General features: G+C 39.0%; 1 protein-coding gene across 1 annotated transcript; it reads right to left on the reverse strand.

The window, feature by feature from the left end:
- Positions 1 to 3,078: 3,078 nt before the first annotated feature.
- On the reverse strand, positions 3,079 to 35,094 carry LOC118801880 (NLR family CARD domain-containing protein 3-like). The gene is made up of 5 exons (XM_036562273.1): positions 34,968 to 35,094; positions 27,860 to 28,227; positions 18,488 to 20,428; positions 5,492 to 5,665; positions 3,079 to 3,301 (listed from the first exon to the last, which is right to left on the reverse strand). Exons 2-5 carry the CDS (start codon positions 28,195 to 28,197, stop codon positions 3,124 to 3,126), a joined length of 2,631 nt encoding a protein of 876 aa, XP_036418166.1. The 5' UTR covers positions 28,198 to 28,227; positions 34,968 to 35,094; the 3' UTR covers positions 3,079 to 3,123.
- Positions 35,095 to 55,516: the final 20,422 nt, after the last annotated feature.

Below are 55,516 nucleotides of genomic sequence, written 5' to 3' on the forward strand. Positions count from 1 at the left end.
TCCCACCTTCCCTGTTAGGATCCTCACCTGTCTGTAGTCTCTGTCTCCTCCCTCTCCCAGGTGTTCCCCGTTCGTTCTAGCCTTTATCAAGCCCTTTGTTCCAGTCAGTGTTTGTCTGGTCTACTCGTCACTTTGTTAGGTGTGGTTGTTGTGTGACGGCCTCATGTTTGGTTTGCTCAGTGTTTCTTTGTTAAGCTTAGTAGTTTGTTATTTTGTGTTCAGTGTTTCTACTGGTCTGTTTTCTTTATTAAAGTGTGCTCACAAGTACATCCAGCCTCCTTGGTCACTGCACACATGACAGTTTTATTCAGATACTCATCTGTATCTTCTGGATTTGTCTTTTCTGTCTGTTCTAAAGGAACGGCTTCACAAAAACAATGTGAAGAGGCAGCTTGAGGAGTGTAAAGAGACGTTATATTATAGAAAATAATGGACATCAGTGCAGAGAAAAGATGGTCATTTAAGTGATGAGTGTGTTTCTGAGTTACAGTCTATGGGTTCATCAACTGGAGATGGGGAGAAAAACTGAGCCACAGGTTCTGCTCTGTATCTGTTCATATCAGTCTGATATTGTTTGAATGGTCTTAAAATGGTCTTAATCTGTATTAATTACTTTTGTTTAATAAAAAAAAACATTAATACAGAAATGAAGTAGTTCTTGTTTAACTTGTTATGATCACACCACACAAACACTGAGACACTTCTGATTCTGGTCTGGTCTGACTGTAAACATACCAGCTTTCCATGCTGATGACAAGCTTGTTTCCCTAACAAGGACACTGGACGTTCTGTAAGAGTACCACAAATGACTGACCACCACAGAACGCTCTGATTATACCAGTAAAACAACAGGATTGCTGTAAAAATATCACACTTTTCTTTCAGAATTACTACAGATCTACTACTAGTCACTGCAAACGTGCACAGTTAAAAAAGATGGTTCTTCAAGGATTCTTTAGTAAAGGTAATGGTTCTGTTCTATGCAGAGCCATTTTATGCTTAAATGGTTCTTTTAATGGTGAACTTGTTCTTCAGGTTGATGGAGCTTATGCTGTACATGGTTCTATACAGCACCAAAATGGTTCTTCTATTGATACAATGTCCATTGTGTAAAAATAGAACAAAATGTTTGGTGCTATATAGAACCATTTTCAAAAAGGTTCTATATATAATTTTACAAAATACAAAGTACTACAAAGTGCACCTATATAGGAAGTGGAGCTGATGAAATGGACAATGAGTGTAGAAACAAGGAGGTGGTCATAATGTGATGCCTGATCGGTGTATTTTCCATCAATCTTAAGAACCATTTCACCATGCAAGAACCATTTAAACATGAAACGGTTCTATATAGAACCATTGCCTTTACTAAAAAACCCTTAAAGAACCATTCTTTTTGGAATAAGAGTGTACTACAAAATCCCAACAGGGAAACCAGAGAATACTACAGAAATATGACACCAGCTCCATAAATCTGCCACAGGAATATGACAGGAATTACCACAGGAACAACAATAACCTGTGGTAAAGCATCCAAAATACCACAGGAATACCACATAATACTGTACTGTACTCTGACTGTATTTACCACAGGAAAAATACAACAGTTATTTGTATATTTTTACCAAAGGACTTTTTGTCAGGGGTATTAGGTCATTTTATGGACGTACTTAGCGAGTCAGCTAACTGTAGCTGATGTATTAGGTCATTTTGTGGGCATACTTAGAGTCAGCTAACTGTAGCCGATGTACTTAGCGAGTCAGCTAACTGTAGCTGATGTATTAGGTCATTTTGTGGACGTACTTAGCGAGTCAGCTAACTGTAGCCGATGTACTTAGCGAGTCAGCTAACTGTAGCTGATGTCTTAGTCATTTTGTGGACGTACTTAGCGAGACAGCTAACTTGTAGCTGGACGTACTTAGCGAGTCAGCTAACTGTAGCTGATGTATTAGGTCATTTTGTGGACGTACTTAGCGAGTCAGCTAACTGTAGCTGATGTATTAATATAATAAATATCTGTCTCAGTGTAAAAATCTTACTGGTTAGTTTTCTTTGAGCCGAGGTGAATTTTGTCGCCATGGTAACTAGTGTTACATACACACAGTAAAGCTGCCTCCACAGGACAAACTTAATCTCACTGTAAACAAATTACACTGTCTACAGCAGAAAGATGAGTTAAACCCAGTCTGACTGATGGTGGCTGATACTGGGGGACCCCCACTATTCTAGCAGTATTAGTGTCAAAGTAAACACAAATGTCAAGTTTAAAAATATCTTCTGTGAAAGTCAAACGAGTCAGTGCTGCCTCCCCAAATGAAAGGAGGCTGTGTTCACATTACAAGCTTTAATGGTCTGTTCTGATTTTTTCTCAGTCTTTCTTCACTGAAAGTTTACACTCATGTTTGTAAGTGACCGATATCTTGTCATTGGTGTGAAAACACCTCTGACCTGAAAGGACATGCATGCACACATTTTCCAAATGGCCCTGTATTGGATATGTGATCATCAGGAACTGAATATGAAAGTGGATCAAACCTGATTTGAAAAGATCAGATTTTAATGTTCACATAATTCTTCATCAAATCTCTATCAGATTTCCTCAAATTCAACCCTCTAATATTTGAAAGGAGATGTGGAGCGAGAGGAAATGTGGAGAGGTGGTTCCCCAGTAAGAATGATATTACTGTGTGTGTGTGTGTGTGTGTGTGTGTGTGTGTGTGTGTGTGTGTGTAAATGTACAATGTTAAATTATTACTGCCACATATATTTTTATTAACACATTTTCCTAGTTTGATCCTTGAATTATCCAGATCAGACTGAAGCCCAGCTGCTCCGTGACTGCAGCCCTCTTGCTGAAATAAATGGCTCTCTTTATGAAAGTTATTTCCAGTTACTGCTGTGCTGAATTTATTTACTACCAAAGTACCCTGAGTCTCAAGCATCATTTACAAGCAAAATGTACCACTGATGTGGAAATATTACTAATTTGACAAACCAAACTGGGCAGTGTTTGCAGAAGAACTATGGATAAATAGACAAGCTGCAAAAAGCAACAGCAAATGGTGATTAACTACACAAAATAATGCAATAAACTGTAATTAATTAGTGTTTTTAATTATTTTGTTACCTCAGCACTTCCAGTGTACAGTGTGAACTCTTCAATCCCACTGAGAGCAGCTTCACTCCGGAGTCCTGGAGGTCATTGCTACTGAGGTCAAGATCTTTCAGAGAGGAGTTTGCTGATTGCAGAAAAGAGCTGAGAATTTCACAAGCTTCGCCACCAAGCTTACAGGATGCTAATCTGAAAATGAAAAATAAATAGCAAAAAATTAAAAACCCCTCTTTACTGGTTTAATTTATGAGTTTTGTGTGCAAAATAATACTTTCTTACAATATTTAAAAAAGACATCTATTGATTGATTATTGAACCGTGTCTCCCATTTTCCTTTCACACTTTCACACTGCCCAAGCATTGATCTCCCATTAAGGTCCAGATATAGTTCCAATATGCATGTGTGATTTACCACATAACATCACTGATGTATATCATTAAGAGTGGGCAGGTAAAAATAGACTAAACAGACCATGATCATTATTATGTCTCTGTCAGAAACACATTCATCATCTCCTTGTTTTTCACAATCAGAATCATTTTGTTTTGCCAAGTATGTTTTGCATATAAGGAATGTGTAGGGTAAGTAAAACCTGAACAGACCAGAGAAGTGATTTTAGGTAAAATAACATCATCCTCCTTCACTGTAAAATCATTATAACACACAGTTCTAACACAGTTTTCACAATAAATGGTCTTAAACCATTCACCAACCTTTAACGCTGAAGACTGAAACGCTGCTTTGAAAGTCGTTGAACGTTGAAAGACATTTCACAAAAAACTCGTGGAGAATTTCCTGAGATGCAAGAAAAGCAGCTATAGCTGAGCTAAAGCTTAAAGCAGAGCTAAAGTAAATCTGTGTTTTTGTTTATATTATATTTTTAGTCTATATTAGCACATCAGCATTTACTGAGACATATTAACAGCCATGATGGTAAAACAGACATAAAATGTTGTGGCTCCCAAGGTGGTTTGGTTTTTGTTGAAAGGACAAAATGGCTCTTCTTAACATTTCGGTTGCGACCCCTGAGCTAAGCCTGCTGGTAAGAGGTGATCAGTGCGTGACCGTTTGCCCCGACCGTCCGCGGCTCAGTCAGGATTGCACAATCGCCAGACCCAATTAACGGCCACGTTCTGTGGTTCAGATTTTGCACGGATTTCCTGAAGCCTGTAGCGAAATTGTAGCGAAAATTATCACTATAGCTACACAAATGTAGCTGTTAGCTACATTTCATAAAACTGTAGCAGCTACAGCTATTAGCTACAAAAATGTGTAGTTAACTACAAAAAGTAGCCCACTACTTAGCTGCTCCCCCATCCCTGCATGATACTCATGATATTCACTGTGTGAATAATTATTAACATATATGCACAGATATGTCAGGAGTTGAAACCCTGCAATAGATCTTTCCAACTGAGAGCTATGCAGGTGATCCAAAACATTTAAATAACTTTATTTTATGATGTAATCATGAACATGCACCAGACATGCATAATACAGAACTGTGCTTATTGTGGAAACTTTTACAATCAGAATGATTAAATAATCAAGCACATTACATAACAGTGCTTATTGTGGAAACCTTTACTTTAAAAGTAGAATTTGTTTACCTCCTGCTAAATAATACTGTTTTCTAATAGGACCTCTTGGGTATTTGTTATGTTTTGCTAGCATCATGCTAACACTTTATATTCTCCATTTTACCACACTGGGTTTAATCCCACACAGTTCTAGCCTACACAGAGACAGACAAGTTTCTAATAGACATTCCTGTAACCCATTCTTCACTTTGTATGTTACATCTTAACACTGAATCCTTAAGTATATATTTTAACTACATTCGCCTGTGAACTGAGTGGAATTAGATTACTACAAGTCCTCTTAGGCAAATGTCTATATTTCTGGCATATTTAAAAATAGACCCTGGAATCCCAAAACCAAAGAGATAAACAAGTAACTCAAACAGAAAAATAATAATTATATTAACTCTACATACTGGTGATTATTATCTCCATCATATTATATAAGAACAGTCCATTTGAGTAACTAAGCATAACAAAGAAGTAACCAGTGAGGTTCATGTTATTGACTTTTCAATGAATTTCTGTAGATTATCTTATTTTAATACTGAAATATATATTCAAATATTCAAAAAGTACCTTGTAGCAAAGCTAAAAATGTGCAAATTTAAAAAAGTGACATAATCATGGTAATTACCTAATCTGTTATCACAGTTCATAATATTGTGATACTGTATATAAAACTATGTTTAAAGGTAAAACATCTTTATGTTCTGAACTTCATTTTTAAAATAGTTGTACCATTACTGTGTTGGTGGTTATACAGGTACAATAAGAATGAATTCACAGAAAGTTCACCTGAGTTTCTCCAGTTTGCAGTGTGAACTCCTCAGCCCAGCAGAGAGCAGCTCCACTCCTGTATCCTGCAGGTCATTGGAACTGAGGTTCAGATCTTTGAGGGGGCAGTTTGCTGATTGTAGAGCAGAACAGACAGTTTCAAACGAGTCCCTGGTGAGATTACAGCCAGCAAGTCTGCAAAAGAACAACACAGAATATAGTACAATTAAAACAAGGGGAGCCAAACTGAAGTAAGTTCTTTTTTATTAGCTTTATCTTTATGAGTTTTGTGTTAAAATAATACTTTCATAAATAAAAGCATGAGGAAAATGCTATTGACTGATTGGCATACATGTCTGTGCCAATGTCTGCCCAGTTTCCCTGTCATGCATTCACACTGGCAATACTTGATGTCACATTGACGAAATTACATCATATTTGCCTAACATTTATCATGGTTTATGATATCTTGATATTATATTTTAAAAACTGCTCTAAAAAAGCCATCAAGCAATGCAAGTTTTATTAAAAACTGTGAAGCTCCTCTAACATAAAATAAAGCATTAAACATACCAGTACCTGAACTGTAACCAGAATAAAATCAAGCTCAGAATAAACACATCACTTCTTTATTGTTTACATTTTTAAAATTATTATTATTATTATCATTATTGTGAACATGCACCAGCAGTGCATATCATTATATAATACTGCTTAACCGTTGGGGGTCAACGCATGTTCTGGCGCATCAAATTTTCTTTTAATCACATTTACAATGATATATAAATGTTTCTATTAATATCTTTGCACTAACACAGTGCAGAAATTAATTTCACACAGTTTCTGAATTTGTAAAGTCACTCTTTCGATCCCATCTCATTGAGAGAATGTACGTATAGAATGCTATTTGGGATCTGCTGGTGCTTTATTTCAAGTCAATGTAATACATCAATATTCAGTCAACCATCATTCACTTTACATGCACATACTAGAATTGGTTATCAGGATCACCCCTTTCATCAGCACATTAATAATCATCTATAAAAAAGATATTTGGTAACGCTCATTGATTATAAAGATTGCATTGTGCATCTCTCATTACAGTGTCTACCGCAAACATTAAGTTTCTGAGCTGGAACGTACGAGGCATTCATGCACCAATAAAAAGAACTGAAATCATCAACCACCTTCATAAGTTACAAGCAGACATTTGTCTCCTACAAGAAACTCATCTTTTAGAAACTGAACATAAGAAACTATTATATATTATATTAAATTAAATATAAATACAATTAAATATAAATATATTATATATCATATATATTAAAAATATTTCAACCATATATATTCATCCTCATTCAATTCCAAAAAAAGAGGAGTTTCTATCTTGGTACACAGAAATGTTCAGTTGAGCCACAAAAAAACAATATCTGACACACAAGGACGCTCTATCATAATACAAATCACAATCAACAACAAGGATATCATTATTGCAAATATATATGGACCAAACACAGATGATCCAGCATTTTATCATGACTTATTTACGATATCAGACTTTTCAAATTCACCTTTGGTAACAGGAGGAAACTTTAACACAGTATTAAATTTAGAGCAGGACAGATCAAACTTCAATGCAAAGATTTGGCACACTACTAAAATACTACAACAACACATGGAGGACTTTGGACTAGGAGACATCTAAAGACTACAACACCCATCAGTTAAAGAATATACTGATTTTTCTCAGGTTCATCATTCATTCTCTCGCATTGATTCATTTCTTACCAGTAACTCTATCATACCACATATATCACAGTCAACAATCCATCCCATAGTAATCTCTGATCATGCCCCGTATTACTTTTAATTTTAATGACGTAGAAAAAACTGCAACAAGGCCAAGATGGAGATTTAATACATCGCTCATCATAGACAAAGAATTCGATACCTACTTTAAAAGAGAGTGGACATCTTTTATGGAAACCAATGATCTACAAGAAACTTCTCCCATACTATTACGGGAAACATCAAAAGCAGTGATGAGAGGGAAAATCATATCAGTACATAAGAAAAAGAAGGATCAGGAAAAGCAAAGCAGCCTAGAACAACATTTAAAGCAACTCCAGAGCTCATATGCAGAAAATCCCACAGAAAAAAATTCTTAAAAACATTATCAAAACTAAAGCCCAGCTAGATTCTCTTATAGATCAAAAAACACTATTTTTACTCTCACGACTGAGACAAAACCACTTTGAGCATAATGACAAATCAGGAAAATTCTTAGCAAACCAACTAAAACAAAACAAAGAAAAACACACAATAACCACGATTTCAGTATTACTCAAACCAAATAAAGATTCAACACTACGCTCAAGCTGCCATCCAATATCGCTAATTAAGACTGACTTAAAAATGATAAAAGGCACTTTCAACAAGACTGGAAAAAGTTATATCCAGTCTCATCCATCCAGATCAAACAGGCTTTATAAAAGGGAGATAATCATCAATAACACATCGTCTTATCACCCTTATTAACTTTACAAAGAAAAGTAATAGGAAAACAATTATCTTTAGATGCAGAAAAACTTTTGATAAAGTAAACTGGGATTTTCTTTTTAGTACATTACATAAATTTGGCTTTGGTACATCGTTTATACACTGGATTCAAATACTATATTCATCACCCATGGTCTCCATTATAACTAATGACATCAGCTCATCAAGCCTTACACTTTCTCACGGGACTGACAACGATGTCCACTCTCACCACTTCATTCACAGTCTTCATAGAACCACTAGCCACAGCAATACGTCAGAATGATAAAATCACAGGCATTTCAACCCACAGTATTGCTCATAAAATAAGCCTCTATGCAGATGATGTGCTACTATTTCTCCAAGATCCCACTTCATCAATAAAGGAGCCCATTAAACTGATTAATAGTTTCTCACATGTATCAGATTACTCTGTTAACTGGAACAAATCAACAGCGTTACCAATAGGTGACTGGAACTGGAATGCTGCTCTCCAAAATTACCCTTTACAAACTACCACAGGAAGTATTACATATCTAGGTATAAAAGTAACCACCAAGCTTTCAGAGTTATTCCACCTTAATTTTACACCACTATTAAAAACAACAGAAGATGATCTAAATCACTGGATGAATTTACCAATTTCTCTCATAGGCCGTATTGCAACAATCAAAACGACAGTTTTACCAAAAGTCAATTACCTATTTGCAATGTTGCCAACTGAACCAACTAAAAATGGCTCCACAATTTAGACACGTTAACATCAAAATTCTATTGGAGAAATAAGAAACCCAGCATAAAACTCACAACTTTACAAAAAGACAAAAATAAGGGGGGCCAGGGGCACCGAATTTTCAGTTTTATTATTTAGCAAATCAGCTTCACTATTTAGTAAAATGGAGACAAACAGATGATGACTGTAACCCCTGGCTTGATGTAGAACAGTCATACTGCAATGAAATATCCATCCATTTACCTTTTCTTAGCAAATCCATAAAATATCATTAATGTTTTAAAAGCATGACAATCTCATCAACATTAAAAGCCTGGTGGAAAATTAATAAACTAACAAATTTTGAAAAGACACCTAACATATATACACCCATACGGCACAATCCAGACTTTACAATTAACAAACGACCCCTTATATACAAGAAATGGAAAGAAAAAGGCATAACACATTTACAACACCTCTTTACGAATAACACATTTAAAAGCTTCCAAGAACTAACTGCAATATTTGGCTTAGAGGAAAATCAATATTTCAAGTATTATCAATTAAAAAGTGTACTTAAAATCGAAATGAATTTTTTTCACAACAATCTTAGTCCCCCTCCCATTACTGAAAATATAAACCAAGTCAAGTCAAGTCATCAGCCCTAAGAAAGTTTTATCAAAGTTATATGCTCTCATAGCTACTTCAAATTCAACCATATCAATACCAACTAATAAATGGGAAAAGGATTTAGATATTAGCACTGATACATAATTCTGGACACAAATCTGTAAAAATATCTTCATTATGAGTAAAAACACCAACACACAATTAATTCAGTATAAAATTATTCATAGGACACACATTACGCAATACAAACTGTTTAAAATGGGACTCAATCATATGTACACAATGTATAACTAACAAAACAGGTGACTATTTTCATGCATTCTGGATTTGCACACCAGTCCACCGTTTTTGGGAAAATATAACCTCAAAATTATCTCTATATTTGGGGAGCAGTGTTCCAATGTCACCCTCCCTATGCCTCCTAGGAGACCCCTCAGAAGTAGAATCATCAGTCAAAGATACAGTTCCATTACTTACAGCATTAACTATAGCAAAAAAACATCCTGCTAAATTGAAAAGACCAAAAAAATCTGTAACACAGTGGAGATGAAACGGTTACCGGTTTCACGGTAAACCGCGGTAAATTAATGACGGTTAGTAGTACCGTTTGAACTTTAAAGTATCGGTAAAACCGTGGTCGATTACCGCGGTGTGAAAATCTCACTGTACAGAGTCAAACAAAGGCAGAATCATCTCTCAGACGCAGCTCTGTGTGAGTGTGAGTGTGTGTGTGTGTGAGTGTGTGTGTGTGAGTGTGTGTGTGAGAGTGTGTGTGTGTGTGTGTGTGTGTGTGTGTGTGAGAGTGTGCGTGTGTGTGTGTGTGTGGAGGGGAAGGGGGGGGGGAGGGGGAGGGGGAGAAGGGAGAACATGGCGGAATGTAGATAAAGAGATTCTGAGATATTTCAGCTTTCTAAGAAGACCAAGTCTGACGTTTGGTCATGTTTTGGGTTTTATAAGGATGCAGAAGGAAAGTTAATTGAAGATGACCACCCTGTCTGCAGATGACCACCCTGTCTGCAGATGACCACCCTGTCTGCAGAACAGGCCGAAAGAAAATAGCGGTGAAAGGGGGCAACACATCAAACCTTACGGATCATCTTCGCGACCACCACCCGCTGCTTTATAGAGAACGCAAGGTTAACTTTAACGGAGAAGTCTGTGGACTTCGAAATAGGAGAAATCTCACGGTTTGTGTGGTTTAACTTATGTTTATGGTTCGTTAATAATATAAAAGGAAGCTTTGATTAAAAAAAAACTGTGAATCGAAACTAAAGCTTTTAACACATTTCTGTGGAGCAGAGTCTCCAAAATGAGCTCTGAGTTAACGAGACGCTGCAGAGGTTCAATCTGCGCAGCTCCCCTTTCTCGTCCCTTGCAGTGTTTACTGTCTGAGCGAATAACACCGTCTCAAATCACTCAGTGTCCCCTACAGAGGGCGCTACTGTTCAAACATGATCATCATTAACCAGAAGCTGAGTTTTAAATAGGGAATTTGTAACCTGTTGTTCATGTTGATTATAGATGACTTAGTCGAACGTTTCCTGCACGCTTTGGGTGAAGGATTTGCTATTTCATGATCCACGAAGTGCACTACTTAGGGAAGATAGTGTGCTTTGAGACGGGACCTCGCGCGAGTAAACGCTGCGTGCCGCGTGCGTGCAGCTTTCTGCTGCAGCTCAGATGCGCGTTAATTTAAGTTATGTTTTAGTTTTAAATGCTTTTAGAGAAGCAGCTCCACAGGTGAAGACACGCTGTGTGAGGTCTACACTGTCTGCAGCTCACAGCTTTTTCACAGTTTTTCCTGGTGCGCTGTGTTGATTAGGGGTTCAGCGCCACAGCGGCACAATATGCTGCAGCTGCAGTTCGGACAGAAACCCCCCGAGTGCAGCACTTCTTAGAAGTAGTCATTTTCCATTAAGACCCACCTCAGAGTTAGTCGAGATTTGATTCTCTATGCAGGGAAATCCCTCGTTATTGTACTTAATAACAATAATAATAATAATAATAATAATAGTAATAACAGTAATAATTATAATAATACCAATAATAATAATAGTATGATAATAATACATTTGCTATTCTATTGATTACAGAGTATTACAAATATTGTAAGTAATACAAAAGTAATACTACAAATGTATTGACTATATTTTTTATGTTTATGCAAACAAAAAGTGCATATTGCTGCCAATTCTATTTGTGTTAATATAAAAGTTGGTGAAACGAGTTTCAGTTTGTGTATCAGTATTTATTTATTTATTTATTTTACTTTTCAACACATTTGAACAATATCGCAAGATCAGCTCCTAAATAACTTGTGTATTCTGTGCTTGAGTTCCTGTATCAGATCTATATAAGCCACCCTGTTGATTATTCCATGCTCCGTTTATCTTGTTGGTATCAGTGTTGAACAGGTATCAAAACCATAAAGCTTGTTATGGTATCAGAAACTCAAACTTCAGAAACTGAGCTGGACCATGCAGAGGTGTAAGTAACGAATTACATTTACTCTCGTTACTGTAACTGAGTACAGTTTTCCTGTAACTTTCTGAGTAGAATTAAATTATAGTACTTTTACTAGAGTTTATTTGTAATGAAATACTTTTACTTCACTACTTTAATTTTCATAACGTTACAGAGTAAAATAAATGATGACCGAATCTGCTCAGACACCAAGACGAACAACACGCGGTTAAATTTAAAAGATTCACCAATCAAAAAACAGCAGCTCCGGCAGGAAAAACACTACAGAGATGACCAGTTTAGTGGAGAAGGACAGAGGAGAACTGAACCAGCACACAGGAGGAACTGACCATCCAAACGGTCATCTGTGTTCATTTAACATGAACTAAAGACAACGGCGTTATTATCAGCGGCCGAACACGAAACCTGCTGAGATCCGCTCTCACAGCTCCACTCCAGCCTGAGGCAGCGTTAGCCGAGCGAGCTGATCGGGCTGAACAGGTACCGAGTTCACGGGTTTCTTCTGTCTTTATAAAGATTCTGTGTGTTACACTGGAAACCTGCTGCGTATGTTTTATTACAGTGCCTGGCAGCTGCTTCAGTTAACAGGTGTCACAGCCTGCAGTTCACCGTTTATACAGCCTAGTTTAGCTGCTGTTTGGAGATAAACGCTCGTTTACGGCTGAGAGACAAGAAATCTAGTCTAATACGGTTTTTCATCAACTCTGGACAGAGACTCTGTCGCGCTGTCGCTCTTTAAGCTGACTGGCCTGATCTGACCCCACACTCTCTCTCCCTCTCTCTCTCTGTCTCTCTCTTTATTTCTCTCTCTCTATTCCTCTCTCCTTCTCTCCCCGTCTCTCTCTCTTCTCTCTGTCTCTCTCCCCTCTCTCTTCTTTTCTCTCTTCCTTTCTCTCTGTCTCTCTCTCTCCCCCATCATTCTTGGTGTCTTTAACTGTGAGGGTCTGTGTATCTGTTTAACTGTGAAATGCAGTAATAATGTCTGATTCTGTCTGAACTGATCAGCATGATGAGTGAAATATATTACAGTAAAATCAAAGCTGGGTAATTTGCTGATGTTGCTGCTGATTTTAATGGTGTAAATGTTCTGAACAGATATCAGTGTAAATACACAGTGTGAAGGCTGTGAATGTGTTTACTGTCTGTAGAGGTTCACACCTGTTAACGTAAGCTAGAGTCCAGGGAGCTGATGGGCAGCAGGACTCTCACTAAAATTATATTATTCTTTTTGACTCAGTTTTTTTTCTTTTAAATATACTTAATTAAACAAGAACAGCCTCTGCACGTCTTTCAGGGACTCTAAAATACTATATTGGAAACAGATAAACTGGGACATATTATATAATCATCTAACCATGAAATGCATGCAGTGTAATGTAAACCTTGTTCCTGACTCAGCTCTCAGAAAGGTGTTCAGCTCTCAGAACTTTAGCTTTAGTGTTTTTCTGTACAGATTATTTCCAGTGATGTAGCCGAGTAGCTCAGAAACATGTTCAGGTTGTGACGGCGGAAATGTGAAAAAGTAACTAAGTAACTCAGTACTTAAGTAGTTTTTTAATGAAGTACTCATTTACTCTTACTGGAGTAATTTTATTTACTAATACTTTTACTTGTACTTGAGTAAATTATCACTACAGTAACAGTACTCGTACTTGAGTACGGATTTTCAGTACTCTTTACACTCCTGGGACCATGTTGGTGAATTCTGTGAACGTCTCCTGCATGTTTGTAAATTTACACATTTGGAATTTACCCAAACAAAAATGAAACAGATGTGGAGTCACATCTGCTGGAATCTAATGCTACACTGCTACTTTGCCTCCTCTGCTGTTACTGCTTGTGTGTTCCTGTTCAGGAGCTGGTAAGATTATTGAACACACTGACTAGAAATCACTCACAAAAATACTGATTAAAAGAATACCTACCTATTTTGGCTTTAAGTAATCTGCAACATTTCAGAGCTATTTAATCTAGGGATGCACCAAATGTTCGGCAACGAAATGATTCAGCCGAAAATGGCAAAAAACACTTTCGATGTTTGGCCAAATAGGTTTTCAATGCTGAAGTTCGAGCCAAACCAAGAGCTCGGGCTGCTGCCTACAACTCTGGTGACCCGGCTAGCTACAAGAAGGCCAGATATGACCTTCAGAGGACCATCAGGCTGGCCAAAAGGAGCTACAGGGACAGAGTGGAATCCAACTATCTTGGCTCTGATCTCAGACGTATGTGGAGTGGCCTGTGCACCATCACTGCCTACAATGAAGGTGTGATCTGTGACAGAGATTTTCACTGACGTCTTTAACCTCTCCTTAAGACTGACAGTGGCTGTGTTTACATGCAAAGATTTTTGCCAATCCAATTGAATACAATCCGATTACAGACTCAGACTGAGGTGTTTATATGCGCTCTATTCAACAACTTGATGGAAAATCTTCGTTTACATGCTCACTACAAGTAATCCGATGCAAAATGACGCGCATGCGTGGAGCAGCGCTTAGAGTAAACGTTACTATGACAGCGAACATCACGTGAGGTCCAGTCTGCGTGAGATGAGTTTCCAGTTGGCGTGCTGGAGTTTTTAATGTTTTAAAATGATGTCAGACTCAGGAAACCGTACCTCACATGTCCTTATTAAAGAAGGCCGAGAGGAAGACGTCGTGTTCTGAGACACATAAGCTGGACGTCCGTCCCACCGCCGTCTTTTAAAGATCAAAGCTTCTTCATCTCCTCTGCAGACCAGTTTCTGCTCCGCCATGTTGAATGGAATAAACTTTCGTCATGACGCGACGCACATGATCAGAACATACTTACACGTTCCGATTCGAATGTAATCGGATTCAGGCGTTTACATGGCTATTATTCTTCTATTTATCGGATTATTTAGAGGTTTACCCACCTCGTTCAATCGGATAGAAACTGTATTCTGAATGGCCTCAATCGGACTAGACTATTCCGATTGAGGTGTTTACATGGACGTGTTCTATTCCGATTGAGCTATTAGTCGGATTATTAACGGATTATCAGGCTGCATGTAAACGTGGCTAGTGATTCCCACGTGCTTTCAGGAAACCACAATTGTTCCAGTCCCCAAGAAATCCTCTGTCACCTGCCTGAATGACTACCGCCCTGTTGCACTGACATCTACAGTGATGAAGAGCTTCGAGCGGCTGGTCAAAGCTCACATCTGCTCAACACTTCCAGCCACCATGGACCCTCACTAATCTGCATACCGCTCCAACAGATCCACAGACGACCAACAGTACACACTGCTCTCACACACCTGGACAGAAAGAACACATATGTAAGAATGCTGCTCATAGATTACAGCTCAGCATTCAACACAATCATCCCTGCCAGACTCATTTCTAAGCTCACAGACTTGGGTTTGAACTCTCATCTCTGCAGCTGGATACTGGACTTCCTGACGAGCGACCCCAGGTGGAGAAAGTTGGGAACAGCTTCTCCTCCACACTGACTCTGAGCACAGGGGCTCCCCAGGGATGTGTGCTCAGCCCCCTCCTGTACTCCCTGTATACACATGACTGTGTAGCCAAACACACATCTAACATCATCTTGGAGCCGAAGTGGAGAGTCAGCAGTGTGAAGGTCCTCAGCGTACACCTCACTGATGACCTCACCTGGTCCCTCCACACCAACGCTATCGTGAGATCTGCCCGTCAGCGTCTCTTCTTCCTGCGTAGGCTCAGGAAGTTTGGTCTGCCTCCTCAGATCCTCTCCAGCTTCTACAGATGCACCATAGAGAGCTTCCTCACGGGCTGCATCACTGTCTGGTACAGCAGCTGCACCGCCTGCAACCGCAAGGCCCTTAAAGGAGTGGTGAGGACGGCAGAAGCCATCATAGGCAACAAACTACCAGCCTTACAGGACGTCTATCAGTCCTGCTGCCTCAGGAAGATCAAACAGATCCGGTCAGACAGCGTCACCCAGCACACGGCCTGTTCACCATCCAGCCATCAGGCAGGAGATTCCGCAGCATTCAGGCCAGAACAACCCGGCTAATGAACAGTTTCTACCCACAGGCTGTCAGGATTCTGAACGAGCTGTGAAGCTGTGGGTTTTATTCCATTTTCAGCATTCGAGCCAAACGTGACTCCAGAAAGAGTAAAGAAAAGAACAGAGCCGCTGTGTTTAAGTAGCACTACAGCGAGGCAGACAGACAGCAGCTTCTCAGCGCTCCTTCTCTCTCTCTCTTTCTCTCGGTGCGCTGCTGTATCCCCCTTAAAGAAACTCAGACCCCCATTTTACAACAACGCCATGAAACCAACCAGCGTGGAGTGAGGCGCTCTGTGTAAATGCAGCAAACATGTCTGCTGTGTGGAAGCATTTAAAGGGTCAGAGAATGACCCCAGAGTGGCCGTTTGCAGACCCACGACACAAGGCTTATTTATGGAGGACCAGATTTGACAAACTGAAAAATAAATAAAAATGACTCAGTAAATTAATATATGAAGTAGAACTGCAAAGAATAATGATGATAAATCTAAAAATAAATAAATATACATAACAATTAATACATCAATAAAGAAAAAATACATTAATTAGTATGTCTGCATTTATTTATGTCTATTTAGTAATTTCCTCTTCTCACTAATTTTTGTGTTTTTTTTTTGTTATTTATGTTTATTATCAATATCAACTGATATGCATTTTCTTGTGATTACATTTTTGGGCACATCGCTCAGCCCTAATTGAAACTTTGCTAAATGTTTAATATAATACTCAATTTTAGTATCATATAAACTATGGAGCAGATTTGCCAAATTGAAAATAAATGACTGAAGTAAATTAATATATGAAGTAGAATTGCAATAATGAATAATGATAATTAAATCTAAAAATAAATAAATATACATAACAATTAATATATTAATAAATAAAATCTTATATAAATTAATGTCTGCATTTATTTATATGTCTGTTTAGTAATTTCCCCTTCTCACTAATTTATTTAGGTATTTATGTTTCTTTACATTTTTTTCTGTTTTTCTCTTAATTTATTTTATTAATTTATTTCCATAACTATTAATTTCTATATTTATTTATTTCTATATTTATTTCTGTATTTCCTTGTTCTTATGCTAATAAAGGGGCTGTCAGTCAATGATGTAACAGCGTCTTAATATTCCTATCGGTTGATCGATGTCAGACTCTGTAGATGGATTGTTCATGTCTTGCTCTCTCAGCGGTAACTAAGGACCAGACAGTACAGTAACGGCTTCTTACAGCAGCAGACAGTCAGAGATCTGAGAGTCTCGGCTGGTCTGGCTGAAAATGCAGGTCTGGGTTGTTTACTGGTTCGTGTGGAGGCTGTGGGGACAGTCTGCTCCATTTAGCTGCCTCTGCTGATTCAGATGTCGACCCCATAGTGTTCAGAGCTTTAGAGGAGGCGAATAATCGGCTTTTTCTGCAGAATTCAGATCAAACTCAGACATTCGGACGCCCTTCTCACATCCGGCCTGTGGAGCCATTGAGAGTTACTCATCAGCAGGTCTGTTTGTTCGTGACGTTGCAGCTCTTTAAGGAGTGAAAGAACAGTTTAATCAGCTCTTCTCCTCCTGGGCTTGATGGCTAAGCCTGAACGTGAAAACACGCCCCCTCATTATCATATGAACGAAGAAATACAGAAATAAATAAATGAATTAATGATAAAATAAATAAATAAATAAATACATGAATCAATGACTAAAGCGAACAATTGTTAAAAATATAGATATGGAAAAATATATGAAAATGGCATTAATAAAACAATAAATACTACAGAAATAAATGAATTGAGAAATATATAACTGTAGAAAAAGGAAATATGTGTATAATTACAATCACAATAAGCAATATATACTTTATTTAGTTTTTTTATTTATTGATTAATTTACTGAGCCATTTATTTTTTAATTTGATTTATTTTTCAATTGGGCAAATCTGGTCCTCCATAATATTGACATTTTATTTTTAATTTTATTGGGGGGGGGGCAAATTATTATTATTTCTTTGCTAATTTATTTAAGTCATATTGAGCTTTGTTGGTGTGTCTGCTGTGATGATAAAAATGTTCAATAAATATTTTTAAATTGCAGTTTAGTGAAAAAAACAAGACAAAAATACATTTAACCTATTTAATCTATGCAATGATGAAAAAAGTGGCAAAATTAATGAAACACTGAAAAACCGTGTTCAGTATTCGGTATATGGCCTTCGGCCGAATGTTTAAATTTGTTCGGTTTTGGTTTTGGACAAAAATGTTAATTTCGGTGCATCAATAATTTAATCTCAGGCATTCAGAACAAAATATGTTTAAAGCTGAATAACAGTAACGCACATAAACAGTGGTAAAAAGCAGCTAATACACCAAACTCTGCTGGACACTGACCCTCCAGGACTGTGAGTTGTGCACCCCTGGGCTACAGTCTGCAACTCACACCAACAAGGTTAAGCTACAAAGGAGGGTTTATGGTAAAGTGGAAAATGAATGTACTGCTGAAAGACTCAAAAACCTGAACATTAAATAACTAAAAAATATTTCTAACCTTTTAGTGGATCTGTTATCATAACAAACCATCAATATTCAAATATCAACAGTTATATTAATCTAAATATAACAGACGTTACATTTATGTGGAAATAACACTCACAGGGCTTTTCTGCAGACGGTCACAGCTGGGATCAGTCTCCTATAACCCTCCTCTGATGATGTGTATTTCTTCACATCCAGCTCATCCAGAACCTCCTCTGAGTTCAGGATCATATAGGCTACTGCTGAACACTGTGCAGGAGAGAGTTTCCCCTCTGAGTGTTTCTCTGATTTTAGATACTCCTCAATCTGTCCGAAGAGAGTCTGGTCATTCATTTCAGACAGACAGAAGAACAGATTAATGGATCTCTCAGCTGAGATGTGATCTCGTTTATCTGTATCTGTTATTATATTCTTGATGTGCCATTTAATTCTCTCTGGTTGTCTCTGTATCTGTGTCAGTAGACCCTGTAGGAGTTCCTGATTGGACTCCAGCAAGTTGCCCAGCAGAAAACGGAGGAAAAGATCCAGGTGTCCATTCTGACTCTTTAAGGCTTTATCCACTGCTCCTACCAGCAGATCATCCAGTGGATCATTATCAGACCACCCTCTGTACTGTGGTTTAAAACACTGCAGTTCCTTCATGATTTTGCACTCGTAGCAGTGAATCACAAAAACAGCAGCCAGAAACTCCTGAAAGCTCAGATGAACAAAGCTGTAGACCTTCTTCTGGAAAAGCACACATTCCTCCTTCCTAAAGATCTCAGTGAAAATCCCAGAATACACTGAGGCATCAGTGACATCAATGCCGTTCTCTCTCAGGTCCTCTTCATAGAACATCACATTGCCCTTCATCAGCTGTGTGAAAGCCAGTTTGGCCAGTTTCAGTATCATGATTCTGTTGGACTCCAGCAGGTTCCTTTGGTCTCTCTCATGTTTCTCCTCATACTTCTCGTTCTTCATGTTGGTCTGAGTGATCAGGAAGTGTGAGTACATTTCAGTCAGAGTTTTAGGGATTTCTGTATGAGGCTGTTTCATGATTCTCTGAAGAACAGTGGCTGAGATCCAGCAGAAGACTGGAATGTGGCACATGATGTGGAGGCTCCTCGCTGTCTTAATGTGGGAGATGATTCTCTGGGCTTGGTCTTCATCACTGATCCTCTTCCTGAAGTACTCCTCCTTCTGTGGGTCACTGAATCCCTGAATCTCTGTCACACGGTTGATGTATTTAGGAGGGATCTGATTGGCTGCTGCTGGTCGGGAGGTGATCCAGATCAGAGCAGAGGGAAGCAGCTCTCCTTTGATGAGGTTTGTCATCAACACACCCACTGATGATGTCATGGTGATGTCAGATACTTTCTCACACTCTTCAAAGTCCAGTGGAATTCTGCTTTCATCCAGACCATCAAATATAAACACAGCTTTGATCTGATCATAAATCTCTGGGTCCAGATCTTTGAGCTCAGGATGGAAACCACACAGAAGTCCATGAAGACTGTATTGATCATCTTTAATCAGGTTCAGCTCCCGGAACGGAAGCACAAACATGAGCTCTACATCCTGATTGGCTTTTCCTTCAGCCCAGTCCAGAATGAACTTCTGCACAGAGACAGTTTTTCCAATTCCAGCGATTCCTTTAGTCAGAACAGCTTTGATCTTTCGCTGTTTTGTTTTTTTATTCTCTTTTCTTCCTTTTTGGATACGTTTAGCTTTCACAGCTCTAATGTTCCCCTTTTCTGTTTCTTCTTTAAAGATATCTAAGCAGTTGATTGGAAAGTCTTGTATGTATTTACTGGATGTTCTGTCCATCTGTAGAACCTCATGTTCTTCATTCACTCCTTCACTCTCTCCCTCTATGATGTAGAGCTGTGTGTAAATCCTGTTCAGGAGGGTTTTATTCTCTTCAGTTCTGATTCCCTCAAATAAGCTCTCGTACTTGTTCTTCATGCTGGTTTTGTGTGTCTCTAAGACTCTGTTCAGGACGTCGTTCACTGGTTGATAAGAATCCAGATGCAGGTTTTCAGTTTCCTCCACCAGAGTGTTTATCTGCAGTGAGTTCAGCCTGAGAGGATCAAACACAGAAACACAAACATCAACATAAATAATCATAATAATCTGTTAAATATGCTGTAGGTTTGCCTGTGTTTTGCATCAGGACCCCATGACCCAGACTTCAAATTACACTAAGAGTAAAAAACACCTCAATAACTTATTCTCTCATTCATGAATGAGGATTACCAGCGTGTTTACAGTTTGCATAATCTGTAGCACTACAGCTGTTATCCTTCAACAATGTGCCGATAGCAGAATATATCAGAATATCAGCCCATAAAAAATACCACCTGAACTAGTCAGGCAGTAAATCTCCAGGTAAGAAGCTGATGGGAACCTTACTGCAATGTTCTTAAACATGTTCAGTAACACATGCAAATCTTCTACAAATTGTGCACAAACAGCCTCTCAGTTTATTAAATAATATTTGAAACATCTGAACATGGCAAACTGCAGTTGTCGGAGTAGAAAAAGAGGAAGGTGGAGTTTTTTAATTGATGAGGATTTCAGAGCACATTAATATAGAAATCAATGTCTAGTATTTTACAGTGGATTTTAACATGACTCAATACAAAAAAGCACAGATTAAGGAGGAAATATCACATACTGTTCTCACATACAGTCATATGGAAAAGTTTAGGTTTTACCTTTCAATGTTAAGAAATGTTCATACGAAACTAAAATTGAGTGTTATATTAAACTTTCCTCAACGTTTTAATGAAAAAACCTCTTAAAACTGCTGATCAGATCTGTCTGAGAACTGTCTGGACGTTGTTAAGGATGTGACTGAGAAGGCTGTGATAGTGCAGCTTTTATTGATTTTATGTTTTTTACTGTTATGGATCCCTGAATATCAAAATTATCAGAATGCACATCTCTACTCCACATATGCAGGCTGTGTTCCCTGCTACGCTGCTGTGTTCATGGCTCATTAAAATTTGGCAACAGCTTAAAGAAGTTTTTTATTCACTTTAATGCAGGGAGTTAAATCTCACGGAAGTCTGGCAGCTGGATGAACCAACTGAAAGAACCACAGACACACAGAAAGATGGACACAGATAAACTTGCTTGCTATCTTTTGGTTCTGCTGGTTGGGTTAGCTTTTACTCGCTAGTTAACTAAGTTTCTCAGACTGGAATAAAGAGACGTGGGAAGTGGGGAGCGCAGATTTGTTAAAGCTATGTGGGCAAAAAAGACACATCATTCTTGTGACTGGTGGAGGTATATTTTGTGGCAGCTTCATCTGAGATTATGACCACCCACTTTACGGTGAAAGAGGAGAGAATTAGACATATATTGGTCATCTATTGCTGCCATCTGGTCGAACTAAGAGGAAGTCACCCTTCTGCCAGAGTTTTACTGTTGTCTGAAAGGGAAGGTATTAATATTGTATGCAAAACAACCATTAATATTAATGTTATTGTATAAAAAATTGTCTTGAAGTTAAAGTAATACAGTTGGAAGTATATATAGTATACAAAATACACAAAAAATATCTTTTAAATATCTTTTAATCTTTATTTCTTAGTTTATTTTTGTAAAATGGATTTATTTACTGCTGATAATCATAAGTTAGAAATTCACCCTTCACACTTTCATATTAGCTTTGCTGCTTAGCTTTTCATAAACATCACAGTCATAAACAATAAACAGGGAGCTGTGCTGTGTCTGCTAAAGGCCTTAAACTATCGCTTCATTACTCATCAGTGTTACACTGAAAGGTAGTAACTCACTCTGAGTCAGAGGGCACAGGTTCACTGCTGGAACCAGGAGGCTGGCCTGTGGACACACAGCTGGGTTCTTCTCCTCCTCTGCTGAATGCAGGAGGGTCTCCAATGGACGGTCACTCTTCATAGACAGACAGCTGGGTTTTTCTCCTCCTCTGCTGAAATGCAGGAGGGTCTCCAATGGACTGGTCACTCTTCATAGACATACAGCTGGGTTTTTCTCCTCCTCTGCTGAATGCAGGAGGGTCTCCAATGGACCGGTCACTCTTCATAGACACACACCTGGTCTCTCTTCCATTGCTGAATGCAGGAGGTTCTCCAATGGACCGGTCACTCTTCACAGACACGCAGCTGGTCTCTCTTCCATTGCTGAATGCAGGAGGTTCTCCAATGGACCGGTCACTCTTCATAGACACACTGCTGGGTTCTCCTCCTCTTCTGCTGAATGCAGGAGGCTCTCCAATCGACCGGTCACTCTTCATAGACACGCAGCTGGGTTCTCCTCCTCTTCTGCTGAATGCAGGAGGTTCTCCAATGGACCGGTCACTCTTCATAGACACACACCTGGTCTCTCTTCCATTGCTGAATGCAGGAGGTTCTCCAATGACCGTCACTCTTCATAGACACGCAGCTGGTCTCTCTTCCATTGCTGAATGCAGGAGGTTCTCCAATGGACCGGTCACTCTTCATAGACACGCAGCTGGTCTCTCTTCCATTGCTGAATGCAGGAGGTTCTCCAATGGACCGGTCATCTCATAGACACCAGCGGTCTCTTCCATGCTGAATGCAGGAGGTTCTCCATGGACCGGTCACTTCATAGACGCAGCTGGTCTCTCTTCCATTGCTGAATGCAGGAGGGTCTCCAATGGACTGGTCACTCTTCATAGACACGCAGCTGGGTTCTCCTCCCCCTCTGCTGAATGCAGGAGGGTCTCCAATGGACCGGTCACTCTTCATAGACACGCAGCTGGGTTCTCTTCCATTGCTGAGTGTATACGGGTTCATCATGGACCTAATAAACAGGGTGTTAAAGTTAACTGGAAATGAAAAACAGATCTTTTTTTACTTTGTTAGTAAATGTACTTGGTATTCAACATGATTCATCATATCATGTCATTTAAAAGACAATACCACTTTACAATAAGACCTCAGTAAGACTGAATGGTTTTAAATTAGATTATTAAAGGTTGTTAAGAAGGGCATAAACACCTTAAAACTCATTTGTAATTATATGTAATTGCAATTTTTTTGCACGGCCAAATAATGTAGTAATTTACCAATAATGCAATAAAAAAACAGAAATGTAATAAAATCTGCATTATTCCAAAACTGGAATCAACCACTGTAATATAATAAATAGATCAATGATATAATACGACTATGTAATAGTTACAAGTACAACCCCATTTCCATGAAAGTTTGGACGTTGTGCAAAATGTAAATAAAAACAGAATGTAATGATGTGCAAATCATTTAAAACCCATTTTTTATTGAAAATACTACAAAGACAACGTATCAAATGTTGAAACTGAGAAATACTATTGTTTTTTTGAAAAATATATGCGCATTGAGAATTTGAGCCAACAACATGTTTCAAAAGACTTGGGACGGGATGTTTACCACTGAGTTTCATCACCTCTTCTTTAACAACACTCTGTAAGCGTTTGGGAACTGAGGAGACGCTGCTGTAGTTTAGAAAGTGAAATGTTTTCTGTTCTTGTTTAATACAGGATTTCAGCTGCTCATCAGTTCAGGGTCTCCTTTGTTGTATTTTTCATTTCATAATGCGCCAAATATTACCAGTGGTGACAGATCTGGACTGCAGGCAGGTCAGTTTAGCACCTGGACTCTTTTAATACGGAGCAATGCTGTTGTAATACGTGCTCTAATGTGCACTAATGTCCCCCTAAACCATCATGAATACTGGCTTTTGAACTGTGCGCTGATAACAAGCTGAGTGGTCTTTAGCCCGGAGGACACAGTGTCCATGATTTCCAAAAAGAATTTCAAATGTTAATTCGTTAGACCACAGGACACTTTTCCACTTCCCCTCAGTCCATTTTAAATGAGCTCAGGCCCAGAGAAGGTGACAGTGTTTCTGGATTCTGTTTATATTTGGCTTCTTCTTTGCATGGTAGAGTTTTAACTTGCATTTGTGATTGCAGTGCCAAACTGTGTTCACAGAATGTTTTTCAGAAGTGTTTCTGAGCCCATGCAGTGATTTCCACTACAGAATCATGTCTGTTTTTAATGCAGTGCTGCCTGAGGGCCCAAAAATCACGGCCAGCAAATACTGGTTTTTGGCTTTGCCCCTCACATACAGAGATTTCTCTGAATTCCCTGAATATTTTAATGATATTATGTACTGTAGACGATGAAATCCTCAAGTTTTTTTGTATTTTACATTGAGAAATGTTATTTTTGAAATGTTGCACTATTTGCCCGCGCAGTCTTTCAGAGTGGTAAACCCCCACTTTACTTCTGAAAGACTCCGCCTCTCTGAGATGCTTTTTTATACCCAGTCATGTTACAAACCTGCTGCCAATTAACCACCAGGTGTTTTTGTAACATGACGCAACGTCCCCAGTCTTTTGTTGTCCCCGTCCCAACTTTTTCAAAATGTGCTGCTGGCATTAAATTCAAAATGGGCATATAATTCTCACAATAAAATTTCTCAGTTTCAATATTTGACATGTTGCCCTTGTACTATACTATCAATTAAATATAGGGTTTAAATGATTTGTAAATCATTGCATTTTGTTTTTATTTAAATTTTGCACAGCGTCCCAACTTTTTTGGAAATGGGGTCGTAATAACAACTAATTCAACTCATAATGTAACAAATAATGTTTTTCTGATAATGTATAACCTAATTACATGATTTGTAATTCATTATATTTTCAGAATTGACCATGTGTAATAAATCATTTTTAATCAGAATGTATTTATTTTAGGAATTTAAGCTGATCATTTTTTCAAACGAAAATGGCCAAAAAACACATTTCTGCTTAATGAGCTTCAGACATTTTGGAATGAAACAATATCTGTGAAACGTATCTCACATATATAAAATACATGCAGATCTATTTCTTTACCATATTTCACAATATTGGGTTCTACAGTTCTCTGATCTTTAAATCATGACCAGATCTTTTCCTCTAACGCTTCCATGCTGCTCTGCAGTCCTCTTACTCCCTCTGCTGGCTGAACAGCGCTACTGCACATGAACACTCATTCACAGCCTGTTTATTTTACTGATGCTCTGCTTACAGTCACTACTTTAGAAGCCCAAATCAAATTATGCACCTATATATACTTAGAGAACCTCTTATCAATATGAAACTGAAACATACTGAGACGTCTGGACACAGAAGGAGACGCGGGAAGCCCAGTACTGTAAGTGAATGCTCTGTTATTGGACACAGCAGCAGTGGAGAACCACTGTTAGAGCTGCTGAACAGTGTGGAAGCAGAGCCGGTCACTACCAGACACACACTCTGAGTTCAGGGTCAGGAACACAACCCACTAACCAGCCCACAGTCCAGCACAGCATCACACAGACAGCATGAGCAGCACTGATAACATCCATAACAGCATCTTATACTGACTGTACAGCAGAAACTCTGAAAACACTTTAAAGACTGACAGACTCACATCTAAACACACTGTCACAGAGTTTCAGACACACACTGTGGTTTTTCAGAGTCTGGGGATCCTGCAGGGTCAATATCTAAAAGGTTCACTAAAAGTTCATTCATAGCCTCTCGGTTCCTAATGGAACTGTTTGCCTTCAGTGTTTAGAGCTTATGGTGATTTTAGGTCTCCGGTCTGCAGAATTTCCCCTTCTCACAACATCCAGATTACAGGTTACTGTTTGGCTGCTTCTGCTTGGCGATTTCATCACTTAATCCACTTTTCATCCATAACTCAGCTAGAAAGACATTTAATGTCCCTCCCTGCTGAAAACAGTCATAGAGCCCATTAAAAGTGTCTGTCGGTTCCTGGTGGTTTTCAGTAGTCTAATGGTGTTCTGGGTTGATATCACAGTGTAAGGGATTCAGATCATTTAATCAGCTGTTCTGGGACTGATTCCATATACAGTTGTTCATTTCCTAAAATCTCTAAAGGCAACCATCAGGCCGATTCCCTTTAGGAAGCAAAACCATCAGGTTTCATTCCTAACGGTTCTGATCGTCTTCAGTCTGGCTTACATGGGTTTCAGTAGTTTGTTCATTTTTCTGCGAATGAACCTGACATTATGTTTTATCATCGTGGTTTTATTTTGAAAGTTTCCATATTTAATTACCTTATAATTAGTATAACAGCGTTAATATACATTCAGTGTAGCTCTTGTTGTCCAGTTAACAGGCTGGCGGTGCAGGTCAGGTTGTCGGTGCAAGTCAGGCTGAGAGTGCAGGTCAGTCTGAGAGTGCAGGTCAGGCTGAGAGTGCAGGTCAGTTTGGCGGTGCAGGTCAGGCTGAGAGTGCAGGTCAGGCTGAGAGCGCAGGTCAGTCTGAGAGTGCAGGTCAGGCTGAGAGCGCAGGTCAGGCTGAGAGTGCAGGTCAGGCTGAGAGCGCAGGTCAGGCTGAGAGCGCAGGTCAGTCTGAGAGTGCAGGTCAGGCTGGTGGTGCAGGTCAGGTTGGCGGTGCAGGTCAGGCTAAGAGCGCAGGTCAGGCTGGCTGTGCAGGTCAGTCTGAGGGTGCAGGTCAGGCTGAGAGTGCAGGTCAGGCTGAGAGTGCAGGTCAGTCTGAGAGCGCAGGTCAGGCTGAGAGTGCAGGTCTGCAGCCAGACCCTTAGATTGGCTAATGCAAAAAAATGATGGATGGATTTTTAAGTGAACTGCGTGTTACAAACAGTGGGGCGCGGCTGCTTTTTGTTTGTTTGTTTGTTTGTTTAGTCCTTATACTGAGAAACCAGAGGTTTTATGCTCAATGTCAGTACAAAAGAACATTTATACAAACGAAAATGTGTTTATTGAAAAGTGTGATATTTTAATAAGATTTGATAAGTTTGATCATTAGTTTGATAAGAACATTGATGGTGTTCTGCTGTGTTGTAGAAGGACTTTATTTTACTACCTTTCTGAACTGTTATGGGACGGATTACAGACAATGGAATGGAGGGTCGCTGACCAAACACTCTCCTTTGATGTTGGACCTCTACATGGGCCTTAAGGACTAGGATCATCTAACCACTTTGCACCGACTTCAACTGACCATCTGAAGCTGTAGCAACACTTTTGGACTCGAGCTGCTCACTGGGTGAGATCAGTCCTTTGTTTCCTTTCAAGCAGAGATTAAAGCCCTGATTCAGACTCAGACAGTGGACAGTTCTCAGTGGACAGTTCTCAGTGGACAGTTCTTACTCAAGGACTTCATGAATGTAACACTGGATGATGCCTATATGTGTGTTTTGTATATATTACGAGTGTAAATACATACGTTGTGCGCACAGTATAAGGCTGTGATTCCATTCTGTGCAAAGTTACACGCTGCTAGATAAGAGTCCCCTTCAGATAAAGTAATCAGACCCTTTTTCAGAGAGGTTCGTTACAAAGCATTGATAGATAATTTAAGATGTTCACGTTTCTTTCATGAGTAAACTGTGTAACAGTCGGCAAAACATCAGTATTTTAAGCCTTGTTGAGTTTATTTTATAAACTGGTTTATTTGCTACTGATAATCGTAAGTCAGGAACTCATCATTCGCACTCACTCTGGGTTCATAGACACACAGCTGGGTTCTCCTCCTCCTCTGCTGAATCTAGGAGGTTCCTCCATGGACCGGTCACTCTTCACAGACACACAGCTGCGTTTTCGTCCTCTGCTGAATCTAGGAGGTTCCTCCATGGACCGGTCACTCTTCACAGACACACAGCTGCGTTTTCGTCCTCTGCTGAATCTAGGAGGTTCCTCCATGGACCGGTCACTCTTCACAGACACACAGCTGCGTTTTCGTCCTCTGCTGAATCTAGGAGGTTCCTCCATGGACCGGTCACTCTTCACAGACACACTGCTGGGTTCTCCATTGCTGAATTCAGGAGGTTCCATCATGAAACTTATAAGCAGGATGTGAAAGTCAACCTACAATCAAAACAGATTATTTTACCTTGTTAGTTCATGTATTGATATTAAACGTGATTCATCACATCATGTCATTCACAACACGGTACTTTACAACTTTAAGACTTTACACTAAGACCTCAGTAAGACTGAACGGTTTTACATTAGTTTATTAAAGGTTATTACTAAGGAAACAAACACCTTAAAGCTCATTCATAAACAGTTATAACACACATATAAGAAAGGCAACAATGACCTGTTACCTGCAGATAGTGAGCCCACATTCATTCATACTGCTGAAACTCCGGATGCTGATTATTCAGTCTTCTCCATCAGTCAGCACTAAACCTGATACAGCTTCATCACATATTCATAAGACAGAACAGCTCACTGACGCCCATTTTACACATGCATAAATAACTTTATAAGGGTTTGTCTTATTGTAAGGTGGCTAAAAGAAAAAATAGTGTTTCTCCTTGCAAAACCTAATAAAATAATATAATAGATGATATAATAAAACTACAGAATCGCTACAAGTAATAACAACTATTTCACCTCATAATGTAAGAATGTTTTTCTGATGATGTAAAACCGAATTACATTATTGGTAATTTATTACATTTTCAGAGTTGAGCACAGTTAATAAATCATTACATTTTTGAGAATGTATTTATTTTAGGACTTTAAGCTGATCATTTTTTGAAATAGACAATATTTTACCTCTGTCTGAAAATTTAACCACAATCATTTTTCAGTGGAAAACTGTGAATAATAGAGACAGGCCTTCAGTTTGAACTCATAAACTTAAGTGAAAAACTTCCTGAAGTCACCAACTCAGTCCTCTTACTCCCTCTGCTGGCTGAACAGCGCTACTGCACATGAACACTCATTCACAACCTGTTTATTTTACTGGTGCTCTGCTTACAATCACTACTTTAGAAGCCCAGATCAAATTATACACCTATATATATACTTAGAGAACCTCTTATCAATATGAAACTGAAACATACTGAGACGTCTGGACACAGAAGGAGACGCGGGAAGCCCAGTACTGTAAGTGAATGCTCTGTTATTGGACACAGCAGCAGTGGAGAACCACTGTTAGAGCTGCTGAACAGTGTGGAAGCAGAGCCGGTCACTACCAGACACACACTCTGAGTTCAGGGTCAGGAACACAACCCACTAACCAGCCCACAGTCCAGCACAGCATCACACAGACAGCATGAGCAGCACTGATAACATCCATAACAGCATCTTATACTGACTGTACAGCAGAAACTCTGAAAACACTTTAAAGACTGACAGACTCACATCTGAACACACTGTCACAGAGTTTCAGCCACACACTGTGATTTTTCAGAGTCTGGGGATCCTGCAGGGTCAATATCTGCAGGACTGCAACTACATTTTTAGATTATTTCCCATCATGCACCTGGTGGAAACGTAATTTAGAAGATAAACGCTTTTCCTTCTCCTCTCTGTAGTGGACAGATGGGAGGACACTGGCTGGGCCTGTAAAGATCTGGGCTCAGATCAGTTCACTGTAGAGCTGAATACTCTGACAGATCATCACTCAGAGTTTTAATTTACCTCTAAAATGTTCAGTTACTTTTTATTTAGCATTAAGATTCAGCTTTGATGATCAGCTGTGATGAAATAAACCATCAAAACAAACAAACAGAACAAGAAACTGAAACAGAAAGTAAAAATAAAAATTCTGCTCCTACAATAAAGCCGTGCTTAAAATTCTTAGCTCGTTTCCTCACATCACTGTTACACTCAGTGAACCTGAATGAACAGACAGTTTACATTTTAAAGTTAATATGATTATTTTTGTCCACCACTGTCCAGTCCTCACCCTCCTGAACTGACCCTGCTGCTCTGAACTCAGACTGTCTGATTACCCATTGCTCCGCCTTTTTTCCCGTTTTATATTCTAATATTTGACTCTAGCGCTGTTTGCTGTCCAGTGTGGTCCAGAGGAGGATGGGTTCCCCTTCTGAGTCTCGGTTCCTCTCAAGGTTTCTTTATGCTGCTCTGAGGGAGTTTTTCACTGCCGCTGTCTCCACTGGTGTTTTTCACGCACGGAGGAGGGGTCAAGTTCCGGGGGAGGTTATGTGTAAATGTATTTCTGCGCCGCTCCACTAAGAATATGGCTGCGTTTCATTGTTCATCATCTTTGGCTGAACTCCCGCTTTAGGCAGGACGATGTGGTCAGAATTGTGGAAGAGCTATCGAGCATCAAACGTGCAAAACTCGGTAAGGGATATAAATTCTTTTTTGAGCAGTTTATTTATGATATTATGAAGGTAAATCGTTAGCTCGTTCCCAGTGTTGTAGTTAGCTAGGTTAGCTAGCTAACGTTACCTTACTTAATGTCACAGACAGGATGAGTGATGTTAGGTAGTGTCAGCATTCCTCAGATTTAGAGATCTTCAAGTTTGTGTCTGGTTAAGAAGTAAATAAACTCTGACATGAATTATTGAGCTAAATTAAACCATTCTCAGTGTCTCAGCCCTTAGACGGATCTCCCTGTCTGCAGCATTGGACACTGAGAATGGTATAATTTAGCTCAATAATTCATGTTAGACATCGAGAAAAGCGAGGAACCACACAGACTAGTGGTCCAAACACTTCAAATAAGTTCTAAGGAGTTTAAGCGGTTCATTGTTACAACATTGCAGTTCATGAACCCATTTTAATTTACGCAGTTAGACTTACTGTTTTATGAGCTGATTCACTGTTAGGTTTTTATGGACCACATATAGCCACACATCTTTCCAGTAACCACCTGCCATCGCCTGGGTTATAGAAGTTCTTTGGTGCCAGTCTCGAGGGTCTCGTACACGAGACAAGATTTCAGTCCATAACAAAAAACCCACGCAGACATGGGGGGAACATGAAAACTCAACACACATGACTGTTCAAATGCAGCACAAAGCTAAACAAAATAAATGAAGTGCAGAAATTAAATGGGAGCTGACTACAGTGGCTGTTTTTGAAATCTTAGGTTTATTTTAATAACAGCATTTCAGACCGAATGTAAGTAATGGTTTATATATATATATATATATATATATATATGCGTCCTCCTAGGCTTGTTGTTCCTCCTCTGTCCCGACTTCCATTACAAGTTAGCTGCATTAGCCTTATAGCTCCAGTGCTAAAACTAGAGAAGCAAACTTCACACTTCAAACATGTCTTGGCTGATCAGCTACATCAATACTAGATGGATAAATCAGTAATAAACCATGAAAGAACCTAAAAGAATCTCAGAAAGAGAACAGATATAAGGAGAGAAGTGGTGGTGGTGGTGGGGGGTTGAGGTTGCTGGAGGTAATTTTTTTGAAACGTTCATCTTTTTTGAACAACTGTATTGAAAACTGGGGCAGAATCCTCAAAGCACTTAGACTATAAAACATTTTAGCGCAACAACAACAAAAAACTTCACTCAATCTACTGACTGAGATTTTTTTGTCGGTGCTAAAATAAATATCTAAGAACATTTGTTGTACTAAAACGTACAACTATTCCTGAGCAAAGTTCTTTGAGTTGTACTAACTTTTATTCCTTTGTTTAACAATTAAAGAACACTTAGTTTATGTAACCATAACATTCTCTCTCACTAAACAAAGCTTTCTGAGAATATTCACTGGAAATCAGGACTAACCCAGCCAACACGGTGGACTCGGGCAGCTCCGATTTAGACTCGGACACGGCTTTCAGTAAACAGTAAGATTGACGCACAAAGTAAGGCCAGAACTCCCTAGACAGACTTTTATCAGGCTCAGTTCTATCAGTACCACTTTAGAATAAGACGACCCTTATAAGTGGTTTATGAATGGTTTAGAATGAATTATTATTGGTTATTAATCAGGTCATAAACACCTTAAAGATCATCAGTAAACAGTTATAACACATTAATAAAAGGGGAAAACTGCATGAACTGCAGTTTATCTACACACTTAAAAATGATGGTTCTTTAAGGGTTCTTTAGTAAAGGAATTTGTTTTTTATATAGAACCATGAACACTCAAAGACCCCTGTGCATGATTAAAGGGTTCTTCCCATCATGAAATGGTTTGTCAGATTGATGGAGAATAGAACCTTTTTAAAAAGGGTTCTATATAGCACCAAAAAGAGTTCTTCTATTGTAACAAGCCTGACATCACAACAATAGCAGAACCTTTTTGGTGCTATTTAGAACCCTTTTCAGCACATTCTCCATTACTCTAAAGAACCCTTTCATGATGCGAAGAACCCTTTAATCATGCAACGGGTACTTGGAGTGTTCATGTTTCTACATAGAACCATTTTTTTACTAAAGAACCCTTAAAAAACATCCGTTTTAAGTGTGTATATAAATGAATGCAGGTTCACTATTAGGCCAATAACAGATCACTGGTGCCCTTTTTTTGTTATAACTGCTTAATAATGATTTTTAAGGTGTTTATGGCCTAATTAATAACCATTAATAAGCTGATTGTAAACCATTCATAAACGTTTTATAAGGATAGTCTTATTTTAAAGTGGTACCATTCTATCTAAGCTTATAAACTGCATTAAACATTAGCCCAGCTAGTTGACGTTTTAGCTCAGTAACGCAGTGAAATTAGGTTAGCCACCATTAGCTGCACGGGGGGTTAGTGAGCCTCATGGTGTAACAGTAGTAGTGATGGCCTGTGTGTTTATGTTCTGTCTCATGTGGTGTTAAATTAGATTCATCAGTGTCTTTTTCTCTGTTCAGTTTTCTTCCCACAGTGCTTTCACGCTCCCAGAGCGAAGTCTTATGGGAATGTGAATATTCCATAAATATTTTTCCACACCAGGTATGAATGAAATGTGAATAATTTGGACAAATGAAATTAGAATTAGAGCCCAGTTTTGAATACTGTATGTAACAGTACAGTCTCCTGTGTATCATGACTTCCTCTCGGCTTATTTTTCATCCCTCGTGGTTTATATATATATATATATATATATATAATTTTGGGATAAAGCAGGTGTTATATTAAGCTGTTGTTAGATATCGTGTCATGTCTCTTTGTATGATACTAAATCATATTACAGTCATTATTGACAGCATATCTTACTCGTAATTGTAATCTACTTCATCTGTCCATGTAATTAAGCACCTACTCATTTTTACAGATCTACAGATTTTTCCAGGTGTATCTACTGAACTTTAAAAGTTAAGTGACCAACTTCCTGAGGTCGCCAACTCAGCCCTGCGAAGTTTTTCCCTGCACCTTCAGAAGGGGGCGCTGTGAGCCCTCTGGTTGTGTTTCAGTCAAAATTTTATTATTTATTGGGTTTTTCAGTCATGAATATGTTTATGTAAAGTTGCCAGCTGCTAACTTTCCACTGGTCATACTGGTGCTATCAACTGTCTCAGATGGTCACAGCAGCACATGATTTGGTTGCACTCTTTTTATTTTTTGGTACAGGTATTAAGCTGCATGCTGATGAACAGCTGTCTTCATTTGCATATCCTAGTTTTGCACTGATGTAAAGACTGACTTTGATAGTGACTCGAAATATTTCATATTTGTGAAATATTTTAATCTGAATGTTGTTTATCTTCCACAAGCAGTGGCTGAGAAAATAGGCCGTCTTCTATTATATAATTAAAAAGAATATAACATTATCAAATAAAGCAAAGCATCACAACAGTGTGTGTTTCTACATGTGCTCTAAAATTTTACTCCCCTGACCAAATCCTCAGTGATAAACTTATAATCATAAGCTTTATGAGACTGACCATTTTAATTTAAACATTAAACATGAAAACATTTTAAACCTGTATTACTTTTGCCCAGATCACATTTTATATTTAATTTTTTACCCTGTCTGTTAAATTCAGCAAATAATCAGCAGTTGTGTATTAAAATGTGCAGTACTGAGTCTCTGTAGATGATCTGTAACTTATTTACACTCAGAACATCAACAACATGGAATCTGACCAGGGGTGCACAAACTTTTACATACGACTGCAAACTGTCATTTATAAATATGAATACACTCATAAACAACTATGTGGACCATCATCTGTAAACAACTGTAAAGGTTCAAACTCAGATTAATTATCTGTTCATACTAATAATGATTAGTTAAAGATTTATTAATAAAAATTACTCTCTCTCTCTCTCTCTCTCTCTCTCTCTCTCTCACGCGCCCCAGGCACGTCACTATTTGCATTAGCCAAGACTTTTAAAACTTATGATTTATTTATTTACTTACTGATTGATGATTTGTGTGTTTATTTTCCTCTCTCTCTCCTGACTGCGGCTCATTTATCCATAAAATCCGTTTAAAATGTATATATTTATATATGTATATTTATAAACCCGGGTGATTTTTTGCGGCGTCAACACGAGAAAATGGAGGATCGAGGTGTCTCGAGCGCGCAGCCGCTCCTTCCGCGAGCGGGCTCTACAGTAATCAGTCAGTCTGGTGTTTATCGGACTAAAACAGGAGCAGAGCTGAATGTGAAGCAGCGCTGATCGCGGATCCTTCAGTAAATCCAGCTTTACAGCGTTTCTCTACAGTTAAACCTGTTTATACTGAAACCTTTCAGTCCTTTCAGCTCAATAAGAACTGCGTCACCGTCTTTGGCCGGCAGACATTTTGTAGCTCGGAGGAGGAGTTTAGTCCAGTTCTGAGTTCGGATTAAAACGGGTTTAAACCGGGAGGAAACACCAACACCCGGTCCTGCTTTAATCTCAGTCAGTATTCCTCATTTCTGTGCTGAATAATCTCACCGTGTTGAGTCCAGAGCGCTGATCTGGGGGATCTTCTCTCGGACTATGATGGCGACATGTTACCGTCACTTTCCTCAGAGTTACTTTCGGTTTGGTCTTCACTGAGGAAGCGCTGCTCTGATCACTCAGGTCCACGCAACTTTCCCTCACAGATGAAGTCTGCGTGCTCTGATCACTCAGGTCCACTCAACTTTCCCTCACAGATGAAGTCTGCGTGCTATGATCACTCAGGTCCACTCAACTTTCCCTCACAGATGAAGTCTGTGTGCTCTGATCCTGCGGAGCCCGGGAGCTGAAAATGGTGATTATTTTTAATAAGGCGAAACTAATACACGAGGCCACGAGTTAAGTCAATATTTGTGGCCTCAATATATGAATTCATAGATGCGCCTTATTAAAAATAAATCAACCTGTCGCCTTAAGGGTGACACTGATAACGTAGGTCCATTCAAATTTCCCCCACAGGTGATTCCTAAAGTTTGTGTCCAAACTAATGATGAACTGAAGTTTTTAACAAAATTATTATTTTTATTCATTGATAATTAATTGATTCATTTCTATTGTTTTCTATTCTGTTCCACAAAAGATGCTGCAACTAAAATTAAAAGCACTAAAGATTCTTTTTTGTTTTTATTGCTATTATTTTTATCACAGCTACAGTTTTAATCAGGGCGTAAAGTGGGATTAATCAGGTGTAGGAATTTCTTTAAAAGGCACCAACAAAGTGGGGGCAGTACTGTTCAGTGTGTGTTGTATTATATGGTGTTATCAGCTCTGATATCATGACAGTGTGATTAAATCATCCAGCCGTATCTGGATCTCAATATCTAGATGCTCATGTAGCTTAACACACAGTCTGAGGTGATGATTTAGACATGCAGTTAGCACCATGCTAATTGGTGGGACATTATATTAGCTACATTAGCCTCGTAGCTCCTGTGCTAAAGCTAAAGAAGCAAACTTCAGACCCCAAACATGCCTGATCAGCTACAACAGCACTACACTCAAAAAAATAATTTGTTGGATTTACTTAATCCAGTTATATCAACAATTTCCACTAAACTGAGTTGTGTTAGATATAATTAAATCATATTATTAAACATCAAATACCAACTTAGTAAACCAACATGACTGTAATATGGTTAGCTTGGTTTTAATTAATAGGTTTGTGTGTAGCCAACTAAACTGACCAACATAAACTCAACAAAGTGCTTTTTCTTTTGTTTTACTTAATTGTGCTGATTAATGACAACAGAGAGATATTTCATTATACCGACTTAACTCACTTATGTAAATGTAACGATGTTGGACCACCGATACTCAACTGTGTTTAATAAGATTAACTAAACTATACTTCATCCTTCCAACCTAACTGGCTTAAATAATTGGGGCAACTACTGAATTTCATTTTACTTAGCTGTTTTTCATTTTAACAATGGTAGTAATTTTAAGTACACTTACTAAACCTGTCAAAAAAAAATCCACACAGTAAATTGAAATCAATCACTGTAGCTGTATCAACAGAATGGGACTTGCCCAGACCAAAAACGTAAGCTTTCCAACAGAGGGCAGAATGAAAACAGTTGAAAATTAATATTTAAATAACTTTTGAAAAAAAGTTTAATTTAAGAAAACTGTAAATTCAGATCCCCACTAAGTTTTTTAGTTTGCAAAATACATTTTCACTGGAAATTTCAATTGAAAATCTAAAATCTCTTTATGTCAATATGAAATTAGGGTAAACAGAAAACAATATTCAAATAAAGAGTGAACCAATGTAATGTCACATAGGAAATATTTCAAAATAAAATAACTAAATAAAAAAATCATTTTTCCCTTGCCACTTTAGTAGTGTTAAAACCAAAAACAACAACAAAAAAAAATTCAGAAAGTGCATCACACAGCCAGAACATTATCAAAACAGTACATGTTTAAACCAACATGTCACGCTAAAGAGATCACAAACAGTAATGCAAAATATGCATCTTAATTTGGTGCCAATGGCTTTTGCTCCAAGCTCACTCAATATCGCTGTACGTCACAAAGTTTCTCTTACCCTCATATTCTTGCTATTTTTCCAGTAAATCTCTTATTGCCCACTCATTTACACCATTCTGTTATTTTTTTTTATATCCATTTTTTTATGGACATAAAAATGCAACCCAACATAGTTTTTAACTGTTAAGCTCATCCCGTCTCTCTTTTGTGAACATTAAGTCTGTTAAAACATTCAGACATCAAGCATTAGAAACAAAGAGCATGTCACATCTTACAACGAATAATCATGACAGTTCAACATATGGATCCAAAAAGATTGTTTATTTTGATTGCCCTAGCTCCAAGCCTCCTTCCCTGTCACCTCAGAGCATTCAACTAAAAGGCTCCACACTCACTTGCAATTTCATGTCTACATTGTCCCTTCAAACAGTTTGTTTTTTAGCACTTGAGCCCTTCTTGAGAGATGTCTGCCATCCAGTTCCATCACAAGTTTTTGTAGAACCTCAAATGTGTACTTAAGATTGGTTGGGCAGCTCAAGTCCAATGTGTACATGAGGCCAAATAAAACAGCGACTGCATTTGCAACGTTACCAAGGTCGCGAAGCACTTCCACACCTTTGATGATTATTCCAACATCTTCCAGCTCATCTGTAGGTTCTGCACCTTCCTTCTTTATGGCAAAGATTCCTAGAATTGTCTGCTCCATCTCCTGGTTGTCCCCAACATCCTCAAAAATAGAACAAATAGACCTTAAGCCAAAACATGCACAAGCCACAAAAAAAACCTGTTGTCAACAGAACATCCATAAATCATACCTTCGAATATTCCAGAAACTGCTGCTAATAATGTTATGATTTTAATATGCAAGTGTGGCAAGTATCTCTTCTCTCAGCTGAAGCAAGCATGGCAATTTTCTATATTTTTCTTATTGTCAACAAATATGTTTGGAGTCAAACCAACAATTAACTGATCTACTAACAAGCATTGTGTGTGTGTAATCAAAGCCTGGTATATCTTATTTTTCTGTACCATAGACCGCCACTGTTGCCCAAAAGCTATCAAAAACAAGCCAATGAGTCACACCACTGCACTGGGTGATGTTCCTTTATTTTGAGTTTATTCATGTTAGTTTGTTTAGAAACAGCCCCAACAAGCACAGACAGAAAAAGTAATTCTGTGGAAAAAGCGAAGAGCGAAAGAGGCCAAAATACTTACAAGATACTCCCTTATGAGGTTTTCAGGGTCTTCGTTGAGGTAAACAATCATTGCCTTCAGTATGCAAGCTCTTTTTGTTTCAATGGCGTCATTCTGCAGCAAAGAACAAGAGAAATGTATAAGTGGTTATAATGTTGTATTGTGCAGCATTTAACAGCAGAGATGCATCACCACACAAGCAAACTGTCATGCCAATTTACAGGCAGTGTTTGGCCACATATTATTGTGGCATGATTTGGGACACACATTCTAATAACACAAGCACCTGTAATGTAAGTGTTTCATAATTACTTGTGGTAACTAGTTATAATTAGCAAATAATTATATATTGCAAGTTACAGTACAATAAACAACGTATTGTAGAAAGGTACTTATTGAATTAATAAAAGATACAGTATGTTAAGTAGTGTTCATGAAAACTTGAAACAGAATGAATAAGGTGCCCATCAGAATCAGGACACAGTCATCGAAGGCCTGTTTACACCTGGCATTAACATGCGTTTTTGGTGATCAGATCATGTTCGGTGTTGCTTGTCCACATGAAAAGCAAGGTGTAAACACCAAGATGCATTGTGAACAGTTTACGATTGGATCACTCAAACCACATTTGGAGGTGGTCCGAGACAGATCCAGTCAACATTTAATACAAGTATAAACAGAATTCGTCTTCTGTGATCGGATTCTGTCAGGCAAGTGGACATACGTTGGTCGAAAAAACATTAATACGAGTAACTATTACTGTAGATCTTGGCTTCTCTATCCCTCACGCCCTCTCTCTCTTGCTCGGCTGTGTGTGTGTGTCCGTGCTTGCGCTTACCAGTAGATGAGAGCAGTAACTTTTTTCCCTTGTGGTTTAAATAGATCGTCAGGTTTTCTGATTCAGCCATTACTGGAATATTAGGACCTTCTACTGTTCCACTGCATTGGAGAACCCACACTATTATTCTAAACTGCTCACAGGCTCAATGAGAAGGATAATTTTGATGAGAAACTGTTGTTTACAGGTAGAAAAACAAACGTACGCAGTGGTGTGCTTTTTACGGAGAAGTAAAATCGGATCTTGTGTGTTCACTCTGGGGACGCATTTTACTGACAAGGGTAAACAGAATCCGTAAGTATATCCAGATACTCTCCGGATACAAAACACTTGTTAATGCCAGGTGTAAACAGACCCCAAGATGACTCAAATGATCTTAGCATTTAGTTGGGAGATCAAGGTAAAATGTTTCTGTTCTAACAGACACATTTACAGTACATAATAGTCAGATTTTCTGCATTTAAGTATAAACGGATATGCAAATAGTTCCAACCATCAGTGTACAAGGGCACTAGATAAAGAAATCAAGAATATTTAAATCGTGTGAACAGCTGTCTGAATAAATATGTTCATCCACCAGATATCATTTTGTCGCATACAGAAGTAATACAACTGCACAATAATAATAAAGTAAATTGAATCTGCAAAATATTCCTGAACACTTGTTAGAAACACACCTTTTCTGCAAAGATATTCCTAATTTTTTGTCCAGCAGCTCCTCCTTTTCTTCGCAAAACTTTTATCAGCTGGGAAGAGTGGTGATCTAGCTGCTGCATGAACTTGGATCTTAGTGGGACAGTAGTGATGCGTGCAAACTCTGCTTCCACCTACAAACATTTAACAATGACAGAAAAAATAAAAATGGTTCGTGTTCCACAGCAAATTATGGATTAATAAACACATGAATGTAATTACCCAAAAAAACAAATAGTATTTTTACTTCCCATTTCATTTTAGTTAAAAACACTGCTAGAGTGGTACATAAACAGGTAGTATGCGCCCTTCTAAACTATAAACCAATACAGTAATCATTTGTCCAGGATGAGGACACCTTTTACAAATAATTATTCTTCCCCAAAGCTATCATTTTCATGGAAGCTATGATAATTTCCTGGTATGATCTTCTGACCCAGTTTCAATGACCACCCAAGTGACCAGACTTTGGACAAACTTGCCACAGTGATTTTTTTTACCCACTCCCCCGCCCCCCCCAATGGCATCACATGGAAAAACGTTAATACTGTATTAGAATATTTTGATAATTACAATTGTCATTGTAATTTTCATGTGAACATTCCTTTAAAAGGCCATCCCCGTAAACCTCAAAAAATAGTTATTTATCAACACAACATGGACTGACCTCACGTTCAGAAAAGAGAGCTGGCCATCTTTCTGCAATGAAAATCTGCAATGAAAGGCTTGTCTTCAATCACCTCATGCCGCCTGTAAGCAAAAGTCCTTTCCATCTTCTCCTTGACCACCTGCTGGTTGTTTGTCTTTTTCACCTCAGACAATAGTGACAGCCTCTCTTGCTCTAGGCTCTCTTTGGTATGTCCCACAGGATAGTCTGGATAGTAGTTCACCTCTGCTCTTCTAGGTTTCTTCACCTGATTTGGAGATCTGCTCCCTTAAACATGGGTGCTTCTTCATTAGTGCTTCAGCTACAGCATGAAATTCAGCATCTGAGGGAAGCTTTATATTTGATAATTTGTGATGCCGAGCATTGAAGTCAGACTTCATTTTTGGACTAGGACAGAAGAGGATACCGTTACTTTCAAAGTCACTATTTGCACGCTGGAGTTGGATCTCTACATCATAGACAAACATGGGCACAGGAAAGTCATCTGGCCATGGCTCACATCTGAGGGATGATGACGATGGTGAAGATGACGATGAAGATGTCGACGGAGATGAGAGAATGTCAGTGTCAGATGACATGGATCTGTTCTCATCCTGGCTGGGTGTCTGTGGTGAGAGGCAAGGGCTACTTGAAGATAAGGCACTTGGGAAGTAAATTACTTTGATGTAGCCTTGTTCTGAATGTCTGATGTGGAGGTCAGGTTGATAAATTCATCAAAATCAGCGTCTTTGTATTGCAGTCTAAAGTCTCCCAACACCTCACATTGTCTCCTTATCTCACTTTTAAGTTCCTCAACAGAGCCTGGTATTCCCAAAGGCAGGGTTACTTTTGCAGAGTCATTTTCTCCTAAGATGATACGAAGCACAGCTGAAGCAGCCATATTGGTCAAGAAGTTATTCTGGAAAAAAGCCAAAGAATAAAATGATTAAAGAAAGTGAGAGGTAATACAATTCATCTGAGTGGACAGTATCAGGTCATCATCCATACACACATCATAGGCATTAAAAGCACAGTTTTGATGTGAAGAAATTCCTCAAACTGTCAAACAAATGTAAAAAGAAAAATACATTTTTTTCTTTTTTTAACTTGTGTAAATTTAAAGAGTTATTTTCTGTCTCATTTTTATCTTCGTTCCAATAAACATTCAATCAATATAAAATTAAAATTAATTACCAGACACGTGTATGTATCTTTTCAGGGTGACCATTCGAAGGGTTCCACACTTGTAGTCAGCAAGGGGTTAGTTGTCAGTCAGTTCACTTAACTCGACCAACACAACTTCTCTTGCGGATGATGACTGGAGTTCAAATGCTCTGCAGTGCTCTCTGTACCACGAAGATAGTTTTTTGCATATGAAGATCATTAGCTTAAGTGCAATGTCCTCTTTCATGACATCTACTGGAATTGTTGAGATGTGCGTCACATCAAATGCTGATCTCTCATAACTCCTTGTGTGCATGTGATAGCCAATCATTAGCTGGTGCTTATTCGCCAAGGACAGTGTAATGTTCTTGAAAGACTTTGTGTGTCTGACAACCTGTTTGAAAAAACTATGCTTGGCCTCAAAGCGCATGGTCCAAAACATCACGATGGGGCCAAACAGCTTTATCATTTCTGGATAATGCTCCAGAAAGTGATGTTTTGGCAGGAATCCATGATTGGGAAATTCTTCCCTGTATCTCTGTCTGTGCTCAGAGATTTTACACTCTAAATAAGCCACAGACTCCTCACAGTGGACAGGTGCAACAACAAGCTCTACAATATCTTTCAAGTCTAGAATGACTTTCCAAGCTGGCTCATCTTTAGGGATCAACTGCCCAATCATAAACGGTAACGACCTTATCAAACATTGCCACCAATTGATTTGCGACTTTCAAAATTAAGCGTCACTAAATGAGGGCGTTTTTTTTGTCACCCCACTTGTATGGAATGTTTTTAATGCACTTATTGAGGATGTCAAGTGTAAACAACTTCTTGGAAATAAGCTGGGCAAAACACTGTGCAAGCTCAATTGGGACTATGCCCTCAAAAATATCATGGACAACATCAGGGGGGAACCTGATGTGACACTGAAGTGAGCAAGTCTCTCTGTGAAAATACAAGCTTTTTTCACACCTAAAAAGCTGCCTCCTTTTGCCTGTGCAGTATTTACATGGACTTGATGAATCTCTTTGTTTCTGGTGGTAAATGCACCTGATTTTACTTCTTTGACCTGAGTCTCTGCCCGCTGTGCTGTGCAACACCTACAGAAACACTGGCCTGAGAAACTTTCCACGAAGCCGGCAATTCCGTGTGCCGCGAGATTGTCTGACATCACACACTGAAGGTTCCCCTTCAAAAACGTACCCAGCTGTGCAACAAAAACTCCCTGCCGCTCAACGGTAACAAGGTCTTGGAGTAGTGGCTCGAATATTTTGCGATAGCCACAGGTCTTCACGTCCTCACTTTTACATGAAAGAGCTAGGTATACTGAGGTCAAAGAAGAATGACTGCCAGGAGGCAAATTTCCCAGACAGCACAGAGTTTGTGTACGAAGTACCGAGGTGGTTGCAAAGTTCAAAGTCATCTACATATAGGCAGACAGAAATTCTCAATTCTTCCCCTGACAGAAAATCATTGTTCTTAAAGTAGTAAAGTACTGGCCATCTTCAAAAAATCTGTAATGCAGGCGGTCATGCACTATCTGTTGCTGTCTTCTCCTTTCAACAATCTTGCTAAGCCCACCTTTTTGATTGACTAGCTGGTGTAAAACCTTTAGCAAAGGAACATACTGAAAACTTCTTTTTGCCTTTGCATCAAGGATATACTGAACTGGATCAACAATATAGAAATGATCTTTGTAATATTGCTTCCGCTTAAAAGAAGTGGCTAATGGTCCATTTTCCCTAAAGCTTTTGAGAGAGGGTTGGATGAACAAAGTGCACAGCCTAACTCTTTGATGAGGAACTGGTCAACATGCATGTTATGTTTATTAAAGAAATCAGCAAGAATGTTGCTAGATACAGGCACTAAGGCAGTACTAATCAAATACTGAAACTCGTTTAGTAGCTCATCAACAGCAGAGCTTGGTACATGGAAACAGTTTTCCAATTTTAATAAAACAAATGTCAATTTCTCTTCTATAACTTGTAGCACATTCTCTGGTTTTGGGACCAGTGCATCATCTTCAGGTTCAGCATCAAGCAACTCCTCACTCTCTCTCAAACATGTATCATCCAAAGTGCAAAGTGAATCTATCGCGCCATTCTTCACAATTCTAGCTTTAAAATCATTCAGTGTATATGTCTTGTGCTTTCTGTTCTTGTGCGTCTGATATGTTCCATAAATATTTGTTTGAAAGGAACAATTATCAAACATACAACAGATGGTTTCATGTCTTTTTAGATGGCTGTTAACATGAGCAAAAAAATCTCTCGAAGAGGCAATGTCACTACATGAACAATGATGACAGCTAAATGTTGTGCAATCTACTGATCTTTGAGATGTCTGACCAGAATGTGATCTACAAAGGTGGCTTCGAAGTGCATTCCAAGTTTTAAATGTGCAAGGACAATTTGAATATGTGCATGGATAAGGGTGTCTGCGGCCAAAGTGGCCATGGTTTAACCTGTAGTGCTTCAGTAACTGATATCTTGTAGTAGTATCAAGCAGCACAGTCTTTACACCTCCACATTCATGTTACTGGAAAAAAAAACATAATAAATAAATACATAATATTCATTGTATATATTAGTTGCTACTTCAATGTATCCAACATAGATGCGAGCGTGATTCTGTAGTCTGGCGCACTGAAATTACATCACATGAAAGCCTACTAATGCCAAAGTGATGACATTTGGCACAAGTTTGCTGGCTTGTGTGGGTATTTTGGCAAGGCTGGCAGTGTGACATCAATTCACTGCACTGCAGTGTTAGTGTGCTTGTAGCATTCTTCATATTTTAACTGCTAAACAATGTCAATTCAGGGTATTCTGTAATATCCCAATGATAAATATATTTGTATCAGGTTTGGAAATGTTTGTCTTCGACACTGTGCAATAGAGGTGATTTACTGAAACTCAATTTAAAAACACCTCGGAGAAAATAGTCTAAGAGTACAGGATGACAACTTCACTAGTGTCCATTTTTAAGACTTTAACCCTTCATTATAATGTTAAATATTTCTAATCAATAATTTGCAAGATGGCATTGTACGTACCACTACTAAAGAGCCACAAAAAGTAGACCATCAAGTCTTCAAGCTCAGAAATGTTCTTATAGAGAGACGTCCTGTAATAACACATTCAGAAAACATGGTTAGAAAACAGTCAAAACTAGAATATGTGTTTAAAAAAAGAGAGAACATTTTAGTTTTCACACTTCTTATTACATTAAAACCTGACAATGATGGATCATTTAATACATGCCAACGCTAGGTTTGGTACAGGTTTGGCCACTCCAACTTGACCATGTTATATCATTGCTGTGATGCAAAGCCTTGTAACTCCATTTCTGCTTTTTTCACTTCTCACCATAATTTTAATCTGGCTGCTATTCTTTACATTGTGTCAATAATGACTAATGATTAATGACCCAATAGAAATGCTCCAAAGTAACTTGGAATAAAATCTTTTTACATTGACTTCCATTGAAAGTTGAAAAGGTTTTTTTCTTCTCCTGTAAAGTTGCTGTTTTGGAGATATGAGGTTTTTGCATGACAGCAACAATATGTATTTATTAGCAGACTGAAAAATAAAACAAAATATGTTTAATGATTATTAACAGTTGGTTCTTTTGAGGAATTTACAGGTACTGTTAGCACAACTGTGCAGAATTTATTCAACTTTATTCTACATTCTTGACACATCCACTGCACCTTTAATGGTGCAACAGTTACATACTCTATATGAACAAAGGCACTGGGACACACCTCTCAATCCATGAATTCAGGTGTTTCAGTCCCATTAAAATGCATTCAGGCCAATTATCACAGGTGTATGAAATCAAGCACCTTGACATGCAGTCTGTCTTTACACACATTAGTGAAAGAATGGGTGGTTCTAAAGAGTTCACTGAATTCAAGTTGTACTGTAATAGGATGGCAGAGTTGCAACCTCTGTTTAGGAACCACAGCAACTCAGCCACGAAGTGTCAGACCACGTAAAGTTACAGAGCGCGGTCGCCGAGTCCAAATATTTGGAAGCCGTTTTTGAGAAGTTCCATTTCAGCAACCAAAAACTGTTTTTTGAATGGATTGGAGGACACAATGCAGCTAAAAACTAGCTAGTTACATTTTCAAAATGATCTAGATTCATGTGGACAGGTCCTAATTGAACAGTTTTTTTAAACTCAAATGTGTTTTCACTAGCCAGCTAGCTAACTTGGTTAGCTTATATGTGCTGAGTCCAAATTTCTGTGAGTAACGTACACCAATACCGTCAATATCCAAATATAACCACATACTGACATGTCCACTTTACAGACTGCGTTAGAAAGACATACTTAATAAGATAATTAACTGGATGTAGCTCGATTCTTAATCTCACTGACTTTCACCAAACTCGCGCCTCTCTGCTTCGACAGCCCACATTCACTAAATGAGCATCTGAACATGCGCAACTTCTGTCCTACGGGAAATCGTGCAGTTCATTAAGCACTGTTGCGTTGCATCAAATCAAGTGGCTTTTGTGGCTGTGACAAGTCTTCAGTTTACGTTAAGCCTGCCGATGTGGACTCGGTTAAAACGGCTAACGCAGTTCATCAAACAACATGAACCACTTGCATCTTGGAGGCTCTTAAAGATATTTAATTCAACTGCACTATCAATAAAATACCACCGTTACACCCAAAACTCAGAAAGACTGACCGTTTAATGGTGAATTGCCAACTATGCCAGCAAGCCCTAGCCCTATCGCTAGCTAGCATAAGTGGCAATTCACACAACACACAAAACATATAGTTAAGTAACTGCACATACAATTTTAATATACATTACATGAGGTTGCAACATGCCATGGGATGCGACCGAAGTGATTTTAATTACTTTAAATATGAATTCCAAGACCAAACAGAGCGTTTGAAAAACACTAATGCTAACTTAGCTAGCGCTAACGATAGCTAACTAGTGCTATCTCAATATCTGTTTAAACGGAGAGGTTTCTCTTACCAAAATGACCCATATTACACAAAATATTTTAATAAAACAGCTACTACAGCTCAACGTTACACATAATCATGACAAATACTCACCGCACTTGCACTGCTTCTCACCTAAAGAAAATGGCGTCGTTGAAGAGAAGAGTTCACAGACAGCCAGGTGAAGTGAGTCTTTCTGAAGCTTTAGATTTTTTTGATCCACTGTTTTGAAAACTGGGGCTAGAGTCTCAAAGCACTTAGGACCCTCTTAACCCACCCTGACCATCATGTCTTCAGAGCCCAGAGAAGAACAGTGATGAAATGTTCTGAGAATCAGTGGAGCAGCCAGTTATGATGGAGGTCCTAGTGGGTTATTACTGTACTAAGTGCTTTGATAATCTGGACCCAGAATCCCAGCAGATAAACATCAAAACTCATAGAGGACAATATTTAAATTAGTCCACAATAAAGGGGACTTTGTTTAATAGCAGTAAAAAGAGTGACATTATAAAGATTTTTGTTCTGTATTTCTTCAGTAATCATACATTCATTGTTATATTCATATGTTTTTACACATGAATGTAAATAACATACAAATATGTATATATAATATATACAAATATGTATATATAATATATTTATATAATATATATGTTAAAAAAGTGATAAAAGATACACTTTAACAAACTATCATAACACCTAACTTTAGTAATATAAAATGTAAAATAAATCTTGTTTATTATATTATCATTTAACTGTATCCTAGTTGTGCTCAGAGATTCCTCTCAGTGTTTCCTTTATTTATGCATTTATATGCAGTAACATAAATCAGGAATTAGTGTTTTTCACATATTTATACATATAAGACATAAATACACTGATCTGAGGGCAAAAACGGACCATGTGGGCTTCCTCGCTCACTTCCCATTGGCTGTGTGTATCTTAACCCTGTCTGTCATTGGTAGATAGTGAATCAGCTGATGTGCCACCGTCTCTTTAAGGTTTAGTCCAGGAGTTACAAAACCACTACTGCAGGATGATCAGTCCTTCTTTAGAGACTGAGGGATGGGGACGGTCACTAGCTGGTCACGGTGGTTCCAGGTTCAGAGGCTGTTGTTTGTAACCTCCATGAAGCTTTGAGAATCCGGCCCCTGGTTTGTGGAGTGAAGCTCAACTTGTCTGTAATGATGTCCAGACAAGTGACAAATCAGAGGACCGATCTGAATAAACGAGTAAAGAAAACCTGCTCCCAGACTGGTGGGCTGCGTGACTCAGTTACGCTATGAACATCCTCCCATGTTCTGTGGCAGGTAGAAAACGCTGAGCAGGACCAGCTGACCTCGATTTAGGATCAAGATGAGCAGGAGCAAAAGGTCTAAGGGGCTTTAAAAGAGGGGTCAAAGATGACAGGAGCTTCAGTCACAAAGACTGACCAGTGTTTCAACAGGAACAGTGACTAAACTGACCTCTGCATTCAGATCTGTGGGAAAGACACCAGTAAACAGGGCTGGAAATTGTGGTCAGTGATGCTCGTTCATTACTGTGATCTGCAGCTGTTCCTCAGGTGACGATCCAGAACATGATCAGACTGTCAGCAAGAACAGTCTGACCACAACTGACCACAACTACATAAACAGAGTGATTTAACTCTTCCTCACTATGTTTTCTGCTTTATTTATGTGTTTATATACAGTAACACAGGCCGTCAGACATTAGTGTTCACATATGCGTACGCCTTAAACGTGAACCATAACATAAAAATAAACTGTTAATTTAATTGTTTACACGATGATGTACTATTTTACTCACGTTCTGTTGGTTCTATGTACACTGGAACATTTTCTCTCACTGGTAGAAGAGAAACAGCTGAAACGCCACTTTCCCTTTAGGTTTTATCTCAAAGTTACACTACATGGCCAAAAGTTTGCTTCTCCAATGTTTCCTCCAATATCAAGAGTATTAAAAGAGAGTTTGTCCCCATTTGCTGCAGTAACAGCCTCTACTCCTCTGGGAAGGCTTCATAGTAGATGTTGGAACATTGCTGTGAGGATTTGATTGAGAATTAGTGAGGTCAGGTACTGATGTTGGATGGTCAGTTCTGGATCTCCAACTCATCCCAAAGGTATTGGATGGAGCTCCATCACTCCAGAGAACACAGTTCCACTGCTCCACAGCCCAATGCTGGGGGGCTTTATACCCCTCTAGCCCACGCTGGACATTGGGCATGGTGACCTTAGGCTCATGTGCAGCTGCTCCAGATCATCCCATTGTATTGGTCAGTGCTTTTCTATGGAGATTATACAAGCTGTGTGTGCATTTGAACTCCTGTGTCAGCAGTGAGTGACCTAATGCAGCTAAATTCACTAATAAGAAGGGTTGTCCACAAACTTTTGGACACAGTGTGTGTCACAACTACCTCAGCATGTCCTCTTCTTCTTTTGAGAATGAGGCACTGAGAAGGTCTCTAGCTGGTCACAGAGTGGTCCTGTTCTGGCCCCACGCTATCAGTATCAGACATGCCTCAGTGCTAAGAGTCCTGAAACTCACCATAGTTTAACAGCACTGACCACGAACAGAGTCCGGCACTTTCAAATAGAGAAGTTACGTTTTACTGTCCACACACAAATAAAGAAACCAGAGTGTAGAAAATCTCCACCAAGTGTTTCTGTATTGTTTTATCTTGAGTTGTGGATGACCAGCCTTACGTTTAGCTTAAACTGGACCCTTTGGTCATAAGTTATCATTGATGCCATTGAGAGTTTCTCTCTCTCCACAGCTCTGTCTCTCTTCTGCAGAGCCACAGTGAACTAAGTGAGCTTATTGAGGGTAAGAAGTGTTAACTATCAGACATTAATCACACAGAATGATTCACTGTGTCCTGATTACTTTTCACAGCTGAGCATGTGTGTATATTCCAAACGAGGCCAGTCCAGCACCGAGTCTGGACTTCTGGGATTTGAAGTTGCCAAGTGGCTGTTAAATATACTCAAAATGCAGACCTGCTCCTCACTGTATATACACCACATTAACATGATAAACTCCATAAAAATGACTCCATATAATATTAATAATGTGAGGTCACTCTTCACTGAAAACCCTGTTTAGTTCAGTCCTAGGCTTAATCCCTGCTGTAGAGATGGAGAAGGATTCTGTAATAGTAACTCCTGAGTCTCCCAGACTAAATAGTGACTGTAGTGATAAATACAGTCTGTATATCTGCAGCTAAGAGGCTCTAACTGAGCTGCATTAGATCACTGAGTCACTTTAACCGGCGTGTGTTGTTTGTTGTGTTATGCAGTTTTCTGTAGTGCAGCTTTACATCACTCAACCTCATTAGGGTAACAATATTCACGACTTCATATCCTCCTTGTGTTCATATCCATCAGTGTTGGCTCACTACAATACCCAGCATGCACTGTTGTTACATGTCTGGCCTGGATAAGGGGTGTCTGGTCGGTGTTTTTCCTTTCTCTCTCTCTCTCTCTCTCTCTCTCTCTCTCTCTCTCTCTCTCTCTCTCTCTCTCTCTCTCTCTCTCTATCTACAGGGTAGATGTGCTCATACATGTTTACATCACGTAGCTGCCCAGTGTAAAGGCACCTCAGGTGAGGGGCGGCACTGACCCATGTATTTATGTTGAGCGATGGGGAAGACTGGTGTAGGTAGATTTATTTTTGCTAGTAGGTGAGGATTTAAATGAAGGAGCTGGGTAGTTTTTTTGTGTTTGATTGTTTTGATTATTTCGTTCCTTTGGAGCCGTCCGGGTCCAGAATCCCGCTCTTTTTGACAACAAGCATATTTGCCGTTGTTGTAAAAATTGTACATAGTATTGTTTTCACTAAAAGTCCTGGCATGAGTGAACCTTATTCCTATATCCCTACACTCTTATCCCGAATTAGCTGACTCTACTAGAAGATGGCGTGGAAACCCGCTGCCTTACACTGTTTACGTTTTTACACAAGGTGAAACTGAACACTTTAAGCTGTATTAACACAGAACCTTAACTGGATGCAGCACACAAATCAAGTTTACATTATTCTTTACTCAAAATCATTAGTTCACATAAATCATCTATTTTCTGAAGTCTTAATTCTATGAATTAACTATTTTAAGTTAAACATACAAAAATATATATAACAAATAAATATAACATTATTTATCACTACTTAAAATGATTTGTTAATAAAAATAATGTTTTCTTTAGTTTAAAATTGGAAGGGAAGAATTTCAACACTACATTTCAATGTTCCAATGTATTTTATTGACAAAACACTGTAAGGTAACACTTCAAATGGGTTACTGCACCAACACCAAACGTGTCAATCAAAAGACAGAATTAAAACTCCTTGTTAAAACTCCACCTTGTTAGGAGACGTAATATACCTGCACAGCATTGAACAACATCTGCTATATTTCTGTAAACAACTGGACACAAAGACACGCATTATAACTTGATACAAGCCTTCAAAACTTCACCTTGACTGATGAAGTGTTAACTATATCATATCAGCTGAGCTCTAATATAGCTAACCTGTTATAGCTAGTTATAGCTAACCTGTTATAACTAGTTAGAGCTAACCTGTTATAACTAGTTAGAGCTGACCTGTTATAGCTGGTTATAGCTAACCTGTTATAGCTACTTATAGCTAACCTGTTATAGCTAGTTATACCTAACCTGTTATAGCTGGTTATAGCTAACCTGTTATAGCTAACCTGTTATAGCTAGTTATAGCTAACTTGTTATAGCTAACCTGTTATAGCTGGTTATAGCTAACCTGTTATAGCTAGTTATAGCTGACCTGTTATAGCTGGTTATAGAAACATATACAAACTCAGTGCTAACGCTGTACATTTAGAACCGCCAAAGAAACTAATACCGGTACGTTAACACTAAGCTGCTTTAGCGTTCAGCTACCCTGAGTTCCTCTCCGGACCAGTGTTTTAGTAACACATCTTCTCAGAAAGATCTCATGAACTTATTTTACATCCCCACCGTTCCACTCGGAGCAACGCTGCTTTCAGAAACCCACAGCTTTCGGCGGAGCTGCAGCTGAACAGACGCTGATCCAGCTCGCTCTTCACACAGCGCTCAGACCTGTCAGTCAGGATCTGGAAGAGGCCCCTCCCCCTTACAGAGACGCCCCGAGCTCAGCTATCAGCTCAACATAATCACTGCAGTGTTTTTCAGCTCAATACTGCAAACAACTGATCTGATTCAGTAACGACTACATTTTTCTGTAGAACATAAAGAATCAGTACCGATCACTCAGCACTGTAATTAAGATGAAGTCCGGGTTCACAGCGCAGCTGCAGTAAATAAGAAAAGGAGCTGTCCTGTTCGTGTCCTGCTCCTTCCTGGGTCAGGCTACAAACATCACGTCTAAACCATAAGTTACTGACCCCATTCTCCCCTAGACTCTCCTGTGGGGTCGCAACAATCATGCAGATACTTTAGGAGTCCCTACCACATTCAGTAACTCCTGACTGCTGGACACTGAGTGTGAATATATCAGTGTAGCCCAGGGTTAAATCCTGACCCTTGTAGTTCAGTGGTTTTTCAGTGTGTATGGTTTATGAGAGGCGTGGCGTTTTCACACATGCGTAGATGAGTCGCTGTCTGGTTTGGCGCGCCGAGTTTGTGTGGATCAGACTGAAGCTTAACGCGGTCCTGACTCCTGGTTTTATTGCATCCATCCGGTGTTCGGAAGTGCTATTGGTCAGAGAGACTGGCTATCTGTCCTTTCCTCCTATCAGAGTGGTCCAGAGGCGGGGTCAGGGGTGGGGAGGAGAGGAGAAGAGAGGGAGAGGCCTGTGCTGCTCGCGCTGCTCTGTGTTTCTCCCCTTTATTTAATGTGTAGAGAACCTGCAGTGCTACTGATACCGTGTGCACGAGCAGTAAAGCTACCCGGTCACTGTACAGAACTGTCAGGGTGAGTTCAGTGAGTTTCCCGTTCAGACGCCTGAGCAGAAGTATGAGCAGCAGCATTAGCCTTAGCCGCTAACGCAGGCTGTCTCCGTATCTGAGCCCCCGCTCCAGTAGAGCCCCTTTCAGTCTGCCTGTTCTGTATGGGGCTTTATGGACGGTAGACTGTGAGTTTGCCGGTTTAACCCCCCTCCGTGGACCCGGAGCTGGCTGACAGCGCCCCGAGCTACCGGAACGTTCGGGGCACCTCAGCTCAGCCTACGAGGGAGGTTCACGCTGCCCGAAAGCGTTTGGAGGTCCCGGGAGACGGTAGTTCCTCGGGTTAGCCCACCCTCAGCTCTCCTGCCCGGATCCAGAGGACACGCTGGTGAGCTGTGGACTGTTCGTGAGTGCGCGTGATAGACGGTCAGTGTGAGCCGGACACACAGCTGGAACACAGACTGTGAGTGTGAGCCGGACACACAGCTGGAACACAGACTGTGAGCACCCCTGGCCCAACACACACGGAGCCCCTCCTGCTGCAGCGCGGTCTAACAGGCCTGCTATCACTGTAGTGAGTGACCGGTCATCTCAGTAGTACTGGACAGTCAGGTTTGGTAGGAAATAATGGAGTGAAACGTTTGTGATTTAAAGTTCTTATTTCATGTAGTTAAGAAAGAAGGGTTTCTCCATACCGTCATTCATACAGCGCTTTATATAAAGGGAGTTTAAGTTCTAAGCTGAGCCGAGAGTCTGTCTCTGTAAGACCCCTTGATTTGTTTACTAAATTGCAGTCTTAAGTTAAAACTTTAATGTCTTTATTTCTGCTGCATTTCATGTAATGGTGAGTTAAAAAGTCATTTAGAGCAGCGTTTTAAAAAGGTTTTATTCTTTTGACAGAGTCTTTATTTTTTATCTGCTCTGTTTGTTTTTCTAGTCCATTTGGACTGAAAGGTTTAATTTCATACTTTATATTAACTTTTGTTTTTATTATTTAAAAGCAGTTGTACCATTTCAACCATTCCATTTTATAATACAGTTCTACTTTTCTAAAACCTGTGTCTGACTCTACTCACTGGGTACGCTGCTGTTACGTTTAGCACCAAGTTAGAAACGGGGGGTTAAGTTATATTGGTGATACAGTAAACTTAACTGGTGAGAACCATATCCACGAGCTCAGGGTACATATTCATCTACCCCCTCTGGTAAAAGAGGGCTACATTAGCTTTTTGGCTTTTTGTTTATTTATAATTCTTTATATTGTTATTTTTTGTGAAGGATATAGTTTATTTTTATCTTATTTTTAGTATTATATATATTGTCTATAAAGTATCAAACTGTAAAAAAGCTTGTTAAGTACTTAATAAAGTTAATTACTTGCTTGTTGATTCTCTTCTTGTTACTTCTTTTCTTTTTCTCGAGTGTCTTTCTCTCCCTTTGCTGCTGTAGCACTGAGAATTTCCCCTGTTGTGGGACTAATAAAGGACTATCTTATCTTATCTGATCTTATCTTATCTTATCTTATCTTGATCCAGAGGCTAATAAACACATCTGTGGTGATAGTTAACATTAGTGATAAAGAACATCAACTGGTCGTCAAACTGTTTTTATTTGTTAAATGAATAATTCAGTTGAAGTTTTAGTGAAAAAGTTTCAGTCTGTCTCTAAACATCCACAACAAAACAGTTGTCACCCTCCAAATTTTGCTTTCCTTGTAAGATACATGATCAGAAGGAGATTTCCTGATCAGGCAAACTCAGCTTAGACACCACTGAGGCACGACTGTAAAAGAGAATAAGCACGTTTACAACAGAGATTTGATACATTTTAAATTTTGGTTGGAGTGTCCTTTTAAAGGGAACTTCCACTGATGTTTCACTTTTTGCCCAGTTCAGAAACCGGGATGTAATCAGAGAGATTCAGAGAGGTTTGGTGTGAAATGGCTCAGATGTCTTTACAGTGGTGGTGATAGGAACCAGGGGGTCTGTTTGAGTTCATTAATTGTGAAGCACTTTTTCACAATAAGCACCAATAATGTTTAAAAGATACACATCCAGTGATGACCGACTGACATTCATGACTTCAAAGACTCTCCAAGCACAGATGAAACACCAACTTTAAAACGACCTGAGAGTCTCAGCACACATGGCTCTAAAGTAGACTGACTGGTTAATTCACTGGACTCTACAATCAGGAATTCTACAGCTGAAGATGAACTGAATTAATATTGTCATTTTAACTCTGAAAGCTCAGTGAAAAATATTTACAATGGAAAAACTGAAACTGACACCATGAAAATACTCAACCATTCAGCAAACTGCAGAACAGACCCACCATATTCAACACAGTGTAGCACATCATAATGCAGTTTTCATAGGGAGTGGGCCTCTTTCCCTTCCTCTCTTATTTCTTCTCTTAGTTCCAGATGAGATCATTTTAAAAAGGACCGTATGTTCTGTTCCCTTTTTCGAAAACAAGCACTCTATATAAGCAGTTGCATTAAATTTGTTCTGGAGGGGACACTTTAGAATTTGGCACGGATCCTCTCTCAGGTACTTTATAGTGCTTGATATGATACTGTTTTACTTTGTAATAAACATCTTATACAAGCAAGATGGTGGTGACTTCTTCTTCATCTTCACATCATCGCTATTTAATAAACAACACTGGTCTGTCCACAGAACATTCTCCCAGAAGGCTTAGAGACTGCCCAGGTGCTTTTGTTTGTAAATGTGAATCAAGCATTTCTGTTTCTTTTGGTTACCAGTGTTTTCTGCATTGCTGCCCTCACATGAGCTACTGTGGCTGCTGGGTCATGAACATCACCCACAGCTGAGGCCAGAGAGACCTCATTCCTTGAATGTTCTCCTGGAACATTTGGAGACTTCTTGGATGATCTGCTGCGGTGCCTTTGGGGAAATTCTGGCTGGCCAGTTACTCAAGTGAAGATTCATCAATGTTCTTTGGGTTTTCATTTTTTTCAGTTTTCTAGATTTTCTAGAACCTTAGAAATGTTTTGAACCCTTTTCTGGATGTTCTTTTGATCATGGCCTAGTGCTTATGGTGATACCATAACTCTGATGGTGAACTTCAATATGAGTGAGTTTCACATTCAGCAGGGCAGATTAAGGGGACAGTTACTTTT

This window comes from Colossoma macropomum, unplaced genomic scaffold (genome assembly GCF_904425465.1).
Source record: "Colossoma macropomum unplaced genomic scaffold, Colossoma_macropomum, whole genome shotgun sequence".
Taxonomy (NCBI): domain Eukaryota; kingdom Metazoa; phylum Chordata; class Actinopteri; order Characiformes; family Serrasalmidae; genus Colossoma; species Colossoma macropomum.

Bases quoted from the DNA above. Each gene is read 5' to 3' on its own strand.
- LOC118801880 (XM_036562273.1), bottom strand. From the start codon at position 28,197: ATGATGGAACCTCCTGAATTCAGCAATGGAGAACCCAGCAGTGTGTCT. The intron at 5,666-18,487 runs GTGAGTGTTATT...GTTCTTTTGCAG, and splicing joins ACCGTCTGCAGAAAAGCCCT to ACTTGCTGGCTGTAATCTCA. The intron at 3,302-5,491 runs GTGAACTTTCTG...TTTCATTTTCAG, and splicing joins TGCAAACTGGAGAAACTCAG to ATTAGCATCCTGTAAGCTTG.